The sequence below is a fragment of the Bufo bufo genome, chromosome 3 (assembly GCF_905171765.1).
Source record: "Bufo bufo chromosome 3, aBufBuf1.1, whole genome shotgun sequence".
In the NCBI taxonomy this organism is placed as follows: Eukaryota; Metazoa; Chordata; class Amphibia; order Anura; family Bufonidae; genus Bufo; species Bufo bufo.
Window position 1 is genome coordinate 523,629,233 of NC_053391.1, and position 72,089 is coordinate 523,701,321.

Here is a 72,089-nt window from a genome sequence, read left to right on the forward strand (position 1 = left end):
TTTTTTATATTTTATATTATTATTTGATTATATATGAATCTACTCTGATTATAACACGCAATTTTCTATATGTGTAAGTATTGCTACTCTATATTTCTATCCTTTGAGACATAAGGAAATAAGTCTATATAGAATACATTATACGGGTCTCTATGATCCACTTTATAGCCTCTTCCTAATTCACTCCTAGGGAACTTGGCGCCTTCTCCTTTGGTCTTTTTTAGCGTGTTTCACGCACCACTACCCTCATACATAGATGCTACAGACATAGTGCTGTGATGTCACAACAATACTTAGTGCACCAATCAGTAATATCTACTAAGACCTGATAAAATGTGAAGTTGTATGTATTGGGAAAAAACATTTGCATCATTAGCGACGATTTTTGCAATCACAAATATTTTAAAACACTCTATCTGCATACAAAGCGATTGTTCTGACATGCATGTGAAATGTAATCAAACACACTGCTGTAATGTCAAATTAATTACAGTGATAAGGAGTTCTTCCTCACTGTCGCGAAAATTGATGCCAACCATGTTTTCTAATTTCATCAAACTTTGCGAATTCGAATATAGCCCCTGCCGTTCATCACTAATCATATACTGTACAGTGTAAAAATAGAAGTGGCCACCAGCTAGCAGAATAAGACACTGGTAATATGCTTGAACTAATTAAGAACTTGGGTCTGTGTGAAGATAATACCTGGCTAGCAACGGTGGATGTAACTTCACTGTACACAATTATTCCGAAAACACTAGGTTTGAAAGCTATTAAGGAAAACCTAAAAAGGGACCACAATATGTCTACCATACAAGGGGAATTCATTGTTAGATGTGTGGAATTTTGCCTGGATCATAATTATTTTTGGTTTGATGGTCATTTTAGTTTACATTGTACTGGGATGGCGATGGGGCGAAATTCATCCCCAGTTTCGCTAACCTTTTTGTGGGGTATTGGGAAGAAGAATTTATTAGTCCAAATCTGGATAAGAAGATGTCGGGAGGGAAACTAATATTGTGGAAAAGGTTTATAGGCAATTGTTTTTTTTATTTGGGTGGGTTGGAGGACTTCATTTCTAATCTTAATTTAAACAACTGGAATTTGCATTTTCTGAGTAATATCAGTGATTCTTCAGTATATTTTCTTGATCTATGTATCCCCCTGGAAGAGAGAATTTTAAAAACCAAAACATATTTCAAGGAAACTGACGTGAATGCCTACATCGATACCACCAGCTGTCACTATAATCCATGGTTAAAAAATGTCCCAAAGGGTCAATATAAAAGGATATCAAGAAACTGTACAGAAATATCTGATTATAGGGTGCAGAGTAAAGTCATAAAAGAACGCTTCCTAGAGAAAGGATATGATGAAGACATCTCGGAAAAATGCATGTAAAATATAGAGGAAAATAGAGATAAAGTAGAAGCCGGAAAAAAGAAAATAGAAAGGTATTTTCGGTTTACCTTTTTGACGCAATACAGTACTGATGCGGGCTATATTAAAAATGCAATAAAAATAAATTGGTTGACTCTTAAGAACGACCCTGTGCTAGGGAAGGACATCCCAGATCGCCCAGATATCCTATATAAGAAAGCTCCCAACTTGAGAATGCAGCTAGTACACAGTTCAATTTCAATTGACCAAAAAAAGAGAAATATGCACAAGTTCACTTGGTGCGGTTTTTGTGGCGGCTTTTTGCAGCCGCAAATAGGACCTAATATGCAGAAGTTGTAAAGTCCATAGTCAATGGACAGGATTTTTAGATTAATGGTGATCTTTCCTGTGAGAAAGAGGGGGTTATTTACGCGCTGGATTGTCCTTGTGGCCTCCAGTACGTATAGAGGACACTGAGAAAATTAAAAGTTTGGATATTAAAATATATAAGGAATATTAAGAAAGGTCTTACAGCACATAGTGTATCCCTACATTTTAAACAATGTCATGAAAAAAAAAAAAAAAGGTCTCAAATTTGTAGGACTAGAGCTAGTCAACACCTATTGGCGAGGGGGTGACGCCGTCGCACGGATAAACAAGCGAGAGGTAGAATGGATCTACAAGCTTAATATTCTACAACAAAGGGATGAACATAGAATTTGATTTAAAACCTTGCTTGATCTGATTCTTGTAAACTAAGACAGTATAGTTCCTTTTCAGTAGCGCCCAAACGTACCTGCTGACCGCTGTGTCGGACCCTTTGGGAGGAATGTGCTGGTTCCCGGGTGTGAACTGAGACGGTCGGCATTGGAAAGACACAGAGGCGGGACGCTATCATGGAGACTAAGAGCGTGTAACTATTGGTCGCTTGGAACATGCGACCAGCGATGTGTAGTTTATACATGTGACCATTTTATGAATGAACAAAGAGATAGGACGCTATCATGGAGACTATGAGTGTACAATTATATGAATTTATGAATGAATAACGAGAATTAGTTTTATTGGGGAAATGGGATTGGTAGTTTTACTATAGATATTTGTATCTCAGATGTTTTATATATGAATTTTTTGTTATTTATTTGTATATATCTACCTACTTGGAGGAGGTGTGGAGCTGGCAACTTTGTTTGGATATGGTTTTATAGGGTAGATCCCACTAATCGAAGCATGAGATAACTTCCTGCAAGTTTAGGGATTGGGGATGGTAAGGTTATAATAAGGGATAAGCGAACACCAAATTGTTCGGGTGCTCGGGTACTCGGTCCGAACACATAGCGATATTCGCGTGCTCGGCCGAGCACCCGAGTATAATGGAAGTCAAAGGGAGACAACTAGGCACCCCCTGCTCGGATGAGGGGGGTGCCTGGTTCATAGGAAAAGGTCTAAAAGTGATGGAAACAGCAGGGGGACCATGTCTGGATGCATCTTGGACTCCAATGTTGTACGCCACTTTTACAGACCAACAAAAAAATGCCCAACCGACTCCAACCCCCAAAAAAAAAAAAAAACATTTTAGAGGAAAAATTGCTAGGATTCTTTCCTGTATATTCAGTTAAATTTGTCCCAAATACAAATAATTCTCTGCTGAAATACTGTATAGATGGTTGCGGCCTAAACGCACACATAGATGTGCCCAAAAGTAGTTAAATGTGTCCCAAATATAAATAATTCTCTGCTGGAATACTGTGTATACGGTTGCGGCCTAAAAGCACACACAGATGTGCTCAAAACTAGTGACATTTGTCTCCAAAAAAATGTATTCTCTGCTGGAATACTGTATATAACGTTTGTGGATTGAACGCACACATAGATGTGCCCAAAAGTAGTTTAATGTGTCCAAAATACAAATAATTCTCTCCTGGAATACTGTATATACGGTTGCGGCCTAAACGCACACACAGATGTGCCCAAAACTAGTTAAATTTGCCCAAAATATAAATAATTATCTGCTGGAGTACTGACTATAATGGTTGCGGATTGAACGCACACACAGATGTGGCAAAAATTAGGTTAATTTCCCCAGCAAAAAAATAATTATCTGATGGCACGGTGTAGATCTCACTAGCAGGCACACTCTAGTGAATAAGCCCCTTTTTATAATGTCTGCTAAACACACTGCTTTCTGATGGCGTACTGTATATCTCACTTGCAGACACACTCTAGTGAATAAGCCCCTTTTTATAATGTCTGCTAAACACACTGCTTTCTGATGGCGTACTGTATAGTAGATCTCACTAATATCAAATCTTTTTGTCTTTTGAAAGCTTTTGGGTACTTAAAAAAGCAATTTTCCAGCCCTGCACTATCTGTCCCTTCCTGAAGACACCTGTCCCTGATACTGCTGAATTTAACCCCTGGTAAAAAAAAAAATGGTCCTGCACTGCTGGCAAACACACAATGTAGTCCTTAACAGGACTGTTTGGTCTTTCAATAGTTTTTTTGGAGTTAAATCTGTGAATTTCCACTAAAACGCTATCTGTCCCTGCCTACTGTGTGCTCTCCCTGACGCTGAATGATCCGAGCACGGGACATCGGCTCCTAAATAAACTGGTATCACGTGTTCTGGCCAGCCAATCAGTGTAAGGTTAATATCTAAACTAACATGGCTATGGCATTACACTGAAGGGAATTACTTACCTGAACAGTGATTGGCTGCTTAGGAGGCGCCAAATGTGCGGTGAGGAGACTCGAGCAATGCGACGAGCACACGTGGTATTCGGCCGAGTACTGCGAAGTGCCGAGCATAGCGATGCTCGAGCCGAACCGGTACTCGGCAGAGCATGCTCGCTCATCACTAGCTATACTGAACTGATTTCAGAACAGTCTTAGACATCACCCCTGACGAAGCCTTGAGCGAAACCCGGGTCGGGCAGAGATGCAAATTTTTTTTTATGATATGCTGGCAATTTTAATATGTTTGTGAGTATAATAAATCCTTGTTATTTAAATGCATCTGAGGTATTACACTATTTTGTGATCTTTGAAACCCTATAGAGAAACCTTTGGAGGTTCGTGGAACAAACAACGGGAGTATCGTTGTCTTGTGTCTTTTTACTTGGTTGTTTGCACCAAAGGAAGAGGCCGGTTGAAAAGGAAAAGCAGCGCGGTTCAAACACAACTTTATTGTCTCCTGTGTAAATACAACCCATTTCACTTCTGGAATCAGCAGCGCAAGTATTCTATAACCATGTTATAGAAACTTTTTTTCAATTTTAGCAGAATAAGGCTACATTCACACGTCAGTATTTTTCTATAATCCGATTTTCTGTCCGTTTTTTGCGGATCCGTTGTTCCTGAAAATGTTTCCGTATGTCATCCGTATGTCATCCGTTTTTTGCGGATCCGCAAAAAACGGAAACATGTATAAATTTCAATAAGCAAATAAAGTTGTTTGGATTTCTTGAAAAAAATAAAAAATAAAAAAATTAAAATGTAATTTCCAGGAACGGATTCCGTATAAAACGGATGACATACGGAATGACATCCGTATGTCTTTCGTTTTTTGCGGATCCATTGACTTTGTATTGTACCAGGATCCGATTTTTCAGGAAAAGAATAGGACATGTTTTATATTTAAACGGACATGCGGAACGGAACAACGGAAACGGACAGCACACATTGTGCTGTCCGTTTTTTTCCAGGACCCATTGAAAATGAATGGGTCCAGATCTGGTCCAGATCTGTTCCAGAAAAAACGGAACAGATCAGGAAAGAAAAAACGGACATGTGAATGGACCCTAAGATTGTCTTCCTTCTCCTAGTATCCTTTGCGTCAGCCAGTCCACATCTGCATGCAGTACAGTGTCCTTGTCATCTTAAGTTACTGCTTGTCATGCTTTGACTACTCCACTTCCTCCTGCTCTGCTACATCATCAGCCATTGTTAACAGAACGTGTACCAGGAAACAACTCTGCATCAGGGACAAGCACAGACATTTTGAAGTGCAAGGGCTTAAGTAAAAAAAAAAAAGGGGCACTTGTCATAATAGCTGATTTACAGTCCAGCCTGTTTTTGGTAAGGAACTCTAAAGAGATTATATTCCTATGATTATTGGGTAAGACTTTTGACTATGACGTTTGAGACAGTAAACTGGGATGGCTGATATAGATAGCTGTTGTCCGGTATGTTTTGTGGAAAATAACTAAGAACACCAAAAATGGAAATCAGGAGCCCTGGAACCCCCTGAGGGGTTGAATAAGTTGAGGCTCAGTGCAGAATACACTAGGTATGTAGTGGGGAAGTTCTGTGGAAAACTGAGTTGGGTTCACTTTAAAAAAATAAAATTGTCTTCTAGAGTACACTGGTACAAGTGAGATAGCTCTAGGTAAGGACTAGGAAAAACTGACGTCAGGAAATTGTATTCTTTGGTGTTGAATGACAAAACTTGACAGATATGGCTAATAATCTTAGTGTCCCAGAGGGTTACAAGACAGAAAAGACTCTAGTGGAAGTGTGGGAAAAGTTCAAACAAACTTATGGTGGTTGGATTAGGGATCATGGATGCAAAGGAGTTGTTGACATATGTATAAAAGTAGTTTGTGAGGTTGAAACTGGGTGTTTAATAGAGAATAAAGCATCGGTAGCCGACATAAATGACCTCCGGGGTGTTGCGAAAGGCACTTGAGGGGACCGCGGTCCCATGAGAAGGTGAGCAATCTTGCCTGCCTCTAGTTGCTTTGTTTCGTTACATCATGGCTGTCTGTCTGCTGGATGATGATCATACTGTGAGTAGTAACTGGTGTTGACATTTTGGGTCTTTAGAACTTCAGGCTGAGAAGGAAAATTTTACTCTATTGTGGATATTCTTCTCTGTGTCAGGCACCTCCCAGGTAGCAATTAACCAGGCAAGAGAATTCCCCTGGCAGGAGGTTGTGCTTTGAGCGCAGGGACGGGACTGATGGGGACCACAAGAGATTTCTGCCTGTAAGGCTACTTTCACACTTGCGTTAGGTGCGGATCCGTCTGGTATCTGCATAGACGGATACACACCTATAAATGCAAACGATGGTATCCGTCTGCATAACAGCTTTTTCAGATATCTGAGTTTTCACGATCGTGAAAACTCAGATCCGACAGTATATTCTAACACAGAGGCGTTCCCATGGTGATGGGGTTAATTGTGCGGATCTCAGCCCCCTGATCGGGTGCTGCCAGGCAGCAGGGGCCAGACCCCCCTCCCTCCCCAGTATTAAAAGCATTGGTGGCCAGTGCGCCCCCCCCTCCCGCCCCAGTATTAAAAGCATTGGTGGCCAGTGCACCCCCCCTCCCTCCCTCCCCCCAGTATTAAAAGCATTGGTGGCCAGTGCGGCCCCCCCTCCCTCCCTCCCCAGTATTAAAAGCATTGGTGGCCAGTGCGGCCCCCCTCCCTCCCTCCCCAGTATTAAAAGCATTGGTGGCAGTGGCCACAGGCTAACAACCCCCCTCCCCCCCATCATTAGTGGCAGCAGAGCTGCATTTCCGATCGGAGTCCCAGTTTAATCGCTGGGGCTCTGATCGGTTACCATGGCAGCCAGGATGCTACTGCAGTCCTGGCTGCCATGGTTACTTAGCTTATAATTACATGTGCTGTCTGTGGCCGGCCGGCACTCCTCCTACTGGTAATTGACAGGTCTGTGCGATGTGCACTGGCCACCAATGCTTTTAATATTGGGGAGGGAGGGGGGTCTGGCCCCTGCTGCCTGGCAGCACCCGATAAGGGGGCTGAGATCCGCACAATTAACCCCTCAGGTGCGGCTCTGCTGCCACTAATGATGGGGGGGAGGGGGGTTGTTAGCCTGTGGCCACTGCCACCAATGCTTTTAATACTGGGGAGGGAGGGAGGGGGGGGGGGCCGCACTGGCCACCAATGCTTTTAATACTGGGGAGGGAGGGGGGGCCGCACTGGCCACCAATGCTTTTAATACTGGGGGGAGGGAAGGAGGGGGGGTGCACTGGCCACCAATACTTTTAATACTGGGGCGGGAGGGGGGGCGCACTGGCCACCAATGCTTTTAATACTGGGGAGGGAGGGGGGTCCGTTCAGAATGCATCAGTTTGGCTCCGTTCCGCCTCCAGAGGTGTTACCATAGTGATGGGGATGCTTCAGGTTAGAATATACTAAGAACTGTGTACATAACTGCCCCCTGCTGCCTGGCAGCACCCGATCAGGGGGCTGAGATCCGCATAATTAACCCCTCAGGTGCGGCACCTGAGGGGTTAATTGTGCGGATCAAAGCCCCCTGTAAGAGATCGGGTGCTGCCAGGCAGCAGGGGGCAGTTATGTACACAGTTCTTAGTATATTCTAACTTGAAGCGTCCCCATCACTATGGGAACACCTCTGTGTTAGAATATACTGTTGGATCTGAGTTTTCACGATCTAACTCAAATCCGATGGTATATTCTAACATAGAGGCGTTCCCATGGTGATGGGGACGCTTCAAGTTAAAATATACCATCGGATTGGAGAAAACTCAGATCCGATGGTATATTAATAAGGACTTCTGACTTTACATTGAAAGTCAATGGGGGACGGATGCATTCTGAACGGATCCTTATCTATTCAGAATGCATTGGGGATGAACGGATCCGTTCGGGGCAGCTTGTGAGAGCCCTCAAACGGATCTCACAAGCGGAACTCCAAACGCAGGTGTGAAAGTAGCCTAAGAGTCTGAACGAATTGTCAGACGAGGGGGAAGAGGGGGTGGGTCAGACCGGCAAGCCAAACGTGGAAGCCAGGGAAAAATCCTGTCTGCCAGTGAGGTGAGCCCTGCTGGTTGTTAAAGAGGAGGTGCCGCTTGTTTTAGTCTTGTTAATGTTCAAGTGGGTAAACAAGAAGTTGAAAAGTTTATCTTTATTGTGTATACTTATTGATTGTCTCCCTTCAGAAGAAGAAAAAACAAACAAAAAAACAAAACAAAACAGTGTAATGTAGCAGAGGAAATTCCTGTATTGATTCTTTGAAGTTGCGACTCAAGTCCGGTTGTTACTGCCATCCCTCTCAGGGAATGAGGGGTGTTTGGGTTAAATGTACATGCAAGAATTACTGCTGCAGAACCTGTAGGAACTCGGTTTGCTGAGATAAAGAACATATGGAGACGGAGAGCTGGGTACTTGTAAGGGACACCCCGTGTTGAGGTTATTATAGACCTGGTGGGTCCCCAAGGTGGTCTGTGCATTAGTTATGACTAGGTTAACCAGAAGGATTATGATCCGTGGGAGGAGGATCTAGGGGAAGCCGGCCGGTAAATTATGTAAGCCAGTGCCTTGTGAGCCAGACCCAAATCCTGGGATTGGACTGAGAGAGACCATGGTGACCATACCAAATAAGTCAGAGGAGCAGAAGAGGAAAACTTCCAGACAAATAGTGAGAGAGAGTAGGAAAGAGTTTCTTGCAGCCTTATCAATTAACCCCTTGTTATGTACCAGCTGTGGGATTTATGGGAGAAACAGTTTTTGTGCGTGAATCTGAGCCGGTTAAACTAAAGATAAGTATGGTTGTTACCCAATTGTTACTAAAGAAGAAACCCAGTTAAGGGGCTGCCTGTCAGTTACAGGATAGTTCATGTTCCTAGAGAAGTTAACAAGGTGACAATTTTGAAAACCCCAGATAGAAGAGAGGCTATTGAAAGGATTCAAGTGCCCAAAGGAGCACAAAACCTAAGGGTATTTTTGGGGCTGGTGTCATACTGTTGCCCCTGGATTAGACATGCCTCCATGTTAATGCAGCCTCTGTGTGATTGTCTGTTATCTGACCCATTTCACCTGACAGAAGTGAATAATTTTTATACAATGAAGATGTGCATAACCTCAGCCCCAGCCGTGAGTATTCCCAAATATGATGAGGAATTTAACTTGTCCTGTTCTGAAATTCAGGGTCACAGCCAGGTTAGACCCTGTTGCCCACGGCGCCCCCTCCTGTGTCAGGGCAGTTGCGGCAGCGCAATGAAATTAATGAATGAGCAGCTGTGAAGACATGGCAGTTTCTGTGTATACATAGCACCCACACGCACCCCCTTCCCCACAATTTCCTCTTTAGCAATCAGTTTGAGTTTCAGGAAGTGCTGGGCGGCGGGGGAAGGGGGGAGTGGGGTGGAAACATACAGGACATACTCACACAAGTGCAACCAAAACATATTTCTATGGCTAGACAACTCAGACTCCAATGTGCACTCCTCATTTATTTCAAAAGATGTACTACTCTGAATCCTGCTACTTTGTTACCAATTAGAGATTCAGAAATGGGGGAGGGTAGCACAGGTAGCCTTTTGTCTGATTTAGCTGAAAATGCTCCTCATGATTGTATACAGTTGATGCAACAAGAAACTTCTGGATTTTCTCATGAAAACCTCTTGATAACCCTGATTTTGAGTGTTTTGTAGATGGAAGCAGGAATATGGGAGAGGATGGCCGGTTCCACATTGGATATGCAGTGGTCACACAGCATGAGGTAGCCATTGCTGAACCACTCCCTCTGCACATGTCTCACAGGAGGCAGAGCTGAAGGCACTCACTGAGGCGTGTAAATTAGCTGAGGGGAAGAAGGTAAAAATCTATACAGATTTAAGGTATGGTTTTGGTATTGCACATGACTATGGACCCATATGGCGGGCTAGAGACTTTCTAACCTCTGCAGGTCAGCCCATCAAAAACAAAGACTCAGTGTTTGAACTAATGAACTCACTACTGCTTCCAGAGGAAGTAGCCATTGTCAAGGTTAAGGCACATACCAGACAACAAACCCGTGAGGCTAGGGGCAACAACAGGGCAGATGGGGCTGCAAAAGAGGCAACAGTGAAGCCTTGGAAACCTGAGGTAACCCCTGTCGGCGTCCTGGAGCCTCACCACATGTCTGAAGAGGGGTTGTACTTTCCCCAGCAGCTGCAGATAAATAATGACAGTCTGACCAGTTACATACGGGCTCTAACAAAAAGGCTAGAATACACGCATAAATAGGTGTTTGCTTCACTTGCAGATCCTGACTCAGTAGAAGGAACTCACAACTTGCAGCCCAGAGACTGGGTGGTGATAAAAGTGCATGTGAGAAAAGGACTAGTTCCAAGATTTGATGGTCCTTTTCAAGTACTGTTAACCACCCACACCGCTGTAAAGGTTGAAGGAAAACCCAACAGGATACACGCTTCTCACTGCAAGAAAGTCTTGGAACCACAGGATGAAGGTCCTTCTGCAGACAGTGGCTCTGACCCTGAGCGTGTCAGCAGTGTTTCTTCCACTGATCGATGAATGGGACAATGCTTCAATACAGCACCATCAGGTGCTGTTTGAAGGAATGAATGAAAAGTGATAGACTTTTGGATCTGTACTCACAGTCCTCTGAGTTCAGCCAGTATGCCCTATTTCGCCGTGCCCCTCAGTTTTTCTGAATTGACTGAACTGGCCAACTCTACTATCTTTTTCATAAGCATGAAGCAGGTTAAGTCCAAACTAAAAACAGGGAGGTACCCTTACCTGTTGCAGGATGGGCTGAGCCCCCCTGGCTCATGGTAAACAGATCAGTGCCACCAGTTGATTATAGCTCTACCCCCTGGAACGAGAACATGTGGTGCAATGTGTCATGCTTTCCAAGTTGGACACACTGTTATTGTTTGAAAATACGGTCGAAAGGTATGTCTTTTAGTCCTCATGATAAATTCGGCTGCAATGACTCTAATTCAAACAGCCTGGTGCAGTGTGTTGGTATAGAGCCTGTAAAGGGTAAGAATCTGGCCTGCAACAACCGTACCTTAGTTGATTTAATTGCTGGAATAACCTTTAACTCCTCAGAGGGTCAGGAAAAGGGACCAAAACTGGCAGAAGGTGTCCGACTGGCCAAATTGATAACTCAGTTGTTTAATAGTACGGTGGTTGCAGTCCCAGAAGATATATTCCTGGTCTGTGGGCATAAGCCATACAAGTGGTTGCTCAGAAATGTCACTGGTTTATGTACAATCGCCCGGCTTACTCCTGCAACCTTTATAATACCCCATTCCGACATAGATATGTTTATTAATAAAGTTTATAAGAAGTGGAAACAATATCGAGATTATTGAGAGTATCTGTGGTACTGTTCCCCCTGAAGGGAATCCTTAGGGCAGAATAGGATTAGCTTGTTCGGAAGTACCTTTGGGCGGTAACAGTTCACAGATTTCTCAAAATGGAATTGTGAGAGATAGAACTCCATCTTGTATATCCTATATCTATCTGAACCAGAGTTCAATCAGAGGTTATTCAAATTTTAGACAAGTTTCAGCTCTTTGCAGGCATGCTGGGGGGAATTCAGCTGACAACCCAGCTCCCCCCCCCCCTTCCTGTTCTATTTCTATAAATGCTAGTTTCTGCTGTTCTAAGTTTAAGATCCTCTTTCTGATAAAGAGGTTTTTCATTTCTTCTGTCTTTGTGGTTTATGTGCTGCACGGCTGTTGGGCGTCTACCAATAATTATGGTATAAGATTGTCTGCTAATGTTACAATAAAGTAGATTAATGATTACAACCATTGCGTGTATCAGCCTTCAATGTGCACATTACGCTATTTGAATTCGGAACCCATAATCATAGACGCAGGGGTAATTGCCCTCACAGGGCAGCGCGATTGTAGTGGGTCGGTTTGGCTTGGGACAACATAAAAAAAAGGGCATTAAAGGGGCAGAAGGGGGCAGAAGGGGGCAGAGGCTCCAGCCCTCTTTTAGCCCTATGTGTGCACGTCCCTGCTCTGCATAGCCAAGTTGACAACTCTCCACCTGGCCAAGTTGCTGACAATGCAATCACTAGCTTACCACTTAGTGTATTTAGCTGTCTTAGGGAACTGATGGTGTGGGTTATTGACTGTGGGCACTCTTCTTACCCAACAAAAAGAGTTAAACATTTATGGTATAGTAACAGTCTGTGAAGGCATAATTGATATGCACATTGTCTGCTCTAACATGAAATAGACAAACCCATTATATAACAAAGTAAAAATTATGATTTTATTTTAATAGTATTCAGAAGACATAATGTAACTGAAAAGACATTACACATATACACAAGGGTGCAATTACTCTTATGATCTCAATGTATGAAATCTTGTTTAGCAAATAGCTATTTACTCTTGAGGAAATCAGTGAAACTCCAGAATCTGCATTAGTAGACTTACAATTTATCTTCCCAGGTTTTCTTCAGATTTATATTCTACCATTTTCTGCATACGGTAATAAGGTGTTTTATCATAATAATACAGTTACAATTCATTTTGGTAATTAGTTAGAACATACAGAAATATTCACTTGCTGAGTGAAGAGAACAAAATTGATATATAAATTGTAAAATTAGTCATTACAATTTACAAACATTGTAAAGAACTATAATCTAATATTCTCTGGGTTGTATTAATTATGCAAATATGCACAATTATGCACAATAACTAGCATACTTTGTTATGAGTAGCAGTGAGACCTCATTTTTTTTACAATCTGCAATTATCTACAGAGAATGTATTTTTACATATGTCATGCTTTGATGTAATCTCTCCTAAAGGGGTTATCTGATTTGGTTAAAACCCACAGGATTGCAGCCAGGTGTATAAACCAGAGAACAAACCTTATCTCACCTGCTAAAGATCCCTCTGTTCCAGTGGTAAATATCCAGTACTAGGACTTTTAGCTTCTGTTGGACCAGAAGTGATGAAATAATGTCCTTCATTCCCATGTCTCCTCAGTACACTGCTGAATGACCATGGCTACTTAGGCCAGTGATTAGTTAAGTAGTCACATGACCTATAGACATGACTATCTATTTGATGGTGTCCAGAAGACCATAGGAATGAAACACTTAAAGGCTATGTACACTTTTGGGGAAATTGTATTATTATTATTATTATTATTATTATTGCTTTGTACTCATTTTGAGCTAAATATCACTTTTTAAATTGGTCTTTAAAAAAATAATATATGGAGCCATTTTCTATGTACAGGACTGAGTTTCTATAGTAGCAGGATCTAAATTTTCTATCTGATCCATTAGCCAACTCACCTGATGGGTAGAGATGGCCTTGCGGTTCGCGTCGTTTTGCGGCAAACTTTGCTCGTTCACGTACGCCGAACAGGTGAAAATATGGAGATGTCCGCCGGCAAAATATTATTTTACATTGTGAAGAACTTTGATCCATGACACATGCATCAGGTGGTACAGGACAGCCAATTGAGACGTTTCAGCACATGGACATACCCCCTACCTTAAAAATAAACCCGACCTGGCCACCATTTTATATTCAGTCTTTTGCCAATGTAGGGAGAGGTCGCTGTGTGGAGCAGGGACAGACTGTTAGGGACACCAAACGCTAGCTAATAGGGCCACAAAAGTCCTTTCAAGGACTGGTATAGGTGTGCTATCGATAGGTGTGACTTACTGAGGGGTGTAATATAATTATAATATATTTTCTAACAGAAAATATATTATAGTACATTTGTATTGTGCAGCAGTTGTGTGCGGTTCTGCTAGGATACTGCAGCTCCACAGAGTGCCAAACGCTATTGGAACAAATAAATTCTACTGGTGTGATATAGTTGCCCCCCAAAAAAACTGATTGAAGCAGGGGTGTTATATACCAATAATATACTTTCTATAAAGTGCATTTAGGTAGTGCATCATTCATTTTGCGGTTTTGCTGCGTTAACGCAGCTGCAGATAGTGACAAACGCCATTGGAACAAATAATTTCTACTCGTGTGTTATACCAGTTGCCCCCCGCAAAAAAATAATAATAATTGAAGCAGTGGTGTTATATACCAATTATATTCTTTCTATATAGTGCATTTGGGTAGTGCAGCATTGGTTTGTGGTTTTGCTGCGTTACCTCAGCTACAGATAGTGACAAACGACATTGGAACAAATAATTTCTACTGGTGTGATATACCAGATGCCCCCCAAATAAAGTGATTGAAGCAGGGGTGTGATATACCTTCTTCCACAAATTCTGCTCTTCTATAGGGACTTTTGTCACAGGGTCATTTTGAAAATGACCAGTAGAGGAAGAGGCAGGGGTGGTAGGGGTCGGGCAGGTGCACCAGGCCGGAGCCTAAGTGGGAAATTTGCAGAAGGTGCGTGCGATTACGTCAAAGAACGCACCAGACTTGGTTGAGTGGCTCACTCAGCCTTCCGCTTCTGCACCCTCCTCATCTTCGCTATCTGCACTCTCTTCACTCTCTGCTGTGTGCACCCCCAAAGACACCACCACCACCATATCCCCTCCGCTCAAGTCAGAGGAATTATTTTCACATCCATTACAAGACATTACCGATGCTCAGCCATTCTTGGCATTAAATCAGGAAGAGTAGGTATCAATGGTTGCCACGCAGCAGTATGACGACAGAACCCAGATCAGCCCAAGGAGGGTGGTCCACGCTGTTGATGCCTACTCCGAGATCTCTAATGTCAGTAGTTGTGAAGGGGGAAATAATGATGTGTCTATGAACGTCACGTGGGTGCCCACAAGAGAGGAAGAGGAGGGGAGTTCAGAGGGAGAGACGGAGCAGCAGATAGGGAGAAGGAGAAGAAGCAGGTAGAACTTACAGTGCACAGGAGGCAAAAAGCAGACTGCTTATGTATCTGGAATGAGCCATCCACCAAGCACGATCACATCTGTTGCTCCCAGAACACCAGCACTTGGCTCTGCAGTGTGGGCTTTTTTTTAACTTATCCACTGCTGACAATAGTGTTGACATATACAGCCAGTGCTGTCAATGCATACGTCATGGTAAGCCCAACACTCACCTAGGGACAACCGCCTTAAGGTCGCATTTGGCATCCCATCACCGAGCCCAATGGGAGCATCACCGTCAGAACACACAAAGACACACTCTTGGTGCTCCACGTCCTGCCTTTTCTTCTTTCCTTCTTCTCTCTCCTCCCATTTGTCCTCCACCCCACCTTCCACCGTGCCATCATCACGTTCATCTGTAAAAAGGAAGGCATCTGTGGTCCAAATGTTCAAACGTAAAAAGATGATGACCCTCTTGCCCATAGGCTGACCGTCGGCTTGTCGGAACTGCTAGCCCACCAACTACTGCCATATAAATTGGTGTACTCGGAGGCCTTTAGAAAATTTGTGGCCATTGGCACACCACAATGGAAGGTACCCAGAAGGAAATATTTCTCCCAGAAGGGCATCCCGGAGCTATATGGCCACGGTCAGCGGCAAGTGAATGTATCTCTGGCACACGGTGTCGGTGCCAAGATACAGCTGACCACAGACACGTGGTCTAGCAAACACGGGCAGGGAAGGTACATAACTTTTACTGCCCACTGGGTGAACTTTCTGACGGCCATCAAGCATGCCACCCGTGGCAGCCGGGTGGATTTGGTGTTACCACCACCGATTGCATGCAGGCCTGCCTCTACTTCTCCTCTTACTCCATCATCCGTCTCCTCCTTGGCTGACTCCTCCTTTTCAACTGCTACCGCCTCTTCCGCTGTGCCCCCCAAGCTCCCCAGAACCTATTCAACGTGCCAGGTGAGACATTGCCATGCTGTGCTTCAGCTGTTGTGCCTGGAAGCCAAGAGCCACACTGGTCCTGCACTCCTTTCAACTTTGCGGTCACAGACCGATCAGTGGCTAACCCCGCTCAATTTGACATTAGGTAAATTGGTGTACGACAACGGTACCAATCTGCTGAGCGGGCTGAAACATGGCAAAATGACACACGTGCCGAGCATGGCACATGTCCTGAACTTAGTCGTGCAGCCATTCGTTTCCAAATACCCCGGGGTCCAGGACAACTTGCGGCAGGCTTGGAAAATCTCTGGCCTTGCTGAAGTTCAGCGGTGACAGATGTCTGATTTTTGACTGTCCGACGTGCTGGAACTCCACCATGTATATGCTTGATATGCTATTCCAGCAGAAACATGCAGACTTAACGACTTACATTTGATGAGATTACCAAACTGGTCAGTCGCAGCCATGGCACCATCAGTGACATCGTACCTTACGTCTTCTTTCTGGAGCATGCATTGCGTTGTGTTATTGATCAAGCCGTCGTGGAGCAGGAGCAGGAAGATGAGGAATCGCAATGCTGGATGAATTCCCAGGGGGGGCTACTCCATCTGAGACAAGTCAACAGGAGTCTAAAGAGGAGTCAGAGGAGGATGTTGCCGGGGCGGAGGAGGAGCAAGAAGAGCATGCTTTAAACTTTTCTGGGATGGTGGCTGGGGGGAGGACAAGGAGTAGGAGCAAGAAAAGCAGGATTTGAGGGGGACTTTAAACATTTCTGGGATCCCTGGTGTTGTCCGTGGCTGGGGGGAGGAGACCAAAGACGACATTATCCTGGACAATGAGCAGGAGCCAGGCTACTCCACCGCTTCCAGTTTAGTGCAAATGGGGGCTTTCATGCTCCAGTGTTTGTAGAGGGACCCCCGTGTAAAAAAGCATAAATGGCAAGGACCAGTAATGGGTGGCAACGTACTTAGACCCCCGGTAAAAACACAAAATGGCAGACATGTTACTACCATCACAGAGGGCTGGCAGAATGTAGCACTTCCAGGCCTCGCTTCGAGAAATGCTGCATTCTGCTTTTGTGGGCACTAGCAGAGGAATTTCTACTCACAGAGAAACAGTTGCGAGTACCAATCTAACAGCGCATGCAGGAAGAGGGCGGTTGAAGATGTGTTGGTCACTTCAGATATGAGATCATTCTTGCAGCCAACCCATCGACAGCCGCCTCCCGGATCCAGCCTCAGGAAATGCCTAGACCAACAGGTGTCTAACTACATAGGGTTAACTGTCGATGTGGATGCTCTAAGAAGCGAGGAACCCCTGGACTACTGGATGTGCACGCTTGACCTGTGGCCAGAGCTGGCACAATTGTTAGTGGAACTGTTGTCCAGTGTTCTGTGCTAAAGGAAGTTCAGCACAGCTGGGGGTGTCGTGACCGATAAGCGCACTCGCCTAGCTCACGAAAGTGTGAACTACCTCACATTTCTAAAAATTAATGAGGCATGGATCTCAAAGGAATTCAACACCTGTGACGACCACGTTTAATTTAATTTCCTTATGCCAGCCCACACATATCTGCCACCACACTGAACAAATATCAGTCCCTGTCTTAGGTAAATACAGCGGCATAAAAGGCCTTTTCTGTCCATTGAATGCCTAATGTTTTGGGTCTCCGAGGAATTCAACTCCTGTGACGACCATGTGTTTCAACTATTATCATTAGGGTTTTTTTTCAAAAGGGGGTATTTCGTTAGCCATGTTTTTAATCCAATTTTATATTTTTAGTTCTTTAAACATATGTATTTGACCTGTATTTGTACTGGCCTTCAGTAAAATTGATATCCATTGACCATCTAATAGACCTCCAGCCACATACTTACTTTTATGTACGCTGAACGCATAATTTTGGGGAAAATTGATATCCAATGACCGTGTAATCTACCTTTAGCCCCATTCTCGTTCTTTCATGTACGCTGAATGCATAATTTTTGGGACCTGTAATACACTGGCCTGCTGTAAAATTAATATCCAATGACTGTATAATCTACCTCCAGCCACATACTTACTTGTTCTTTTATGTACGCTGAATTAATAATTGTTGTAGCCTCGGAGGAATTCAACACCAGTGACGACCACGTGTTATCGAAATTTCAACTATTATCATTAGGAGTTTTTTCATGAGGGGGGATTTCGTTAGCTATGTTTTTAATCCAATTTTATATTTTTAGTTCTTTTAAACATATGTATTTAACCTGTATTTGTACTCGCCTGCAGTAAAATTGATATCTATTGACTGTGTAATATACCTCCGGCCACATAATCACTGGATCTTTTCTGTCTGGTGAATGCCTAATGTTTGGGGCCTGTAGTCCAGTGGCCTACAGTAAAATTTTCATCCATTGACCACATAATGTACCTCAATTCACATAATCAGAATTTATTTAATGTCCGGTGAATGCCTAATTTTAAAGGCCCCTACTACCGTGACCTAAAATAAAAAATTTCTAGGCTACAACAGGACACATTTCAGAGAATTTCCCTTTAGGATGCATAAAAATGTCCCCTGATTAAGATACATATTTTTTGTTGGAATTTTTATCATTAATCCCCCTCTAATTTGTCACTGTCCATGTTGTGGGACTATTTGTAGTCTTCTACTAAGTGTTTGTTGGCTGCAAATATGAGCTGAAGGTTTTTCAGGTTCGCCTGCCATTAAAGTGAATGGGGCCCGCTGCAAACTTGCGGTTCACGAACATTTGATCGGGATCTCGTTTTGAACCATCCCGGCCGATGTTCGTCCATCACAACTGATGGGCTCCTTATCTCTAATCTCTGACCTTATAAGCACTCATTGTAGCTCACTGTGGCTTGAAATTGATTATGACCTTTCAGTAATTTAGGAATAATATACTGTAAAATGGCTCACCCCTCTTTCTCTATGGATAAAAGGAGGGTGCACTATCCACTGGCACACCCAGGCCAATATAGTAAAATGGTGTAAAGCTGCTAAGTGAAAGGCACACCTCTTTACTGAAAAAGTATAGCTTATATGGCAGTATAGTCTTCCAAAACTTTATTACAAAAATATATACAATACAATATATACAAAATATAATTAAACCTACTACATGTACTTGATTGTTTGATAATTCCTGATAGGGCCCCAATTTAATACATATTGTTATTCATCATAATAATAATCAAACAATCAATATATAATGTTCGGTACAAATAGTAAAATGATCAATTCATACAGTAAATCAAAAAAAGATAAAAATATACAAGATATATGTTAAAAGATATTCAATTCATGTTCAGTGCATGATCCAAAAATGTTTAGTTCATCAACTGCAAAGTCAGTTCATAGACCAAATAGATATCCTCTCTTAAAAATATGTCCAATAGGTTACTGGATATTCATATAGTATTATTGTTGATAATATCTTGAATATTGATTTGTTATGGGAGTAGGATATTGTTATAGCTGGTAATTGTAAATTTCTATCATATCAAAGTTGGCCTTATAGGTGTAGATTGTGCGCTTACAGTAATAGAAAGTTTAGTCAGCCACGTGCTTGTGGTGTTGTGCTGTTTGTAGTCACTTTGGCGTTATAGCCATAAGGCAGCTACTGCACACATATGTCTATTGCGTCCTGCCATATAAGATAACTGTCGTACTAGTTTGTTGTTACGTTCGTTGAATCAGTGTTATATCCAATGTAGCACCTATTTGGCCATCAGGAGGCTTCCGCTCGGATATATCACTCACCGACTGGTAGTTTATATCGGGTAATAGATTGCGGTATTCAGCAACTCCGATTTTGGTATTGTGGCTGCAGGGTGCAGAAGTGCATAATTCAGAATTTATATTTTGTGTGCAAAGTTTACCCTAATGTGGAAAGGCTATTCTGATTTTGAGCCCTAACAGCCAAAGAGGATCCAAGATTTAACATTAACTGGCAGCTGAACACTGCACTCTTGCACCCTGCAGCCACAATACCAGAATCGGAGTTGCTGAATAAAAAATGTATTGTTGCTTTTTGGTCACATTTTTCCTTTTTTTTTTATTATGATTAAGTGTGTCCACACCCCGCCCGCCTGGGAATCCCAGGAATGGCTTCCTATCTGAAGCTGAAGTTTATTTTTTATTTTTGGTTCGGTTAATAAAGTAACAAGCAAAATAGTCCTGCTTAGATGCTTTTGCCCCTGTAACTGATACAGGTTTCTTCTCAGAATGTCCTAGTCATTCACATAGTTATCACTATCAGATGGACATGGCGTCGTTTAAAGGGATTTTATATTACTTTGATGAGAATGGGAGCAATTTATAGTTTGGAAATATTAATTTCAATAAAAAGAGAATAATGAAAATATATATATTTTTTGTTACAAAGACCAATTGAAAAAATGATTTTTAGCCCAAAATAAATAAAATGGAATCATAAATAAATTGCCTCTGAAGATGTACATAGCTTTTAAGCTTGTGAGGTTTTTTTTTTTTCAGTTTTTTTTTGTATTGTAAGCCTGGCTGTGTAACATCCTGAAGTATGTCACTACACTTCTTTCACCCTGCTTCATAATGTTAAGTGTGAATGTATTGTCATCTAGTGTAACATAACTGTGCATTTGCCTTTATATATATATTTCTATGCCTGTATTTTATATATTTGCTGTAATTCCCAATGTACACCAGCAGGTGGCAGCAGTATGCAGCAGGTCAGAGTTAGCTTCTAGGCTGGAATAGACCATTCCAGGATAGCTCCCCCCTTTCTGAGGAGGAGTGGACTGTTCCCACATCCTACTTCAGGGGGAGGAAGGAAAGTTCTAGGCAGTGTGAGCCACCCCCCTGTTGGGGTAGGCTGTGTTAGTAGGAGCTCCCAGAAACAGGGATCCCAACCTAGGATCCAAGCCTCGGCTGAGGCCCAAGATCAACCTTCCCAGCCTGAGTCCCCTACCTCAGCTGGTGGACAAGGAAAGCAGCTCTTCACAGACATATAGATCTCCAGGAAGACAACATCATTCCCTGCGAGCAGTTCTGTAAGTACAGATCTAAAGACAAAGAGAAGATAAGTACCTCATCAGCTAGTCAGACCCATATCAAGCAGACTAAAGACAGAGCAGAAGATAGATACCTGCCAGATTCTACTAGGCGTATGTACAAGAAGCAGAATAGATATAAATTCCTGCCACATATTGCCACTACCTGTTGGGATCCTAGACTATTGCTGTACCTGTATGGATCAAAGCTGCATAACACCAAGTAAAGACAAGTTGGACCCTATTATCTGTTTGGATTTCAATTATTCCTCAATTACTCCTGTAGTGCTAACCACACTCAATTTATTGCATGTGAGCCAGGATACAGGAGTCCAGCCGTACCAAGGTAGGAGACACCGTTGACACTACACAGAGACATTATCCCCCTCTGGCATTCCTCACCTGGTACGTGAGCTATAACATCTTAAAGGGCCCTGCTACAGTACCTGCGCAAGCTGCAATTGGCACCACGAACTATTACACATATAAACTGACCCACTGCATAGCATCCCCACTGACCCAGTGTCCTGCTCATTGCAGCTGCTCCACTGTTGATTTTAGAAAATGTCAGACAGCCCCTTTAATATACTGGATGGATGTTTTATATGCTGCTCTTCTCTGCATTAGTAAGCATCTTGGGTGTACCTACTATGAATGTGAGAAAAAAAAAACATGCAGTGGAGTTGTCATCTGGATTTCAATAAGATTCTTTCTTCTTTCATAGATTTTATCACATTGAAAATACAGTTTTAAAAACACAAACATATTTTTTTTTACCATGTTTGAAATGTGTTATTTTTAAACACCTAGTAAAGTAAAGCTTCCTCTTATCCCTGATAAGAGGAACAAACCAGAGATCCTGTTCTAAATTGAATATAAAACTGATTTCTGTAAAGACACATGTCCAACCCAAATAATGTGTATAATACTGGCAACAATCTGCCTGCAAAATTCAGCACAGAATTAATTTATTGTCAGCACTTTTATGTGAAATTTTTTATATATTTTTTTTAAAGCCAATGATTGTTTACTTCAAGACACAACTGCATTTTCAGCTTGAGGTTTTTGGTGCGGATCTACAACAAAAACTGCAAAGAAAACACACCGGAATTATATGGACATGTACAGAGCTTTTTTATGTTTCCCATTCATGTCAATGGGATATTCAGTGCGGATTCTGCCCCAAGATACGGCATGCTTCTCATTTTTTTCCACACTTCTTTTTTCTATGTGAAAAAAAAAATCAAGTGCTGTTTCCCATTGAAATGAATGTTCTAAGATGTTTTTTGGAGCTAATTTTGAGGCAGAAACACTCAAAGATTAGTGTCAAAAAATCTGTGTGAACTAGCCATGAGGGTGGCTTGTGGACCACTATCATATACGAATTTGAAAAAAATTATTTAACCACCTCAGCCCCCCTAGCTTAAACACCCTTAATGACCAGGCCACTTTTTAAACTTCTGCACTACACTACTTTCACCGTTTATTGCTCGGTCATGCAACTTACCACCCAAATGAATTTTACCTCCTTTTCTTCTCACTAATAGAGCTTTCATTTGGTGGTATTTCATTGCTGCTGACATTTTTACTTTTTTTGTTATTAATCGAAATTTAACGAAATTTTTGCAAAAAAATGACATTTTTCACTTTCAGTTGTAAAATTTTGCAAAAAAAACTAATTTTTCTCTAAATTTATTGTTATACATGTCTTTGATAAAAAAAAAAATTTGGGTAAAAAAAAAAAATGGTTTGGGTAAAAGTTATAGCGTTTACAAACTATGGTACAAAAATGTGAATTTCCGCTTTTTGAAGCAGCTCTGACTTTCTGAGCACCTGTCATGTTTCCTGAGGTTCTACAATGGCCAGACAGTACAAACACCCCACAAATGAACCCATTTCGGAAAGTAGACACCCTAAGGTATGCGCTGATGGGCATAGTGAGTTCATAGAACTTTTTATTTTTTGCCACAAGTTAGCGGAAAATGATGATTTATTATTATTTTTTTCTTACAAAGTCTCATATTCCACTAACTTGTGACAAAAAATAAAAACTTCCATGAACTCACTATGCCCATCACGAAATACCTTGGGGTGTCTTCTTTCCAAAATGGGGTCACTTGTGGGGTAGTTATACTGCCCTGGCATTTTAGGGGCCCAAATGCGTGCAAAGTAGTTTGAAATCAAAATCTGTAAAAAATGGCCGGTGATATCCGAAAGGTGCTCTTTGGAATGTGGGCCCCTTTGCCCACCTAGGCTGCAAAAAAGTGTCACATGTGGTATTGCCGTACTCAGGAGAAGTTGGGAAATGTGTTTTGGGGTGTCATTTTACATATACCCATGCTGGGTGAGAGAAATATCTTGGCAAATGACAACTTTTCCCATTTTTTTATACAAAGTTGGCATTTGACCAAGATATTTATCTCACCCAGCATGGGTAGATGTAAAATGACACCCCAAAACACATTGCCCAACTTCTCCTGAGTACGGAAATACCACATGTGTGACACTTTTTTGCAGCCTAGGTGGGCAAAGGGGCCAACATTCCAAAGAGCACCTTTCGGATTTCACCGGTCATTTTTTACAGATTTTGATTTCAAACTACTTTGCACGCATTTGGGCCCCTAAAATGCCAGGGCAGTATAACTACCCCACAAGTGACCCCATTTTTGGAAAGAAGACACCCCAAGGTATTCCGTGAGGGGCATGGCGAGTTCCTAGAATTTTTTATTTTTTGTCACAAGTTAGCGGAATATGATGTTTTTTTCTCCCTTTCCGCTAACTTGGGACAAAAATTTCAATCTTTCATGGATAGGGATGAGCGAACCCGAACTGTATAGTTCGGGTTCGTACCGAATTTTGGGGTGTCCGTGACACGGACCCGAACCCAAACATTTTCGTAAAAGTCCGGGTTCGGTGTTCGGCGCTTTCTTGGCGCTTTTTGAAAGGCTGCAAAGCAGCCAATCAACAAGCGTCATATAACTTGCCCCAAAAGGCCATCACAGCCTTGCCTACTATTGGCATGGCTGTGATTGGCCAGTGCAGCATGTGACCCAGCCTCTATATAAGCTTGGGTCACGTAGCGCTGCACGTCACTCTGCTGATTCAAGCATAGGGAGAGGTTGCAGCTGCGACGTTAGGGCGAGATTAGGCAGATTAACTCCTCCAAAAGACTTCATTCTGTGATCGATCTGCAGCTGTGGATCATTGAAGTGCTAATATCGACTTGCTCACTTTTTTGAGGCTGCCCAGAGCGTTTTTAGATCACTTTTTTCTGGGGTGATCGGCAGCCATTTTGTGACTTGTGGTGCGCCAGCACAAGCTATCACCAAGTGTATTTAACCATCAATAGTGTGGTTATTTTGTGCTATATCCTACATCAGCTGCAGGCTGAGCCTGTGTCACGGAAGTGCATTTAACCATCAACAGTCTGGTTATTTTTTGGCCATATACTACATCAGCTGCAGGCTGAGCCTGTGTCACCGAAGTGCATTTAACCATCAACAGTCTGGTTAATTTTTTGGCCATATACTACATGAGGGGCAAGTTGAGCCTGTCACCCAGCGCCTAAAAAATAGACCTGACATTTCTATTCAACCAAATCTGTACTGTTTTAGCTGGTCAAGTTATTTGTAGTGACCGTAAAAGCACACTTTTTGTTAAGGGTTGAAAAACTATTCCCAAATTTGCCATTCTCAAAATAACTAGTTTCTGGTATATGAGGCCTACTTGAAATCTATCCCAAAAAGGATATCTTACATTGAAGGTGCTGATAGTGTCATTCATAAAAACCTAAGACACACGCTACCGTGCAGATAGAAGTCTAATTCTGTGATTAAACCTATACCTGTCACACAGCGCAAAAAAAAAACCAGGCCTGACATTTCTATTCAACCAAATCTGTACTGTTTTAGCTGGTCAAGTTATTTGTAGTGACCGTAAAAGCACACTTTTTGTTCTGGGTTGAAAAACTATTCCCAAATTTGCCATTCTCAAAATTGTGGTGAACGGGAACAATGAGGAAAACATCTAATAAGGGACGCGTACGCGGACGTGGACATGGTCGTGGTGCTGTTAGTGGATCCTCTGGTGCTGGGAGAGAACGTGGCCGTTCTGCCACAGCCACACGTCCTAGTGAACCAACTACCTCATGTCCCAGTAGCCAGCAGAATTTACAGTGATATTTGGTGGGGCCCAATGCCGTTCTAAGGATGGTAAGGCCTGAGCAGGTACAGGCATTAGTCAATTGGGTGGCCGACAGTGGATCCAGCACGTTCACATTATCTCCCACCCAGTCTTCTGCAGAAAGCGCACAGATGGTGCATGAAAACCAAGCCCATCGGTCTGTCACATCACCCCCATGCATATCAGGGAAACTGTCTGAGCCTCAAGTTATGCAGCAGTCTCTTATGCTGTTTGAAGACTCTGCTGCCAGGGTTTCCCAAGGGCATCCACCTAGCCCTTCCCCAGGGGTGGAAGAGATAGAATGCACTAACGCACAACCACTTATTTTTCCTGATGATGAGGACATGGGAATACCACCTCAGCACGTCTCTGATGATGACGAAACACAGGTGCCAACTGCTGTGTCTTTCTGCAGTGTGCAGACTGAACAGGAGGTCAGGGATCAAGACTGGGTGGAAGACGATGCAGGGGACGATGTGGTCCTAAACCCCACATGGAATTAAGGTCGTGCCACTGACTTTCACAGTTCGGAGGAAGAGGCAGTGGTGAGACCGAGCCAACAGCGTAGCAAAAGAGGGAGCAGTGGGCAAAATCAGAACACCCGCCGCCAAGAGACTCCGCCTGCTACTGACCGCCGCCATCTTGGACCGAGCACCCCAAAGGCAGCTTCAAGGAGTTCCCTGGCATGGCACTTCTTCAAACAATGTGCTGACGACAAGACCCGAGTGGTTTGCACGCCGTGCCATCAGAGCCTGAAGCGAGGCATTAACGTTCTGAACCTTAGCACAACCTGCATGACCAGGCACCTGCATGCAAAGCATGAACTGCAGTGGAGTAAACACCTTAAAAACAAGGAAGTCACTCAGGCTCCCCCTGCTACCTCTTCTGCTGCTGCCGCCTCGGCCTCTTCTGCTGCTGCCGCCGCCTCGGCCTCTTCTGCTGCTGCTACCGCCGCCTCGGCCTCTTCTGCTGCTGCTGCCGCCGCCTCGGCCTCTTCCTCTGCCTCTGCCTCTGGAGGAACGTTGGCACCTGCCGCCCAGCAAACATGGGATGTATCACCAACACCACCACCTGCGTCACCAAGCATCTTAACCATGTCACACGGCAGCGTTCAGCTCTCCATCTCACAAACATTTGAGAGAAAGCGTAAATTCCCACCTAGCCACCCTCGATCCCTGGCCCTGAATGCCAGAATTTCTAAACTACTGGCCTATGAAATGCTGTCATTTAGGCTGGTGGACACACACAGCTTCAAACAGCTGATGTCACTTGCTGTCCCACAGTATGTTGTTCCCAGCCGCCACTACTTCTCCAAGAGAGCCGTGCCTTCCCTGCACAAACAAGTGTCTGATAAAATCAAGTGTGCACTGTGCAACGCCATCTGTGGCAAGGTCCACCTAACCACAGATACGTGGACCAGTAAGCACGGCCAGGGACGCTATATCTCCCTAACTGCACACTGGGTAAATGTAGTGGCGGCTGGGCCCCAGGCGGAGAGCTGTTTGGCGCACGTCCTTCCGCCGCCAAGGATCGCAGGGCAACATTCTTTGCCTCCTGTCTCCTCCTCCTCCTACTCAGCTTCCTCCTCCTCTTCTTCCACCTGCTCATCCAGTCAGCCACACACCTTCACCACCAACTTCAGCACAGCCCGGGGTAAACGTCAGCAGGCCATTCTGAAACTCATATGTTTGGGGGACAGGCCCCACACCGCACAGGAGTTGTGGCGGGGTATAGAACAACAGACCGACGAGTGGTTGCTGCCGGTGAGCCTCAAGCCCGGCCTGGTGGTGTGCGATAATGGGCGAAATCTCGTTGCAGCTCTGGGACTAGCTGGTTTGACGCACATCCCTTGCCTGGCGCATGTGCTGAATTTGGTGGTGCAGAAGTTCATTCACAACTACCCCGACATGTCAGAGCTGCTGCATAAAGTGCGGGCCGTCTGTTCACGCTTCCGGCGTTCACACCCTGCCGCTGCTCGCCTGTCTGCGCTACAGCGTAACTTCGGCCTTCCCGCTCACCGCCTCATATGCGACGTACCCACCAGGTGGAACTCCACCTTGCATATGCTGGACAGACTGTGTGAGCAGCAGCAGGCCATAGTGGAGTTTCATCTGCAGCACGCACGGGTCAGTCGCACTGCGGATCAGACACACTTCACCACCAATGACTGGGCCTCCATGCGAGACCTGTGTGCCCTGTTGCGTTGTTTCGAGTACTCCACCAACATGGCCAGTGGCGATGACGCCGTTATCAGCGTTACAATACCACTTCTATGTCTCCTTGAGAAAACACTTAGGGCGATGATGGAAGAGGATGTGGCCCAGGAGGAAGAGGAGGAAGAGGGGTCATTTTTAGCACTTTCAGGCCAGTCTCTTCGAAGTGACTCAGAGGGAGGTTTTTTGCAACACCAGAGGCCAGGTACAAATGTGGCCAGACAGGGCCCACTACTGGAGGACGAGGAGGACGAGGATGAGGAGGAGGTGGAGGAGGATGAGGATGAAGCATGTTCACAGCGGGGTGGCACCCAAAGCAGCTCGGGCCCATCATTGGTGCGTGGCTGGGGGGAAACACAGGACGATGACGATACGCCTCCCACAGAGGACAGCTTGTCCTTACCTCTGGGCAGCCTGGCACACATGAGCGACTACATGCTGCAGTGCCTGCGCAACGACAGCAGAGTTGCCCACATTTTAACGTGTGCGGACTACTGGGTTGCCACCCTGCTGGATCCCCGCTACAAAGACAATGTGCCCACCTTACTTCCTACACTGGAGCGTGATAGGAAGATGCGCGAGTACAAGCGCACGTTGGTAGACGCGCTACTGAGAGCATTCCCAAATGTCACAGGGGAACCAGTGGAAGCCCAAGGCGAAGGCAGAGGAGGAGCAAGAGGTCGCCAACGCAGCTGTGTCACGGCCAGCTCCTCTGAGGGCAGGGTTAGCATGGCAGAGATGTGGAAAAGTTTTGTCAACACGCCACAGCTAACTGCACCACCACCTGATACGGAACGTGTTAGCAGGAGGCAACATTTCACTAACATGGTGGAACAGTACCTGTGCACACCCCTCCACGTACTGACTGATGGTTCGGCCCCATTCAACTTCTGGGTCTCCAAATTGTCCACGTGGCCAGAGCTAGCCTTTTATGCCTTGGAGGTGCTGGCCTGCCCGGCGGCCAGCGTTTTGTCTGAACGTGTATTCAGCACGGCAGGGGGCGTCATTACAGACAAACGCAGCCGCCTGTCTACAGCCAATGTGGACAAGCTGACGTTCATAAAAATGAACCAGGCATGGATCCCACAGGACCTGTCCATCCCTTGTGCAGATTAGATATTAACTACCTCCCCTTAACAATATATTATTCTACTCCAGGGCACTTCCTCATTCAATACTATTTTTAATTTCATTTTACCATTATATTGCGGGGCAACCCAAAGTTGAATGAACCTCTCCTCTGTCTGGGTGCCGGGGCCTAAATGTGTGACTGTGGCCTGTTCCAGTGGTGGGTGACGTGAATCCTGATTCTCTGCTATGACATGAATACTTATTCTGTGCTGACATGAAGCCAGATTCTCTGTTACGCGACCTCTCTCCTCTGCCTGGGCCTAAATATGTGACAGTGGCCTGTTCCAGTGGTGGGTGACGTGAAGCCTGATTCTCTGCTATGACATGAAGACAGATTCTGTGCTGACATAAGGCCAGATTCTCTGTTACGGGACCTCTCTTCTCTGCCTGGGTGCCTGGGCCTAAATGTGTGACAGTGGCCTGTTCCAGTGGTGGGTGACGTGAAGCCTAATTTTCTGCTATGACATAAAGACTGATTATGCGCTGACATAAGGCCAGATTCTCTGTTACGGGACCTCTCTCCTCTTCCTGGGTGCCTGGGCCTAAATGTGTGACAGTGGCCTGTTCCAGTGGTGGGTGACGTGAAGCCTGATTCTCTGCTATGACATGAAGACAGATTCTGTGCTGACATAAGGCCAGATTCTCTGTTACGGGACCTCTCTCCTCTGCCTGGGTGCCTGGGCCTAAATGTGTGACAGTGGCCTGTTCCAGTGGTGGGTGACGTGAAGCCTGATTCTCTGCTATGACATGAAGACTGATTCTGCGCTGACATAAGGCCAGATTCTCTGTTACGGGACCTCTCTCCTCTGCCTGGGTGCCTGGGCCTAAATGTGTGACAGTGGCCTGTTCCAGTGGTGGGTGACGTGAAGCCTGATTCTCTGCTATGACATGAAGACAGATTCTGTGCTGACATAAGGCCAGATTCTCTGTTACGGGACCTCTCTCCTCTCCCTGGGTGCCTGGGTGCCTGGGCCAAAATGTGTGACAGTGGCCTGTTCCAGTGGTGGGTGACGTGAAGCCTGATTCTCTGCTATGACATGAAGACAGATTCTGTGCTGACATAAGGCCAGATTCTCTGTTACAGGACCTCTCTCCTCTGTCTGGGTGCCGGGGCCTAAATATGTGTTAGTGGCCTGTTCCAGTGGTGGGTGACATGAAGCCAGATTCTCTGCTATGGCATGAAGAGACTGATTCTCTGCTGACATGAAGCCAGTTTCTTTGCTATGGCATGAAGAGACTGATTCTCTGCTGACGTGAAGCCAGATTCTCTGCTATGGGACCTCTGTCCAATTGATATTGGGTCATTTTTATTTTTTTTATTTTTATTTTAATTCATTTCCCTATCCACATTTGTTTGCAGGGGATTTACCTACATGTTGCTGCCTTTTGCAGCCCTCTAGCTCTTTCCTGGGCTGTTTTACAGCCTTTTTAGTGCCCAAAAGTTTGGGTCCCCATTGACTTCAATGGGGTTCGGGACGAAGTTCGGTTCGGGTTCGGATCCCGAACCCGAACATTTCCGGGAAGTTCGGCCGAACTTCTCGAACCCGAACATCCAGGTGTTCGCTCAACTCTATTCATGGACTCAATATGCCCCTCAGTGAATACCTTGGGGTGTCTTCTTTCCAAAATGGGGTCATTTGTGGGGTGTTTGTACTGCCATGGCATTTGAGGGTCTCCGCAATCATTACATGTATGGCCAGCATTAGGAGTTTCTGCTATTCTCCTTATATTGAGCATACTGGTAATGAGATTTTTTTTCCGTTCAGCCTCTGGGCTGAAAGAAAAAATGAACAGCACAGATTTCTTCATTCGTATCGATCAATGTGGATGAAAAAATCTCTGCCAAAAAAAAAAAAAGGAGGGGAAAGGCGTCTGCCAGGACATAGGAGCTCTGCCCAACATCTATCCTCACTTAGCCCGTATGCCCTGGCAAACCAGATTTCTCCATTCACATCAATTGATGTGGATGAATAAATCATTGCCGGGATTTTTTAAATTTTTTTTAATATATATATACAAAGTGTTTGCCAAAGCATATGAACACCGCCGCCTCCTCAGCGCAAATCGCCCAAAGATGTGGCGAAGTACATTATGCACTTTATCCCAGGTGAAAGGAGAGGTTTGCAGCAGCTGTGAGAGAAAGGGCCCTAATAGCCCTGTGTGCCTGTCCTGTGAGATGCAATCCCTATGCTAAGTGTACCTGTGTGTGGTACTTCCGGAAACACTCTCCAAAGAATAGGGCAGGGTGGGCAGAGCAGTCAGGACAGAAATAGCGGGTGTCACGCCTTATTCCACTCCTGCTACAGACACTACATTTTTTTCGGGTTGGAGGTCGGTTTGAGGTACCAGCAACGACACTGGGGAAATGTCGCTCGTGTAGACGGCTCACTACACTGGTGGTTGGGGCCACGGAACCTCCTGGATACAGGAGGTTCGCGATGATCTCTTCCTGAAATTTGAGGAAGGATCCTGTTCTCCCAGCCTTACTGTAGAGAACAGAACTATTATATGCAGCCAATTGAATCAAATATACAGACACCTTCTTATACCAGCGTCTGGTGCGTCGGGAAACTAAATAGGGAGCCAACATCTGGTCATTGAAGTCCACCCCTCCCATGAGCGCATTATAGTCGTGGACACAGAGGGGCTTTTCAATGACACTGGTTGCCCGTTCAATTTGGATTGTCGTGTCTGCGTGAATGGAGGAGAGCATTTAAACGTCACGCTTGTCTCTCCATTTCACCGCGAGCAGTTCTTTGTTACACAAGGCAGCCCTCTCCCCCCTTGCAAGACGGGTGGTAACGCGCCGTTGGGGGAAGCCCCGGTGACTAGGTCGCACGGTGCCACAGCAGCCAATCTGTTCTAGGAACAAATGCCTGAAGAGGGGCACACTTGTGTAAAAATTGTCCACATAAAGATGGTACCCCTTGCCAAATAAGGGTGACACCAAGTCCCAGACTGTCTTCCCACTGCTCCCCAGGTAGTCAGGGCAACCGACCGGCTCCAGGGTCTGATCTTTTCCCTCATAGATCCGAAATTTGTGGGTATAGCCTGTGGCCCTTTCACAGAGCTTATACAATTTGACCCCATACCGCTTGCTTGGGATGTATTGTTTGAAGCCAAGTCGCCCGGTAAAATGTATTAGGGACTCGTCTACGCAGATGTTTTGCTCAGGGGTATACAAATCTGCAAATTTCTGGTTGAAGTGGTCTATGAGGGGCCGAATTTTGTGGAGCCGGTCAAAAGCTGGGTGGCATCTGGGACGGGAGGTTGTGTTGTCGCTAAAGTGCAGGAAACGCAGGATGGTCTCAAAACGTGTCCTGGACATAGCAGCAGAGAACATGGGCATGTGATGAATCAGGTTCGTGGACCAATATGACCGCAATTCATGCTTTTTGGTTAGACCCATGTTCAGGAGAAGGCCCAGAAAAAATTTAAATTCGGAAACTTGGACTGGTTTCCCCCTGGAAATACTGGGCATAACAGCTTCCCGGGTTGGCGGCTATAAATTGAGTGGCATACCGATTTGTTTCTGCCACGACTAAGTCCAAGAGCTCCGCAGTTAAGAACAGCTCAAAAAATCCCAGGGCCGAACCGATCTGAGCTGTCTCAACCCGAACTCCAGACTGGGCGGTGAAAGGGGGAACTAATGGTGCGGCTGAAGTTGGGGACTGCCAATCAGGGTTTGCCAGCACCTCAGGGATTCTAGGGGCTCTACGGGCCTGTCTTTGCGGTGGCTGCGACGGGGTAACTATTGCACGTGCCACCGTACCAGCTTCAACTGCCCTTCTGGTGCTCGACACTTCACCATGTTGTACGGCAGTGCTGGTACTAGGTCCAGGATGGGCTGCGCTGCTGGTGTATGCCTCACCACGTAATCCGACAGCGCCAACCCCACTCTGCTGCCCTTGAAACGGATCCTGCGCAACCTGTGGTCTAGCAACAAGGGGCCGGGTATGCCTGGTGCTATCAGGGACCTCAACCTCCTCGTCCGAACTTTGGGTCAGACTGCCACTGCTTTCTACAGGTTCATATTCTGACCCGCTAGATTCGTCAAATGAGGGTTCCCATTCCTCATCCGACTGAGTCAGAAGCTTGTAGGCCTCTTCAGAAGAATACCCCCTGTTTGACATTTGGACTACTAAATTTAGGGGTATTCCCTGAGACTACCCAAGAAAAAAAGCAAGCCTGTCTTACAAAGGGGAGGGTAGTGAAGTACCGGAGGCCGCTGCGATTGATAAAAAATATCAAAACTGATTTTTTTTATCGCCGCAGCGCTTGTAAAGTGATTGTGCAGTGATCAAAAAAAATTTTGTCACTGCAGCGGGCGGGCGTAGGTGAACGCACGTGTGGGCGACCGATCAGGCTTGATCGAGCAAACACTGCGTTTTGGGTGGAGGGTGAGCTAAGGTGACACTAATACTATTATAGATCTGACTGTGATCAGTTTTGATCACTTACAGATACTATAAAAGCACAAATGCTGATTAGCGATACGCGATCAGCGAATCAGTGACTGCGGTGCGGTGGGCTGGGCGCTAACCGACGCTAACTACCTAACCAAGGGACCTAAACTATCCTAAAACTATAAATGAATACCAGTGAAAAAAAAAAAATGTGACAGTTTACACTGATCACTTTTTTCCCTTTCACTAGGTGATTGACAGGGGCGATCAAGGGGTTAATTGGGGTGATGGAGGGTGATCTGGGGGCTAAGTGTGGTGTTGGTGGGTACTCACAGTGTGCTCCTCTGCTGGAACCAACCAACGAAAAGGACCAGCAGAGGAGCACAGAAGCCATTTAACACATTATATTTATAAATATAATGTGTTAGATGGCTTCTGATTCGATTTTTTTAAAATCATCAACCTGCCAGCGACGATCATTGGCTGGCAGGTTGATGACGAACTTGTCTTTTAAATTTTGCCGGCCCGCGATGCGCATGCACGGGCCGGCTTTGCCCGAAATCTCGCGTCTCGCGAGAGGACGCACCGGCGCGTCCACCCAGAGTAACAGGACCGCCGCAAAGACGCAATCCTGCGTACGGCGGTCCTGAGCAGGTTAAGGATAGCAGTATGGTGCAAACCTACCCAGATCTATAGATCCATTTAGGTCCTTTCCTGGCAATACTAGCCACTACTAGTTAGTCTAGTATTTTAGCAGTTTTGGAATTTAAGAAACTTGTCCTGTGACCTGAGAAATGAAACACATTCTAAAAAGAACTAAGTGACCCTTTCATGATGGTTCATTAATATTAATCTAATTTACATTGTTCACTAGTTATGTAGAGTGCATAACAGGAGCTGGATTCTCAAGCAAGAATCAAATAAGAACCCAGAATAAGTCCACCTGTAAGCAAAAGTGTTTGTTGGTTGTTTTTGTGTGTGTTTTTTTAGGGAGGATTTCGGACTATTTCTGTCTCAGTGATGGACTGTTTTAGGCTACGTTCACACTAGCATTAATATTTTCCAGTATTGAGATCCGTCATGGAGTCTTAATACCGGAAAAAAAAGCACTTCCCTTTTGTCCCAATTCATAGTCAATGGGGACAAAACGTAACTGGAAAGCTCCAAAATGCATTCCATTCCGTTCCCATCCTGGGATGCAGAGCAAAACGGATTGTCATGACCAACAATGCAAGTCAATGGGGACAGATCCATTTTCTCTGACACAATTGAAAATGTATCTGTCCCCCATTGACTTTCAATGGAATTCATGACGGATCCGTCTTGGGTATGCTAAAGATAATACAACTGAATCCGTTCATAACGAATGCAGATTGTTGTATTATCAGTAATGGAAGTGCCTTTGCTGAACCCTGCCAGATCCAGCAATAAAGCTAGTGTAAAAGTAGCCTTAAAGCAGATTCTTCTGTGAGGACTTCTAGCTGGGAGGTTAAATGGGGAGACAGATTTCTAACCTTCTTTTGCCACATGTCTGCATTTCTCATCTTACAATCAGTGATATTTCAATGGTTAACACACCTCATATTGAAAAACTCTTGAGTGAATTTCAGGAGGAATCATTCTCCTGCTTTCTGGGTGGCTTACCTCCCTATAATCAATCACTGAAAATGCTGTGGCCGAATTGTGATGATCATATTGTCATGTAGCTTTTTCAGGCTATATCACAGTTGTAATCTTCCAGTGTTGCTGTAATTTACCATTATGATTTTGCAACTCAAAGTATCCATCTAGCTCTAGTCTACACTAACCTTTTTTGCAGTCTCCAAAGATGTAAGCCTTCTGGTTTTCTCCAAATAGGATCATATAAAATAATAAATAGGAACACAACAAATAAAAATGAAAAATAATCCAAGATTGTTCATTACACTTCTTTGACCTTTTTCTAGATTTCCATGCATGTTTCTCTTTGTACCAATGCCAAAAGGTTGACCATAATCAAATGGCAGTTCAAGTACGACCCAGGCAATTATGTGTTTGTATTTCACTTCATTGGACATTTTAATGAAACCAATAATCTTACACAGTTTGTACATGATTGCTGTTATATACGATATGCTTTAATAATCTGTTAGAGTACTCAATTTCAGACTGAAATATCAAGCATATCATTTACAAGTGCTAAAATTCTGTTGGATAGATAGATAGATAGATAGATAGATAGATAGATAGATAGATAGATAGATAGGACTATAGATTATTGGTGTGTGTTTTACAAATAAAGATAAGGCTAAGAAAGACTGCAAGGAAATAAATGTAAATGTTGTTATTCAAATTTCCTCTCTTTCCTTACTGTACAAATACTTGGTATCAATTTCTTCAAAACACAGATGCACTTCTGCTCTAATTATGGATTTGCAAATGTTGGGCTTAAAGGGAGTCTGTCACCTACCTGACCGATTTCAAACAGGTGACATTGTTCAGTGGGGCATAAATACATGGCACAGATGTTACCAATGTTTAGTTCTTCAGATGCTTCAAATCGCCCAAAAAGTTGTTTTTATCATATGCTAATGAGCCATTGCAAGTGCCCAGGGGCGTGGAGTTTTCTGAAAGTGCCCAAGTTCCCCCGCCTCACTCGCGCCTAACTCCACCCCTCAGTAAGCTAAGGCCAGCCCTGTGGCTCTGTGACATCATATTTCCCTATAGGCTGTTCGCGCATTACTGCCGGGCCCGGGCATGCGCACTGTTCTGCCCACTGTGGTCAGAGGCACAGAGATATGCAGTGCGCATGCGCCAATTTCACACCAGTAACTGGTGCATGCTCACTCCATATCCCTGTCCCTTTGCCCACAGTGGGCAGAACAGTGCGCATGCCCGGGCCCGGCAGTAATGTACGAACAGCCTATAGGAAAATATGATGTCACAGAGCCACAGGGCTGGCCTGAGCTTAGTGAGTCATGTCTTTGTGCCCCACTAAACAATGTCACCTGTTTGAAACCGGTCAGGTAGGTGACAGACTCCCTTTAAATCCAAAGGTACATTCAAACACATTTGTAGTAAATAGATTTCTTTTTGTTAAAAATTACTAAATATACAGTATACTGTATTATAAATATGATGGATAGAAGACATATTCCTCCAAGTGGAAAATGCAAATGTGATCGCACACTACATCCAGCACTCTGCCCTCTATGCTGGATGAGACATTGGTGTACATTTTGGCCAAATCGTAATTAAGCCACTCACCGCGTCAAGGTCGTCTCACTTGAGTGGTCCCTAACTCCTGTTCCTACCTGTTTATGGCCCATAAACAGGTAGGAACAGGAGTTAGGGACCACTCAAGTGAGACGACCTTGACGCGGTGAGTGGCTTAATTACGCTTTGGCCAAAATGTACACCAATGTCTCATCCAGCATGGAGGGCAGAGTGCTGGATGTAGTGTGCGATCACATTTGCATTTTCCGTTTGTATATGTATTTCGCCATAGTGATCTGCACCTACAGGCAGGTTGTGCGGGCTCAACCCCCCACATATTCCTCCAAGTGTTTTGAAATAATCTAAAAGGATTTTTTCCAGAGATTGTATATTTGGGATCACTACATGGAGAATGTTCAAGAATATTTACATTCTACAAGTACTGTAATCATCAAAGTAAAACGTGAACAACTGAAAGAAAGGATAAAGCTGTACTCAAATACTGGAGACTATTTTCTGCTTTCCATATACAGTAGCATATATAGCATGCCTCAGCTAAAGAAGTCATTCTATTTTATTGCAATGCAGTCTGTAGGCAGCATGCTATATATACACATCAGGAGAAGCAGAGCAGATTATAGTTTTCAGGGAAAAGTTTCATTAAAACTTGTGTTTTACACCTGGGGTGAGGAATGAGTCTCCACCAAATGGGCCCGGCATCTTGACCAGTAATAGTAATATTATGCCAGGAGAACAACTTTTTTGTCTAGCTGGACGCAGCAGTACAGTTTCAAAAAAGGTCCCCTGGGGGCCAGAGCTAGCGCCGTAACAGCATGGATGCTTGAGGCTGCAGCTCCGTGACTGTTATCACCACAGAAGCCTGTTTATCATATGCTGGCGCACAGATCATGATTAAAATTGGAGGTCCCAGATCCGGAGACCACACAGCACAAGATAGAGGTGCTCCCACCTCCGGGGAGATGGATCAATTTATCAAAAAAGCGGCGGCACTGCATGTATCCAGAGAAACCAAGATGGCGCCGACCCCTACCTGCGCCCCGCGCTCCAAACAACCTGAGCTGACAGATCAATGCGCCGGAGGAGAGGAGGACGCAGATAACCTTCCTATTTCACGCACCTTCTTGAAAGAGATTCTATCCCCTCTAAGCTCCAACCTCGCTGCGATCAAGCAGGAAATTTTACAAGTGGGAGGCCGAGTTGAGACAATGGAAAGCACGCAGAAAGCCATAAAACAGCACCAGACAGAAGTGTCCCAGCGTTTCCAGGCCATCCAACTTAAGATGAATTACCTCTGCAGCTCCCTGGAAGATCAGGAAAATAGAGGTAGGCTCAACAACTTGCGTTTTAGGGGTGTCCCTGAGACCGTTAATACAGGTGACATTCCCAGCACAGTGGTGCAGATATGCATGTCCCTCCTCGGGCCAGAAACAGCCCATGAAGTTATACTTGAAAGGGCACACCGAGCCCTAAGGCCCAAACCAGCCGCCTCAGCCCCACCAAGGGACATAATATGTAAATTCCTCAGCTTCCCTGTTAAGGAAGCAGTCATTTACAAAGCCTGTCAATCCGGCAAAGTATCCTGGGACGGTCACGATATTCAAATCTTTCAAGATTTAGCCCAGTCCACCCTAGACAAAAGAAGCGCCCTGAGATCTCTAACAAGCTGGCTCAGAGAACACAGGATTCCTTATAGATGATCCTTTCCATTTGGCCTATCCTTTATGTTTGAGGGACGCAGACTCTCTATATCCAACTATACTGATCTGGACTCAATCTACAATCATCTTCAGATAGAGCCCCTCAGGATCGAAAACTGGGACCCCATTCAGGATTTGGGCAATCTACCCGAAATCCCACATCCGGGCATATGGGAACATCAACGTACTCCTAAGCGTCAAAAGAGTCCTAGGAATTCCAGAAGAGCAGCACCAAGATGACTTCCTATGGACAATTGAACCTCCCCTGCCCGCCAGTTCTCCAAGCTTTTGGTGATAACTAACATGTTATTTCTCTTTTCTCCCCCTATCCAACCCCAGGCAAAACTATGCCTTTTTACAACTAGTTATGCTAGTATGGTTACTTGTTGATTATGCTGTTAATTCCCTTTTTATTCCAGGATGTATATTATTTTACAGATTACTTGATTTCCCCACAGATGGAGGAAATATTATGTGTCTATCCGTGCCATGCAGAGAATTTCAATTGTGTGCCCTCTGGGGTGAGGAGCCGCGGGACAGTACCCTCTAATTTATGACCCTATATGGCGGATTTACAAAGTACCTCTTATAACGTTAAGGGTTTCAATGCTCCTTCCAAACGCTGCCAAATTTTCTCTGAATTAAAAAAGAGGGGCTGCTCTGTGGTTCTCCTCCAGGAGACACATTTTAGACTTAATCATTACCCAAATGTCTCCCACGCTTACTTCTCCACTTGGTACCATTGTGGTTCTGAATCATCTGCTTCTAGGGGAGTTAGTGTAGGCTTCAGTAGGAACACACCATTCATCTACTTGGACCATATCCAAGACCCTGAGGGTAGATTTATAAATTTAAATGGTAATATAGCAAACCAGGTTTATACATTTATTAATGTTTATGCTCCAAACGTCAATCAGGCAGCATGGCTTAACAAAACTCTTCAGATGTTTGATCACTTTAGAGAAGGAGTGACTGTTTTGGGAGGAGACCTTAACCTTACGTTTGTCTCCCCGGTAGACTCCTCATCCCAAAAGTCTGCTATCGCTAGTAAAGCTTTAAGTAAATTGACAAAGTCTCTCTATGACCGGCGCCTGGTTGACGTCTGGAGAACCTTACACCCCAATGTTAAGGATTATACCTTTTATTCCAACCCGCATGGTTCATACCAGCGCTTGGACTATCTCTTTATTTCCTCTGAACACATCCAGTTATGCACTAAGGCCCAAATAGGCTCTATTAGCCTATCCGATCATGCCCCTTTATGGATACATATACTCACCCCTAATAGGCCTTTAATAATGTTTCACTGGAAACTCAATGAGCAGTTGATGCAAACCCCAGAAAATAAAGAAAAGGTCCATAATTGGCTGGGAGAATTTTTCTCGACCAACAATACCCCTGATATCCATCCATATACCCTTTGGGACACTCACAAAGCCTTTATCCGGGGGCAACTGATAAGCTTAGGCTCATATACAAAAAAACTAAGACTTGCTCGCATTGACTCCCTCCTGAAGGATATTAGAGATATAGAGGCCCTTCATAAGAGATCCTTGCTGGACTCACATTTATCTAAGTTAATGCTCCTAAGAGCCGAACTATAAAAAACAACTAAACACCCAATCAGCTAAATATTTCCTTCACGCACAATATAAATACTTCGCTCATGGTGATAAAGTGTCCGAATTTATGATGTCTAGAATCAAAAAAAGAAAGGCCCAAAACTATATTTGTAAAATTTGCAGTAATGAAGGCACCTTACTCACTAATACACACAACATATCTCAGAGATTCAAAAATTATTATAGCTTCCTATATAACCTTCCTCCCCAGAAAGGTGACACCCCGAACTATACACATCAAGACTTGATAGACCTCTTCCTCCGCTCTGTTAACATACCCCAAATTAATGAAAACCATACAAAAGCCCTAAACTCTCCATTTACTAGCGACAAACTTCTTTTAGCAATAAAACAGTTCCCTAAAGGGAAGGCCCCCGGCCAGGATGGGTTCCCAGCTTTCTACTTCCGCTCTTTTCAAACCATCCTCCTCCCTCACCTGCTCAATGTCTGCAACCAATCCTTACAAGGTGACCCTCTCTCTCAGGAGATGACAAAAGCTAACATAACTATTATACCCAAAGAAGGGAAAGACCCTACCGAATGTGGCAACTACCGCCCTATATCTCTTCTAAACATAGACTTAAAACTATTGGCCAAATTACTGGCAAACCGACTTGCCCCTCTTCTACCCAAACTTGTCCATAGGGACCAAACAGGTTTTATCAAAGGAAGAGAGGGAAAGGATAACACAGCAAGACTAATAAATGCCATACTTCACGCCTCAAAACACCATCTTCCCTTAGTCCTGATCAGCACCGACGCCAAAAAAGCATTCGACCGAATTCACTGGAATTTTATGTACAGCACTATGATGCAGTTCGGTATACCTTTAGCTTTTATACGTTCTATCAAAGCTATGTACACCAATGCCTCGGCGTCGGTGCTGATTAATGACACCACCTCACAACCATTTCCCATAAGAAATGGGACTAGACAGGGATGCCCCCTCTCCCCCTTAATCTTTGTCCTAATGATTAAACCCCTCCTTGCTCTCATACGATCAGAGACTGACATTGTAGGTCTGAAATTAGGGGATCAAGAGCATAAAATTGCAGCATTTGCTGATGACCTCTTAATAATGTCCTCCAACCCTGAAACCTCTCTACAGCATATCTACACCACCCTGGACAAATTTAGCTTTTTCTCCAACTTTAAAATATACATGAAAAAGTCCCACATTCTTATCATGGGACTCAGCCCCAAGCTTAGGTCCAAATTACTCCATTCCTCACCTTTTAACTGGGACTCACCCCACATAACATATTTAGGAGAAAAAATCCACCCGGATCCCTCATCACTATACAAACTGAACTATCTCCCTCTGCTTGGCTCCATTAAAAAGCAACTAGCAACCCTAAACCCCCCCTTACTATCTTGGTTTGGATGTAAAAATATGTTCATGTCACAGGTCCTACCCAGGCTAAACTACCTCCTCCAGGTCCTTCCCATCCCTATCCCTGACTCATTTTTTCATTCCTTGGAACAAGCCATTTGTTCCTTCATATGGAATGGTAAAAAAGCAAGAATTAACATCAATACCCTACAGAGATCTAGAACTCATGGGGGTATAGGCCTTCCAAACCCCCTATTATACAATAGGGCCATACTTCTCTCCAGAACCCTAGACTGGTTTAGATGCCCTGAACAAAAATCTTGGGTAGATATGGAGACCCCTAAATATCTCCCGACCCTAAGAGCCTTACTTGTGGACCCTCACCACGATATTTTTTCAACCTACAAACATAAATCCCTGGCAATAGCTACTCTTGAGGCCTGGAAATGGCTTCAAAGCTCAAAGTGGGGTTTTCCGTCTCCTTTTCCCCTGATCCAGGTCAGAGATGTTATTGGTTTAGCCCCTCTAGAACTCAGACAAAGTGTTCCCCACAACATACGCCGCTCTGAAGTGTCTATTCTCTCCATATTTTTGAGGAACGAGACATGCAGAATAGTCCAGGACTCCCTCATCTCATCCCTCCCGGGGATCAGATCCCAACCCCACTTGCTATCTTTTCTGCTTACATAAACAAAAACATCCCTTTAGATTCTCTACTTAGACCTCTCACCTGGCTCGAAAGCCTTATCCATAACCACTCTCCCCCACGGAAACCCATATCCTCGCTCTACAGGTACCTCAGTACGCCCATCTCGCCTCCCAAACCTTCCTTCATAAGCCAATGAGAAAAAGATTTAAATACCCAGTTTTCACCTGAAGATTAAATACTACTTTTCAAAACGCCACATACATCCTCAAGATGTACCAGAATCCAGGAAAATGGATATAAAGTATTAACTAGATGGTACAAAACGCCTGATGTTACCTGCCGTTATGATAAAAGTGGAACAGACGCCTGCTGGAGATGCGGGGAGGGACGTGGAACAATGCTACATATTTGGTGGGCGTGTCCTTCCATCCTTAGTTGGTGGAATAATATATTTAAAAATTGCAACAAAATTTGCAATTCCAACATCACCCCCTCACCATCGTTAGCTCTATTGGGTTTGCCACAAGACCACAAAACAAAAGTTACCCCTCTTTTCAAGATCCTAATTAAAACTGCCAGACTCCTAATTTCCCCCAATGGTTGTCATCTAACCTTCCTTCCCTCGATCACTGGTTCAACAAGGTCGACTATTTACAGATTTAAGGAGATTGCGGCTTGGGAAAATAGATCCTACCACAAATTTAGATCTCTTTGGGAAAGCTGGAGATCCTTTAGAGGCTTCCTCTAATTTAGTCATTTACTCTGACTTGGTAAACAGTCTTTTTGGTATACTTCTTCGACTCCTCCCACTAGACCCGGATAGCAGAAACGTAGAACAAAGCATTGTTAACATACATCCTTAGTGTTGTTATACTGTTCTGTGTTTGATATTTGTTACCAGAACACTTCTTTGTAAAAGGGGAGTCTACTCCCTCGTCTCATTGAATTGATGTGAATGTAACAGATATTTATTTTTCAATAAAGCTTTTGAAAATAATAAAAATAAAAAAAGGTCCCTTGCACCGTGCCGCTGTCAAATATAGCTGCATGCAAATATGCCACTTCTAATCTACAACCTTTAAGGCTCCCATCTCAGCACAGGCTAGTGTAATGCAAAGATTTCATCATGCCTGTCTGTGCCATGCCTCCCGCCTCCTACCATGAGATAGAAAAACAGGGCTATAGCAGTGAAGGTTGGCAGCAGAACCTTGAAAAAACCTAGGTAGCATAGCAGAAGAAAGAAGCAGAGGCTCCAGCTGCCACAGCTCAGGAGGAGGTGAAGCTTTCAGGAGGAGGCAGAAGCTGAACTTACTACAAGTCTCTGGTTCTATCTGAACAAGGAGACTATAACAAAGTCAGGCAGCAGACCAATAGGAGCAAACCACAGCCCAAAGCATAGAAAAGGCCAACAGCTTGAACATAACTGACTTCCTGATCTGTCAAACAGTGTACTGTTAATTATAGTCTCCATGGATAAAAATTGCACTGGCATCGTGGTACACCTGAAAAAAGGGGCGACTGATATCAAGTGAGTGCCCCTTCACCTTATACTTAGGCTGCATATCATACAAGGCACTTGATTAGCATATCATTATTAGTGTTGAGCGCGAATATCCGAATATCAAATTTTTTTCGCGATTATCGGCACTTCGCTAATTCGCGAATATTTCGAATATGGTGATATAAATTTGATATTTCGAATATTCTTTTTTAAAAAATTTTTTTATTTTTTTTTATTGTTATATTTTTTTCTTTCCCACTTCCCTAAAGTTGTTCTTACCTGTCCTTTGGATTCCTGGCTGCTCCAGTCAGTGCCCGTTGCCACTTCTGCCGACTTCCGTGCTCATGGAGCGTCCCCATCACCATGGGAACGTCTCCATATACTAGAATGTACTGTCGGATTTGAGAATTACGTGAAAAATCGCAATTCGATTATTTCAAGTTATAATAATCGAATTTCGATTTTAACTTAGCACTGCTATATTTAATTCTAGCCTAATATGGAATATAGCAGTGCTAAGTTAAAATCGAAATTCGATTATTATAACTTGAATTAATCGAATTGCGATTTCAACTTGGACCTGGTTTACTATGGTTGGCTTGGTAGAATTAGCGAATATGACGAATGTATTCGTCATATTCCACAAAACGAAGATAACAAATGTATTTGTCATATTCCACAAAACGAAGATAACGAAGTATTCTGCATCTTCGTTTTAGCTATCTATTCATCAACTTCGCTAATTCTAGCAATCATATAGGAAAGTTTACTATAGAGACAGCTAAGTTTAATTCGCTATGCGATTATATTACTTTGCTTTTTTTTATAAATAGAATAATTATAATAATTATCAGGTATTATAATTATTCTATTTATTTAAAAAAAAAAAAGCAGTCATATAATCGCATAGCGAATTAAACTTAGCTGTCTCTATAGTAAACTTTCCTATTTGATTGCTAGAATTAGCGAAGTTGACGAATAGGTAGCTAAAACGAAGATACAGAATACTTCGTTATCTTCGTTTTGTGGAATATGACGAATACATTCGTTTATTCGTTTTGTGGAATATGACGAATACATTCGTCATATTCGCTAATTCTACCAAGCCAACCATAGTAAACCAGGTCCAAGTTGAAATCGCAATTCGATTAATTCAAGTTATAATAATCGAATTTCGATTTTAACTTAGCACTGCTATATTCCATATTAGGCTAGAATTAAATATAGCAGTGCTAAGTTAAAATCGAAATTCGATTATTATAACTTGAAATAATCGAATTGCGATTTTTCACGTAATTCTCAAATCCGACAGTACATTCTAGTATATGGAGACGTTCCCATGGTGATGGGGACACTCCATGAGCACGGAAGTCGGCAGAAGTGGCAACGGGCACTGACTGGAGCAGCCAGGAAGCCAGGAATCCAAAGGACAGGTAAGAACAACTTTAGGGAAGTGGGAAAGAAAAAAATATAACAATAAAAAAATAAAAATCAAGTTATAATAATCGAATTTCGATTTTAACTTAGCACTGTTATATTCCATATTAAGCTAGAATTAACGAATATGGAATATAGCAGTGCTAAGTTAAAATCGAAATTCGATTATTATAACTTGAATTAATCGCATTGCTATTTCAATAGGAGAGTAGCCTTTAAGTTAAAATCGCAATACGCGATTATTTAAATCGCATATTAATCGCGATCACAAGAATAATGACGAATATTCGATTTCAACGAATATAAAACGAATATTCTATCGAATATTCGCAAATTTCGTCGAAATCGAATATGGCACCTGCCGCTCATCACTAATCATTATCTCCATATGCTAAAAAGCTATCATTCCTATTGTACAAGCTAAAATTGGCACCTCACATCTATGTATTATAAACAAAAACTGGTATAACTGTTGGCTAACGTGTGACTTTAAAGGGGTTGCTCACCCCGGGGACCATTTGTGCAGACCTCACAGTGTGACCGGACCCTTCAGGCACTGCAGGTCTTGGGTGTCCTTGCTTGAACATCCACTTAAATGTGGGTCACATGGCCACTGCAGCCAATAACTGGCCATAACAGTGAATCAGTAATATGACGCATGGGGGACATGTCACTGCTATAGCCAGTCAGTATGGCTACATGACCTGTGTTAAACCAAATGTTGATGCGGGAGACCCAGAATCTGCACCACCTAAGGCAAACACAACAATTGAGGTTGTCCCATAGATGCTCGATTGGGTTCAAGGTTCAAGTCTGGTGAATTTAGGGGAAGTACTTGGAAGTCTTGGTAATGCACTCTCAACTAATATTGTTCATTTATAGCCATGTGACAAGTCACATTGTCTTGCTTGAAGATAGTCTTCCCTGGGGCAGATGGTATCAGCATGTATGGGTGTATGTGATCTGCAAGGATAGGTGGACACACTAAATGCCATGAAAACATTTCTCAGACCATATCGCCACCACCACCAGCTTGTGTTTTTCAAGTAATTGTTCACTGATGTTTCTTGCCTAACACGCTAACATCCATCCATTCAATGAAGCAGAAAACATGACTCATCAGAGAAGGAAACTGTTTCAATCAGTAAGGATCCAATTCGTAATACTGCCTCAAAAATATTATGCATTTCTGGCAAAGCAACTTACTTAACAGAGGTGCAGTGACCATACATCTGCTTCAGAGCCCCAAATGCAGTAGAGTTCTCTGAACATGTCTGATAGCTAGAGTTGAGCGAACACCTAGATGTTCCGGTTCGGGGAGTTCGGCCGAACCGTTCAGGTTCGGGACCCGAACTTGATCCGAACCCGATTGAAGTCAATGGGGACCCGAACTTCACTTTATTATTTTCCGTTATAACATGGTTATAACGGAAAATAATGGTATAAGCTTTTTCAGATCTGAGTTTTCACGATCGTGAAAACTCAGATCCGACAGTATATTCTAACACAGAGGTATTTCCATGGTGATGGGGATGCTTCAAGTTAGAATATGCTAAGAACTGTGTACATAACTGCTCCCTGCTGCCAGGCAGTACCCGATATCTTACAGGGGGCTGTGATCCGCACAATTAATGCCTCAAGTGCCGCACCTGAGGGGTTAATTGTGCGGATCACAGCCCCCTGTAAGAGATCAGGTGCTGCCAGGCAGCAGGGGGCCAGATCCCCCTCCCCAGTATTAAAATGATTGGTGTCCAGTGCGGCTTCCCCTCTCCCCCCCATCATTGGTGGCAGCGGAGCAGCAGTTCCGATCAGAGTCCCAGTTTAATTGCTGGGGCTCCGATCGATTACCATGGCAGCGAGGACGCTACTGCAGTCCTGGCTGCCATGGTTACCTAGCACTTTTAGCAGCATTATACTTACATGCGCTGTCTGTGGCCGGCCGGCGCTCCTCCTACTGGTAAGTGAAAGGTCTGTGCGGCGCATTGCTTATAGCACAGACCTGTCACTTACCAGTAGGAGGAGCGCCCGGCCGGCCACAGACAGCGCACGTAAGTATAATGCTGCTAAAAGTGCAACTTCCAAGGCAACAGGACGCTTCATAAAGTAAGAGGAAACTGTCTAAAAAAAGCTATTTTTTGTCACCTTACATCACGAAAAGTGTAATAGCAAGCGATCAAAAAGTCATACGCAACCCAAAATAGTGCCAATCAAACCGACATCTCATCTTGCAAAAATCATACCATACCTAAGATAATCTGAAAAAACTATGGCTCTCAGACTATGGAGACACTAAAACATGATTTTATTTTTTTGTCAAAAATGAAATCATTGTGTAAAACTTACATAAATAAATAAAATATACATATTAGGTATCGCCGCATCCGTAATAACCTGCTCTATAAAAATATCACATAATGTAACCCCTCAGGTGAATACCGTCAAAAATAAAAATAAAAATGGTGTGAAAAAATCTATTTTTTTGTCACCTTACATCACAAAAAGTGTAATAGCAAGAGATCAAAAAGTCATACGCACCCCGAAATAGTGTCAATCAAAATGTCATCTTATTCCGCAAAAATCATACTCTACCTAAGATAAATCGTCCATAAAATGGAAAATACTATAACTCTCAGACTATGGAGACACTAAAACAGGATTATTTGTTTAAAAAATGAAATCATTGTGTAAAACTTACATAAATAAAAAAAAAAGTAGACATAAGGTATCACCGCATCCGTAATAAACTGCTCTATAAAAATATCACATGACCTAACCCCTCAGGTGACTACCATAAAAAAAATTCAAATAAAAACTATGTGAAAAAAGCTATTTTTTTCATTTTGTTACATCACAAAAAGTGTAATAGCAAGCGATCAAAAAGTCATGTGCACCCTATAATAGTACCAATCAAACAGTCATCTCATACCAAAAAAACAGAGCCCCTACACAAGACAGTCGCCCAAAAAATAAATAAAACTACGGATTTCAGAATGTGGAGGAGACACAAAAAATATAATAAAAAAAAAAATGCTTTGTTACGTAAAACTGAAACAAACAACCAAAAAAGTTGTCATATTTGGTATTGTCGCGTCCGTAACAACCTGCTCTATAAAAATACCACATGATATAACCTGTCAAATGATTGTTGTAAATAACAAAAAATAAAAACTGTACCAAAACAGCTATTTCTTGTTACCTTGCCTCAAAAAAATCTAATATAGAGCAACCAAAAATCATATGTACCCTAAAATAGTACCAACAAAACTGCTACCTTATCACATAGTTTCCAAAATGGCGTCACTTTTTTGGAGTTTCTACTCTAGGGGTGCATCAGGGTGACTTCAAATGGGACATGGTGTAAAAAAAAAAAAACAGTCCAGCAAAATCTGCCTTCCAAAAACTGTATGGCGTTCCTTTTCTTCTGTGCAATGCCATGTGCCTGTACAGCAGTTTACGACCACATATGGGGTGTTTCTGTAAACTACAGAATCACGGCTATAAATATTGAGTTTTCTTTGGCTGTTAACCCTCGCTTTGTAACTGTAAAAAAGGGATTAAAATGGAAAATCTAACAAAAAAGTGAAATTCAGAAATTTCATCTCTATATTCCATTAATTCTTGTGGACCACCTAAAGGGTTAACAAAGTTAGTAAAATCAGTTTTGTATACCTTGAGGGGTCAAGTTTCTAAAATGAAGTCAATTTTTTGGAGTTTCCACTCTAGGGGTGCATCAGGGGGTCTTCAAATGTGACATGGCAGCTTAAAATTATCCCAGTGAAATCTGCTTTCGAATAACCATATGGCGTTCCTTTACTTCTGCCCAATGCCATGTGCCCGTACAGCAGTTTATGACAACATATAGGGTGTTTCTGTAAACTACAGAATCAGGGCCATAAATGTTGAGTTTTGTTTGGCTGTTAACCCTTGCTTTGTAACTGGAAAAAATGGTTAAAAATGGAAAAATCTGTCAAAAATTTGAAATTCGGAAATGTCATCTCTATTTTCCAATTAATTATTGTGGAACACCTAAAGAGTTAACAAAGTTTGTAATGTAGTGTGTAAAATGGGGTCATTTTTGGGTGGTTTCTATTATGTAAGCCTCACAAAGTGACTTCAGACCTGAACTGGTCCTAAAAAGAGTTTTCTAAAAATTTTCAAGATTTGCTTCTAAACTTTTAAGCCTTCTAACGTCCCCAAAAAATAAAATTGTATTCACAAAATGATCCAAACATGAAGTACACATATGGGGAATATAAAGTAATAACTATTTTTGGAGGCATTACTATCCATTATAAATGTAGAGAAATTGAAATTTTGAAATTTGATAAATTTGGAATTGTTTTAATAAGTAAAAATATATTTTTTTACTCAATTTTACCAATGTCATGAAGTATAATATGTGACGAGAAAAGAATCTCAGAATGGCCTGGATAGGTAAAAGCGTTTTAAATTTATCACCACATAAGATGACATGTCAGATTTGCAAAAAATGGCCTGGTCCTTAAGGTGAAAAATGGCCATGAAGGGGTAAAAAGGCATAAAAAACCTTTGCAGGTGTTTTGCATTGATTAGCTGATTAGAATGTGACACCATGAGTCTATAATATTGAACTTTTGCACAATAGACAAATTTTCTGAGATACTGGCTTTTGGGTTGAAATTAGTGTTGAGCGTGAATATTCGAATCGGAAATTTTTATCGTAAAAAGTCCATTTGATAATTCGCGAAAATTTTGAATATAGTGCTATATATTCAAGAACAAAAATAAAGGTTGATTCCAGCTTCAGCATATAAAAAGTTTTCTTTATTCGGCTTGTAGTATAAAATCCAACAAAACGTCACATGGAGAGACACAGAAAGATTGTGACGCGTTTCGGGCTGTGGTATTGAGCCCTTCTTCAAGACAATACAAAGGTGTACTAAAAACAAATGCTTTATATACCACACAAATGGATTACTCCTCCTTCTCTGATTAATTGGAGACTGTGTCCCAGACCCAGGTGTTCCTGAATTAGGAGATCCTCCCAGGAACACGTGGGTGGGGACGCAGTGCTTCACAGACTTTCACATTCAAAAAACATAAATATATTGGTGCACTACATATACTGCAAGGTTAAATCATGCTTTCTATTCAAACCCTTTGGTATGCAAGTGTCTAAAATGAACATCCAATATGTTTCCCTACTTAGAAGCTTCTGTTTGCGATCGCCTCCTCTGACAGGTGTGGAGACCACCTCCACTCCCTGTACAGAAAACGCAGAGATATCGCCCTTGTGAACAGTGGCAAAATGTCTTGTTGCCGCTGAAACATTGCGAGACATAAAATGAGGGACATCGCTCAAATGTTTTCTTATACGCACCTTCAGTTCATTGGTGGTACAACCCACATATTGTAGGTTGCATATTTTACATGTTATAACATATACTACATGGTCTGTTTTACAGTTTATATATTGTTTTAGCATATGTTTTTTGTTATTGGCCATAGATGTGACCTCTTTTGAGATAAGCATGTGTCGACAGCAAATACATTTTTTGCTGCCGCATTTATAGTTCCCGTTTATTTTAGGCCAGGTGTTTGTTCTAGGAAAATTTTCCCTAAATAAACTTGGGCTGATTTTTTGGCCCACTGTAGGGGCTCTTTTTGCTACACATCTTATCCCTGTGGATGCTATATTTTTCCATTCTTCATTATAGTTCAAAACATGGAGATGTTTACGTATGATTTTGCAAATCTTAAAATAATCTCTACTATAATTGGTAGTAAAGGTGATAGGTTTTTCTTTATTAGTGGTGTTTTCTTTTATCATTATATTTTTGCGCTCCCTGTCATTTATGTCCCCATTAACATTTTTGTTCTCATTGTCTATGTTCTTATTTTTATTTATTTTTGGAAAAATAAGGGTTTCTCTATTTTTTGATCTGGCAAAATTAATGCCTCTATTAATATTGGTTTGGGTATAGCCTCTCACTTTTAATCTGGCTGCAATATTTTTAGCCTCTCTTTCAAAGAGCTCTTGGGTAGAGCAATTACTCTTAGCCCTTATCATTTCTCCCTTGGGGATATTTTTTAGGACGTGTGGTGGATGGCAGGAGGAGGCAGAGAGAATAGTATTGCCAGCTGTAGGCTTTCTATGGGTGTATGTGACCACCCTGCTGGTGTCATTATCGCCCTCCAGACATAGATCCAGAAAAACAATTTTCTCTGGGTCGCTGGAGAAGGTGAGTTTTATTGATGTAGTACAATTGTTCAAATATTCTATACAATCAGCTATTCTCTCTGTGTCCCCCTGCCAAACCCACAACATATCGTCGATGTAACGACCGCACCATTTAAAATCTTCTCTGTAGGGATTGTTGTCAGAAAAAAGGAAACTATTCTCCCACCACGCCATATATATATTTGCTATTGACGGTGAGTATTTAGCTCCCATAGGGATTCCTGATTGCTGTAAATAATATTTTTTGTTGAACATAAAAAAATTATGTCTCATCAAAAAATCCATAACCGAACATAAAAATTCCTGCAGTTCTAGAGTATAGTTACTGTAATGTTCTAAAAACCATTTTAAAGCAACAATAGCGGATTGGTGGGGAATGTTTGTATATAATGAGGAAATATCTGCTGTCACCCATATAAAGTTTTTATGCCAGTCAAAAGAGAGAAAATTACCCAAAACTGTACCAGTGTCTCTTAGGTACCCCGGTATTAATGGCACAAGTGGTTGTAACAGGGAATCTGCCCACTCTGATAAATTTTCGGAGTATGAGCCGATACCTGCCACAATTGGGCGTAGTGGGGGAGGGAAACCTGGTTTATGGATTTTGGGGAGCGCGTGAAAAATGGGTGTAATTGCATGTTCCACATACATAAACTCAACTTCTCTTTTAGACAATATGCCCAAAGAGTGAACCCTATCCAAAATGGTATTAAGTATTTTCTGACAAGGGAGGAGAGGGCTGCAATCCAATGAGAGATAGATATTGGAGTCTTTCAACAATTCCAGAATCTGATTCTTGTAAAGCTCACTTTCAAGGATTACGACCGCTCCTCCCTTGTCAGCTTTCCGTATCACAACATCTTGCATATTTTGTAATTCTAGAAAGGCTTTATGTTCATTTTTTGTCAGATTGTTTTTCAACACTTTTTCATCTGAGATAGCTTTCAAAGCACATAGATCCCTCTGGATCAAATCCTGAAATCTGTCAAGAACCTCGGATCGGGAATGTATAGGGTAAAAGCTCTTGTTAGAGGTTTTGTATGTGGTGGATCTATTACACATACAGTCCCCATCTGAAAACAACTGAAAATATGTGTCCATGTTTTACCTTTGCAGACCTAGTGCAGATTCCTTCACTCCAGGAGATGTGTGGGGGCCCGGATGGGGACTGTATGTGTAATAGATCCACCACATACAAAACCTCTAACAAGAGCTTTTACCCTATACAGTCCCGATCCGAGGCCCTTGACAGATTTCAGGATTTGATCCAGAGGGATCTATGTGCTTTGAAAGCTATCTCAGATGAAAAAGTGTTGAAAAACAATCTGACAAAAAATGAACATAAAGCCTTTCTAGAATTACAAAATATGCAAGATGTTGTGATACGGAAAGCTGACAAGGGAGGAGCGGTCGTAATCCTTGATAGTGAGCTTTACAAGAATCAGATTCTGGAATTGTTGAAAGACTCCAATATCTATCTCTCATTGGATTGCAGCCCTCTCCTCCCTTGTCAGAAAATACTTAATACCATTTTGGATAGGGGTCACTCTTTGGGCATATTGTCTAAAAGAGAAGTTGAGTTTATGTATGTGGAACATGCAATTACACCCATTTTTCACGCGCTCACCAAAATCCATAAACCAGTTTTCCCTCCCCCACTACGCCCAATTGTGGCAGGTATCGGCTCATACTCCGAAAATTTATCGGAGTGGGCAGATTCCCTGTTACAACCACTTGTGCCATTAATACCGGGGTACCTAAGAGACACTGGTACAATTTTGGGTAATTTTCTCTCTTTTGACTGGCATAAAAACTTTATATGGGTGACAGCAGATATTTCCTCATTATATACAAACATTCCCCACCAATCCGCTATTGTTGCTTTAAAATGGTTTTTAGAACATTACAGTAACTATACTCTAGAACTGCAGGAATTTATATGTTTGGTTATGGATTTTTTGATGAGACATAATTTGTTTATGTTCAACAAAAAATATTATTTACAGCAATCAGGAATCCCTATAGGAGCTAAATACTCACCGTCAATAGCAAATATATATATGGCGTGATGGGAGAATGGTTTCCTTTTTTCTGACAACAATCCCTATAGAGAAGATTTTAAATGGTACGGTCGTTACATCGACGATATGTTGTGGGTTTGGCAGGGGGACACAGAGAGAATAGCTGATTGTATAGAATATTTGAACAATTGTACTACATCAATAAAACTCACCTTCTCCAGCGACCCAGAGAAAATTGTTTTTCTGGATCTATGTCTGGAGGGCGATAATGACACCAGCAGGGTGGTCACATACACCCATAGAAAGCCTACAGCTGGCAATACTATTCTCTCTGCCTCCTCCTGCCATCCACCACACGTCCAAAAAATATCCCCAAGGGAGAAATGATAAGGGCTAATAGGAATTGCTCTACCCAAGAGCTCTTTGAAAGAGAAGCTAAAAATATTGCAGCCAGATTAAAAGTGAGAGGCTATACCCAAACCAATATTAATAGAGGCATTAATTTTGCCAGATCAAAAAATAGAGAAACCCTTATTTTTCCAAAAAGAAATAAAAATAAGAACATAGACAATGAGAACAAAAATGTTAATGGGGACATAAATGACAGGGAGCGCAAAAATATAATGATAAAAGAAAACACCACTAATAAAGAAAAACCTATCACCTTTACTACCAATTATAGTAGAGATTATTTTAAGATTTGCAAAATCATACGTAAACATCTCCATGTTTTGAACTATAATGAAGAATGGAAAAATATAGCATCCACGGGGATAAGATGTGTAGCAAAAAGAGCCCCTACAGTGGGCCAAAAAATCAGCCCAAGTTTATTTAGGGAAAATTTTCCTAGAACAAACACCTGGCCTAAAATAAACAGGAACTATACTGTAAATGCGGCAGCAAAAAATGTATTTGCTGTCGACACATGCTTATCTCAAAAGAGGATCTATGGCCAATAACAAAAAACATATGCTAAAACAATATATAAACTGTAAAACAGACCATGTAGTATATGTTATAACATGTAAAATATGCAACCTACAATATGAGGGTTGTACCACCAATGAACTGAAGGTGCGTATAAGAAAACATTTGAGCGATGTCCCTCATTTTATGTCTCGCAATGTTTCAGCGGCAACAAGACATTTTGCCACTGTTCACAAGGGCGATATCTCTGCGTTTTCTGTACAGGGAGTGGAGGTGGTCTCCACACCTGTCAGAGGAGGCGATCGCAAACAGAAGCTTCTAAGTAGGGAAACATATTGGATGTTCATTTTAGACACTTGCATACCGAAGGGTTTGAATAGAAAGCATGATTTAACCTTGCAGTATATGTAGTGCACCAATATATATATGTTTTTTGAATGTGAAAGTCTGTGAAGCACTGCGTCCCCACCCACGTGTTCCTGGGAGGATCTCCTAATCCAGGAACACCTGGGTCTGGGACACAGTCTCCAATTAATCAGAGAAGGAGGAGTAATCCATTTGTGTGGTATATAAAGCATTTGTTTTTAGTACACCTTTGTATTGTCTTGAAGAAGGGCTCAATACCACAGCCCGAAACAAGTCACAATCTTTCTGTGTCTCTCCATGTGACATTTTGTTGGATTTTATACTACAAGCCGAATAAAGAAAACTTTTTATATGCTGAAGCTGTTATCAACCTTTCTTTTTGTACTTGGACTTATCAAGTGTGGCTAGGTTCAAGCCACTCCTTTCCGTGCTTCATGCAGGTGACTAGAGGTGAGATCTGCTAAAACCCTTTCTCTTATTGTAAGTGCTATATATTCGTATTTTCGAATAGTGTTGATCGTGAATATTGTATCCGTGAATTTATCGTGAATATCAGCACTTAGCAACATCCCTAGCAACCAATAGGAAAGTTGCCTACCCCTTAGTGATCCCGAATATTTTAATTGCAAATTTTTATTGCGAATATATTACATTGCCAATTTTCGCAATCAAGAAATTAATGACTGGAGATCACGTATTCTCGAATTTATGACGAATATTCGGCCAAGAATTTGCGAAATATTGCGAACTCGAATATTGCCTTTGCTGCTCATCACTAGTTGAAATTAGCTCTATGCAATAATCAACAATTTTAAAATAAATAAATGTTTGAAATAGATCACTCTGTGTGCAATAAATCTACAGGGTGAGTAAAAAGTCATTGGACACCCTTTTATTTACGAATTGAAAAGGAAAATGAAATATTGCAATAACCTAGCAAATACTGGGTGAGAGGGCCTATCTTTTAAAGGAAACCTGTCAGCGGAAAGGAGCCCAGCACCGCCCCGCGTCCTCCGAATCTCCTCCTTGCTGGCCGACGTCACAGAGCTGGAGCGCCGAAATCTCGCGATGCGCGAGCTAGCGCATGCGTAGTTCGTTCCCTGTGCTGATGCCAGCACAGGGAATGAACATGATACCGACACTGCGCATGCGCTAGCTCTTGCATCGCGAGATTTCGGCGCTCCAGCTCTGTGACGTCAGCCAGCAAGGAGGAGATTCGGAGGACGCGGGGCGGTGCTGGGCTCCTTTCCGCTTGACTCATCTCCGGATACAGGACTCATATCAGGTCATTTGCATATTGATCAAAAAGGTTTTTTAACACAATAAAAGCGCAGAGAGCTGTGGGGACTGGGTATTGCAGATGTGCTAGTGGCCATCTAGCAGCCCATGTCCCCAGCTCTATACACTAAATCCAGGTGACAGGTTCCCTTTAAGCTATGTCAGGAATATGGCAGCCATCTGGAAATTGGATCAAGGGCAAATTTTTCCAATTGGAACAGGATTATGTAGCATATCAAAGAAGACCAGAATTTTCTCAGAAATTGATTGCCGCAATCAGATTTGTAATATCTCTTGGTCAAATGTTTATCTTTATTAACACAAAAAAGTTCAAAAGTTCAAAGTTCTGTGTTCAGCACCAAGAAAAATACATTGAACATGTCAAATAGCTGTGAATCACAGGGAATGTTCCTGCTTGCTGTTGCAAATTTTTGTGTTAGTCACTTTTGAACCACAAGATATATTGTAATTCTAGTCTTCTTTGATATGCTAAATGATCCCCTTCCTATTGTAAAAATTTGCCATTGATCCAATATGGCAGTTTTCAAGATGGTGGCCATGTTCCAGACATAGCCTAAATGATAAGCCCCCTGACCCATTACTTGCTGGGGTATTCAGACATTTCATGTTCCTTTTTGTTTCTGAAATAAAAGGTATCCTGTAACTTTTGTTTCACCCTTGATATACGTTTCCCTTTTTGAATTGAATTGCTAAAATAAATAAACTTTTCGATGATATTATAATTAATTATGCTGTACTTGTATGCACAATTAATAAACTTCAAATTTACAGAGAGTTTGTGCAAGGGATTGCCTGGGAGCTGAAACAGGAAGTGCAGATCAATGGGGATTTGATCAGCTTCAGAACAGGTTAAACGGATCCTCTAAAATCAAATGTATCACTCTTTTATGTGCCTGAATGTATATTACACCATCATTGGATATCAATTTTATAACAGGCCAGTGGACTACAGGCCCCAAAAATTATGCATTCAGCGTACATAAAAGAAGAAGTATGTTGCTGGAAGTAGATTAGACGGTCATTGGATATCAATATTAAAGCAGGCCAGTGAACTACAGGCCCCAAAAATTATACATTCAACGTATATAAAAGAACTAGTAAGTATGTGGCTAGAAATAGATTACACGGTGCATTGGATATCAATTTTACAGCAGGCCAGTGTACTACAGGCCCCAAAAATTATGCATTCAGTGTACAGAAAAGAACAAGTAAGTATGTGGCTGTAGGTAGATTACACGGTTATTGGATATCAATTTTTATAGCAGCCAGTGGACAATAGGCCCCAATAATAATGCTTTCAGTGGATCGAAAAGAACAAGTAAGTATGTGGCTAGAAATAGATTACACGGTGCATTGGATATCAATTTTACAGCAGGCCAGTGTACTACAGGCCCCAAAAATTATGCATTCAGTGTACAGAAAAGAACAAGTAAGTATGTGGCTGTAGGTAGATTACACGGTTATTGGATATCAATTTTATAGCAGCCAGTGGACTATAGGCCCCAATAATAATGCTTTCAGTGGACAGAAAAGAACAAGTAAGTATGTGGCTGGAGGTAGATTACACGGTTATTGGATATCAATTTTACAGCAGGCCAGTGGGCTACAGGCCCCAAAAATTATGCAGTGTACAAAAAAGAACAAGTAAGTATGTGGTGTGGGCAAATATCAGAGTGGTATATTCCAAACCATGTAAACAGGTACAGCTGCTGTGCCCCAAACAATCACCTGTTAGATCAAGCGGAACCTAGCAGCAGGTATTCAATCCTTGCACAGCACCACCATAGGAGAAATGAAACATTACATGATAATTAGTCATGGACGAACATCGACCGGGACGATTCGCAAACGCGTGTTCGCGATCAAATGTTCACGAACCACGCGTTCACGGCGGACCCCATTTACTTTAATGGCAGGCGAACCTGAAAAACCAGGTCATATTTGCAGCCAGCAAACACTTACTAGAAGTACACAAATAGTCCCACAACATGGACAGTGACATACCAGAGGGGGATCATTGGCAAAAATTCCCACAAAAATATGTATTTTAATCAGGGGCCATTTTTATGCGTCGTAAATGGAAACTCTCAAAAATGTGCCCCGCTGGAGCCTAGAAACATTTTAATTCCTATCGGTTTGATGTATACAAATGTGCAGCACTCCACGTTTTTGTATCCTGCAGAGTCCATTAAAAAAATGCATACGTTAAAGAGGACCTTTCACCGATTCTTACCCTATGAACTAACTATACAGACATGTGGAGCGGCGCCCGGGGATCTCACTGCACTTACTATTATCCCCGGGCGCCGCTCCGTTCTCCTGCTATGCCCTCCGGTATCTCCGCTCACTAAGTTATAGTAGGCGGAGATTCCAGTCCCTAAGTTATGGTAGGCGGAGTCTGCCCTTGTTCTGCTCTAGCGCTGGCCAATCGCATTGCAGAGCTCACAGCCTGTGAGAAAATAACCTCCCAGGCTGTGAGCTCTGCTCTGCGATTGGCCAGCGCTAGAGCAGAACAAGGGCAGACTCCGCCTACCATAACTTAGGGACTGGAATCTCCGCCTACTATAACTTAGTGAGCGGAGATACCGGAGGGCATAGCGGCAGAACGGAGCGGCGCCCGGGGATAATAGTAAGTGCAGTGAGATCCCCGGGCGCCGCTCCACATGTCTGTATAGTTAGTTCATAGGGTAAGAATCGGTGAAAGGTCCTCTTTAACGTAAATTTATTTTCTACCAGGGAACTGTACGGTGAACGGACGCCACTGTACAGCATCAGTCTGAGGCATCTGTTAACGCATACATTTTTGGTATGCATTAAATGGATGGCAAAAATAAAATGTGAACCCAGCCCTAGTGTCAGAATAAGCACCAGTACACAGCGAAGCAGCGTGGCTGAGAGGGGAGGCCGCCATGTACTGGCAGAGCACTACCTGGTCCTGGTGGTCAGGGATGAGGATTGTTTTTCCCAAGGATCATTTTCTACTGGGAAATACAGGGCACAGTATAATACACTAGAATCTATATAATATAAAGATATTAGCCCTAACCCCGAATAATAATACAATTAGGTAGTCATTCATTATATAAAAATACTTCTATGTTAGGCGTATTTCTGACAAAGATTGTGGTGCAAAGCCTCTTAGCACCGCAATCTGCATATTTTTTCCGCTCATGCCAGGTCTAAAAAAGGATGGCGTGGGCAGGAAAAGGGATACAGTTTTGGCCATACAGTTATTGGATACCACAGCCATACATTGACCGGATAACACCTCTGTACAGTGACAGGATAACACCGCCATACCGTGACCGGATAAAAGGTTATAAGAGGACACAGCACAAGAAATGACAAGGGGTATTATACAGTGTGTGGTAAGAGGGCACAATGTAGGGTATAAGGGGGCACAGTACGGAGTGAGGGGAACAGTCACTGTCGGCCAGTACAGGCCCCAAAAATTAGCCAATAGGCATTCACCTGACAGCAAAGAACTTTGAATTCTGTGGCTGGAGGTACATTAGGCGGTCACAGGAGAAATATCTAACTGTCGACTACAAAAATTAGGCATTCACCTGACATAAAAGGCCTTTTATGCCGCTGTATATACATAGGGCAAGGAAAATTCTTTTGTTCTCCGAAATCCATGCCTCATTCAATTTAAAAATTGTGAGGCAGTCCACACTGTCGTGAGCTAGGCGAGTGCACTTATCAGTCACAATCCCCCCCCTGCTGCGCTGAACGTCCTTTCGGACAGGACGACAAGGGGCAAGCCAAGAGTTCCATGGTGAATTGTGCCAGCTCTAGCCACAGGGCAAGCCTGCACACCCAGTAGTCCAGGGGTTCCTCGCTTCTCAGAGCGTCCACGTCGGCTGTTAACCTGATGTAGTCGAACACCTGTTCCCTGAAGCTGGATCCGGAGGGCGGCTGTCGATGGTTTGGCTGCAAGAATGATCTCATATCCAAAGTGACCAACACATCTTCAAACCGCCCTCTTTTTGCAGGCGCGGTTGGATTTTTACCCACAACTGTTTTGCTGGTAACATGTGCACTGTGATGCTGGTAACATGTCCGCCATTTTGTGCTTGTACCGAGGGTCTAAGTACGTTGTCACCTAGTACAGGTCCTTGACCTTTATGCTTTTTATACAGGGGTCCCTCTATAAACACTGGAGCATGAAGTCCCCCCTAAATTGGAAGCGGTGGATCGCCCTGGCTCCTGCTCATCACCCAGGAGAATGTCGTCCTCGGTCTCCTCCCCCCAGACACGGACAACACCAGGGATCCCCAAAAAGTTTAAAGCCTGCCCTTTTTGCTGCTCCTCCTCCCCCCAGGCAGAATCCTCCTCTGATTCCTCTTCAGACTCCTGCTGACTCGACTCAGATGGAGTAACCCCCCATAGGAATTCATTCAGCATTGTGACTTCCTCATTTTCCAGCTCCTGCTTCTCGATGGCTTGATCAATGACACAACGCAATGCATGCTCCAGAAAGAAGGCGTAAGGTACGATGTCACTGATGGCACCCTGGCTGCGACTGACCAGTTAGGTGATCTCATCAAATTGCCACAGAAGTCTGAATGCGTCGCGCATGAGCAGCCACCGATGTGGATTAAAATAAACTAAGCTCCCCAGGTCATGTCCTTCAGCCGAGTTCGTACAGGTAGTCGTTAACTGCACGTTTCTGCTGGAGCAGCTTATCAAGCATATACAAGGTGGAGTTCCAGCGTGTCGGTCAGTCACAAACCAGACGTCTGACAGGCAAGTGGTGTTGCCGCTGAACATCAGCAAGGCGAGCCATGGTTGTGTAAGATCTTCAAAAATGGCCAGAGATTTTCCTGGGCTGCCGGAAGACGTCTTGGACCCCGGGGTATTTGGCAACGAATCACTGCACGACTAAGTTCAGGACATGTGCCGAGCATGGCACGTGTGTCATTTTGCCCAGCAGATTGGCACCATTGTCGCACACCACTTTACCAACTGTCAAATTGAGCGGGGTTAGCCACTGATCGGCGTGTGACCACAGAGCTGAAAACAGTGCAGGACCGGTGTTGCTCTTGGCCTCCAGGCACAACAGCTGCAGCACAGCGTGGCAACGTCTCACCTGGAACGTCGAATAGGTTCTGGGAAGCTTGGGGTGTGCAGCGGAAGAGGCGGTAGCAGTGGAAAAGGGATAATCAGCAGAGGAAGAGATGGAGGATGGAGTAGGAGGAGGAGAAGAGGCAGGCCTGCATGCAATGCATGGGGGCAACACTAAATCCACACGGGTGCCACGGATTACATGCTTGATGGCCATCAGAAGGTTCACCCAGTGGGCAGTAAAATTTCTGCACCTTTCCTGCCCGTGTTTGCTAGACCACATGTATGTGGTCAGATGTATCTTGGCACCAACACTGTGCCAGAGAAATAATAACTTTCTGCTGAACCATGGCCATATAGATCAGGAATGCCCTTCTGGGAGAAATATTTCTTTCCAGGGACCTTCCATTGTGGTGTGCCAATGGCCACAAATTTTCTAAAGGCCTCCGAGTCCACCAATTTTTATGGCAGTAGTTGGCGGGCTAGCAGTTACGACAAGCCGGTGGTCAGCTGTTGGGCAAGAGAGTTATCCGACATCATCAACTTTTTACGTTCGAACATTTGGGCCACAAAGCCTGCTTTTTGCCAGATGAACGCGATCACGGCACGGTGGAAGGTGGAGTGGAGGACAAATGGGAGGAGAAAGGAGAATGAGAAGTGGCTTTGTGGGTTCTGACGGCGTTTCTCCCACTGGGCTCGGTGATGGGAGGCTAGGTGTCTTTTTAAGGTGGTTGTCCCTAGGTGAGTGTTTTGCTTACCGCGACTTATGCGTTGACAGCACAGGCTGCAGATAGTAACACGATTGTCAGCAACTGACAAGTTAAAAAAAAGCCCACACTGCAGAGCCACGTGCCGGCGTCCTGAGAGCACAAGATGTGACCGTGCATGGTGGATGGCTCGCTCCAGATACATTTGCAGTCTGCCCTTTGCCTCCTGTGCAGTGCAAATTCTGCCTGCTTTTCCTCCTTCTTCTATATGCTGTTCCGTCTCTCCCTCTGAACTCCCCTCCTCTTCCTCTCTTGCGGGCACCCACGTGACGTCCAAAGACACGTCATCAACGTCACCTTCACCACCACTGACATTAGAGATCTCAGAGTAGGCCGCAAAAGTGGGGACCACACTCTTGGGCTGTACTGGGTACTGTCGTCAGACTGCTGGGTGGCGTCCTTTGGTACCTCCTCCTCCTCATCCGATGCCAAGAATGGCTGTGCATCAATAAGGTCTGAAAATGGATGGGAAAATAATTCCTCTGACTCGAGTGGAGGGGCTATGGTGGTGGTGTCTTTGGGGGTGCTCACAGCAGAGAGTGAGGAGGGTGCATATACAGAGGATGAGGGTGCAGAAGCGGAAGGCTGAGTGAGCCACTCAACCAACTCTGTTGCATCCTTTTACATAATCGCACGCACATTCTCCAACTTCCCACTTAGGCTCCAGCCTGGTGCACCTGCCCGACCCCTACCACCCCTGCAGAATGGCCTGCCTCTTTCTCTGCCTGTTATTTTCAAAATGACCCTGTGCCAAAGTCCCTAGTGAAGAGCAGTATTTGTGGAAGCTGATATATGGCAGGCCTCAATCAGTTGTTAGTTGAAGCTGGTATATCACCCTCAAGCAGTAATTTTGTAAACGCAGGTATATGGAAAATCTCTCACTATTTTGTGGAAGCCGATATATGGCAGGCCTTAATCGGTTGTTAGTTGAAGCTGGTATATTACCCTCCAGTAGTAATTTTGTGGATGCAGGTGTATTAAAAACCTCTATCACTTTTTTGTGGAAGCTGATATATGGCAGCCCTCAGTCAGTCGTTAGTTGAAGCAGGTATATCAAAACCCGCAATCTGCATTTTGTGGACGCAGGTATATGGAAAACCTCTACCACTATTTTGTGGAAGCTGATATATGTCAGGCCTCAATCAATTTTTAGTTGAAGCTGGTATATCACCCTCAAGCATTAATTTTGTGCATATAGGTATATGGAAAACCTCAATGACTATTTTGTGGAAGCTGATCGATCGCACCCCTCAATCAGTATTTTCTGGAAGCATAAAAATGCACTATAATATACTTTATATGTCAGAAAGTACTGTATATTATAAGTATATCACACCCCTCTGTGTGTCACACCTATCGATAGCAACGATACCAGTCCTTAAAATGACTTTCGTGGCCCTATTAGCTAGCATTTGGTGTCCCTAACAGTCTGTCCCTGCTCCAAAATGCAACCTCTCCCTACACTGGTTCTGGTATAGGGTTCTGGGTGTGTCCATGTGCTGAAACGTCTCAATTGGCTGTCCTGTCCCACCTGATGGATGTGTCATCGGTCAAATTTCGGCACAATGCAAAAGAATCTGGCGCGTGCGGACATCGCCATATGTTCGGCGTATCGCGAACGTGCACAGTTTGCCGCGAACCGCAAGGCCATCACTAATGATAATCAATGAAATCGGTTGTCTATACATTATTGACAACCTGGATCTTCTAAAGATACTGTTAGTAGTTACTCTTTCCAAATCAGAATTTCCGCTATTAACTGAGGTTGCCCTTAGTGGTTCTTTGAAAATAGGTTTCTATACCAGACAACTCATTTTAACAAGCAAATGTCTGAGTTTTATTGTATTATCATTTAACACATGTCAAAGAGTATTTGTTTACCTTAGTAAATGTATGTTATGGATGTAGCTGGCATATGCTGTAGGGATTATTTGCAATGTTGTGGTTTATAACAGATTACATTATTGTGGAGTAAATACAAGAAATATGACTGTTTTAAAGTGCATTTTTTTTACACCTCCCAACTTACAGCTATTGGTTCTAAGTGCTTCTCTGTTCATTTTTTCCCCAAACAGAATAGCTCCTTTGGGATTCATCAGGAAAAAAAAAAAACATTAGTGCACTCCCAGGCTTAAAATTGCATGAGCCTGTAAATCATTTAACAAAATAATTTTGAAGATGTTTTTTGAAGGTTAGATGTGTTAGCTAAGCTACAGTACATGAACCTGAACACAAGCCTTTATCATTACCCCTTTTGACATTTAATATAACACGGATAAAAAAGATTCCCTCTGAGACTATGTTATTGCAACAAATGATAAGTGAAGTCAGTGGAACATTCTTAGTGTGATCTCTGGTTTAAAACCAATAAAATATATTTCAATTTTCTTCATACGTTAGTACTTTCGAATGCTCAGTCAAAAAAACACTGTAGATCTAGCTTAAAACATATCACAGGTAAAGTATACTATAGCATAATTTAGGGAAATGCTGTTTTCATGGTAGAATTATTGTATTTTTAATTTCAACACTGCAAATATTTACAGGTATTGTAAAATATATGCATGTGTGCTTTGACAATGTATTTTTTGAAAAATATATTAGGTTATTTTATGGGTTTTTTATTTTTTAAAAGACACTATGATTTTCATTCTTTTTTGCAGGCATTTTTTTTTGCTATTTTTTTTATTTCAGACGTTTTTGGCATGCATTATTTGCACCAAAGATAAAGAAAACACCATAAAAATATGGGTTGTTTGTGCTGCATTAAAAATGTTCACTTCAAGTACTAGTGAAAAAAGTGGATCAGCACTCACTGCAAAATAATCCACTTTATGGTCATAAACAAACTGCAGTCAGATGTGACGTGTTTCGGCTATACAGCCTTTTTTAAATAAGTGTGAAAAGGGCTATTTAGTCAAAATGCATCACATGCCTGGCAGTAAAGTGAATATTATTCTGCATCGAAAGTGAGTGCTGATGCACTTTTTATTCTTGGATCTATGGGACTGCAACCCAGGATACAAAAGCACCACCTCCTTCCAGAGTGCCGACTGATTGCATCTCTACCTGCAGTTTTTCTGGGGGAAAAAAACACCATATGTGAAACTGTATTGCACTAAATACACCCTGTACAGAATTATTAGGCAAATGAGTATTTTGACCACATCATCCTCTTTATGCATGTTGTCTTACTCCAAGCTGTATAGGCTCGAAAGCCTACTACCAATTAAGCATATTAGGTGATGTGCATCTCTGTAATGAGAAGGGGTGTGGTCTAATGACATCAACACCCTATATCAGGTGTGCATAATTATCAGGCAACTTCCTTTCCTTTGGCAAAATGGGTCAAAAGAAGGACTTGACAGGCTCAGAAAAGTCAAAAATAGTGAGATATCTTGCAGAGGGTTGCAGCACTCTTAAAATTGCAAAGCTTCTCAAGCGTGATCATCGAACAATCAAGCGTTTCATTCAAAATAGTCAACAGGGTCGCAAGAAGCGTGTGGAAAAACCAAGGTGCAAAATAACTGCCTATGAACTGAGAAAAGTCAAGCGTGCAGCTGCCAAGATGCCACTTGCCACCAGTTTGGCCATATTTCAGAGCTGCAACATCACTGGAGTGCCCAAAAGCACAAGGTGTGCAATACTCCAGACATGGCCAAGGTAAGAAAGGCTGAAAGACGACCACCACTGAACAAGACACACAAGCTGAAACGTCAAGACTGGGCCAAGAAATATCTCAAGACTGATTTTTCTAAGGTTTTATGGACTGATGAAATGAGAGTGAGTCTTGATGGGCCAGATGGATGGGCGCGTGGCTGGATTGGTAAAGGGCAGAGAGCTCCAGTCCGACTCAGACGCCAGCAAGGTGGAGGTGGAGTACTGGTTTGGGCTGGTATCATCAAAGATGAGCTTGTAGGGCCTTTTCGGGTTGAGGATGGGGTCAAGCTCAACTCCCAGTCCTACTGCCAGTTTCTGGAGACACCTTCTTCAAGCAGTGGTACAGGAAGAAGTCTGCATCCTTCAAGAAAAACATGATTTTCATGCAGGACAATGCTCCATCACACGCGTCCAAGTACTCCACAGCGTGGCTGGCAAGAAAGGGTATAAAAGAAGAAAATCTAATGACATGGCCTCCTTGTTCACCTGATCTGAACCCCATTGAGAACCTGTGGTCCATCATCAAATGTGAGATTTACAAGGAGGGAAAACAGTACACCTCTCTGAACAGTGTCTGGGAGGCTGTGGTTGCTGCTGCACGCAATGTTGATGGTGAACAGATCAAAACACTGACAGAATCCATGGATGGCAGGCTTTTAAGTGTCCTTGCAAAGAAAGGTGGCTATATTGGTCACTGATTTGTTTTTGTTTTGTTTTTGAAAGTCAGAAATGTATATTTGTGAATGTTGAGATGTTATATTGGTTTCACTGGTAAAAATAAATAAATGAAATGGGTATATATTTGTTTTTTGTTAAGTTGCCTAATAATTATGCACAGTAATAGTCACCTGCACACACAGATATCCCCCTAAAATATCTAAAACTAAAAACAAACTAAAAACTACTTCCAAAAATATTCAGCTTCGATATTAATGAGTTTTTTGGGTTCATTGAGAACATGGTTGTTGTTCAATAATAAAATTAATCCTCAAAAATACAACTTGCCTAATAATTCTGCACTCCCTGTAGTATTCAGACAACCTCAGTGTTTCTGAAGTGTGTCTTTAAAGTACAGTAGTTCAGCATAGGAATACTAAGGCCCTGATTTACTCATTTTAAACCCTTCCCCGTGCATGCATTTTAGGGCTTAAGGAGGTAGTCGCATATCATAAAATGGCATTTATCACTCAGCATGATTAAACCATGTGATCATGCTGGGAGCATGCGGTGACATCATCACACTCAGTGCAGGTCTTTTTCAAGAGAGGAGGTGTGCCAGCAAGTGTATGAGTTTTTTTTTTTTCCTCCATTCCTTCTAAGACAACTTCAGTCGCCATTTTAAGAAAATTATCACAACATGTAAGGAAATTTGACTTTGTTTAGAATCAAATTTTTCCAAAAATTCAGACCTAATTCAGCTTCGGATGCTTGACTCAACACTAGTTACGACCACCCTGCGATCCAGACGCAGTGGCCATGCTTGCACTCATGTGAGTACACATAGGCCAGTACTTTTTCCTATAGTAAGCAAGCACGGCCACCACTGCTGGATTGCGGTGTCATTCTAACCCCTGGATACAAGCAGTGTGTAATGTTAATGGCCAAGCAAATGATTTTTTTGTTTATTTATTTTTTATTGTCACCTTCCAAGAGCTATAACATTTTTAATTTTCCATTGATGCAGCTGCATGAGGGCTTTTTTTTTTTCTTTTTGTGGTGCAACTATATTTTAATGGCACCATTTTGGGGTGCACATAATTTATTGATTAACTTTATTGAATCTTTGTTGGGGGGGATCTAAGAAAGCAGCAATACTGCTACTGAGTTTTATGTTATAAATTTTTTGTTCATTTTGTGACATCAATAACTAGGTTTGAGCGAACCCGAACTGGAAAGTTCGGGTTCGTACCGAACTTTACGATGTTCGGCACCCGAACCTGAACATTTCAGTAAAAGTTCGGGTTCGGTGTTCGGGTAATATTAATATACCATCGGATCCGAGCTTTCTCCAATCCGATGATATATTTTAACTTAAAGCGTTCCCATCACCATGGGAACGCCTCTATGTTAGCATATACCAACGGATTTGAGTTAGATCGTGAAAACTCAGATCCGACAGTATATTCTAACACAGAGGCGTTCCCATAGTGATGGGGACGCTTCAAGTTAGAATATACTGAGAACTGTGGACATAACGGCCCCCTGCTGCCAGGCAGCAGGGGGCAGACCCCCTCCCTCCTCAGTATTAAAATCATTGGTGGCTAGTGCGGCCTCCCCTATTAAAATCATTGGTGTCCAGTGCGGCCTCCCCTCTCCTCCCCCTAATTAAAATCATTGGTTAACAACCCCCCTCACCCCCCTTCATCATTGGTGGCAGCGGAGCGGCAGTTCCGATCGGAGTCCCAGTTTAATCGTTGGGGCTTCGATCGGTTACCATGATGCTACTGCAGTCCTGGCTGCCATTGTTACTTAGTACTTTTAGCAGCATTATACTTACATGCGCTGTCTGTGGCTGGCCAGCGCTCCTCCTACTGGTAAGTGAAAGGTCTGTGCGGCGCATTGCTTATAGCACAGGCCTGTCACTTACCAGTAGGAGGAGTGCCTGGCCGGCCACAGACAGCACACGTAAGTATAATGCTGCTAAAAGTGCTAAGTAACCATGGCAGCCAGGACTGAAGTAGCGTCCTGGCTGCCATGGTAACCGATCAGAGCCCCAGCGATTAAACTGGGACTCCGATCGGAACTGCCACTCCACTGCCACCAATGATGGAGGGAGGTTGTTAACCTGTGGCCACTGCCACCAATGATTTTAATTAGGGGTGGGGGGGAGAGGGGAGACCGCACTGGACACCAATGATTTTAATAGGGGGGCCGCACTAACCACCAATTATTTTAATAGGGGGTGTGGGGGGGCCACACTGGCCACCAATGATATTAATACTGGGGAGGGAGGGGGGTCTGGCCCCTGCTGCCTGGCAGCACCCGAACTCTTACAGGGGGCTGAGATCCGCACAGGGGTTAATTGTGCAGATCACAGCCCCCTATAAGAGATCGGGTGCTGCCAGGCAGCAGGGGGCAGTTATGTACACAGTTCTTAGTATATTCTAACTTGAAGCGTCCCCATCACCATGGGAACGCCTCTGTATTAGAATATACTGTCGGATCGTGAAAACTCAGATCTGAAAAAGCTAATACTATTATTTAACCATGTTATAACAGAAAATAATAAAGTGAAGTTCGGGTCCCCATTGAGTTCGGGTTCAAGTTCGGATCAAGTTCGGGTCCCGAACCGGAACTTTTTTTTAAAGTTCGGCCGAACTCCCCGAACATCTAGGTGTTCGCTCAACTCTATCAATAACATAATATCTGAGTCAGCACAGTTAGTGATACTAAATACATATAGGAGCACATTTATTAAGACCGGCATTTTAGATGCCGGTCATAGCTGGCGGAGGATCCGCTGAAGTTATTAAGAGGTGCAGGCCTCTTCATAACTTTGGCGCATCCAACGCCAGTTGTAAATGTAAGACAGGTCCTAGCTGGCTTAAATTTAGACCATGGTTTAGGCATTGAAAATAATGAATGAGACAGGCCTGCCAGCCCGCCTCCTTTCTTGTCCATGCCACGCCCACAAACTTAGACCTGGCGTGAGCAGGGAAAAATTGCAAATAGTGGCACAATTAACCGTTGCACCGCCATCTGCACCTGAAATATGTCTAATATAGGCATATTTAGGTTAATAAATGACCCCATAGTTTCTCTGAAGTTTTATAACTTTTGCACAATAAAAAAATATATTTTTTTGCATTTCCCTTTCCAAGACCCATAATGTTTTTATTTATCCTGTCTATGGAGCTATGTGAGACCTTGATTTTTGTGGAACAACTTGTAGTTTTCACTTTTATCATTTTAAGGTATGTTACTCTTTTTCGATTTTTATTCAGTTTTTTGACAAATATGTGGAGGGGTTCCTATTTTTGCAATCTTTTTTTACATTGAAAAGGTTTTTTTTTAATGGAAAAATGTGTATTTTTTTACTTGGAGATTTTTTTTAAATTTCATAAAACTTTGTTTTAACCATTTGCAAGTACCACAAGGGGACTTCAATAGGTGATCTTCTGATCACTTCTATATTGCAGCATAGATTATTACACTTTCAGTGCTATATTGACAGGCACTACCAAGGTTCACTAGAGAGGAGTAGCCTGATGGGAATACTATGTAGGCAGGACTGGGACCTTCAATAGGCCCCATGCTGCCATGCAAAGACATCGGTACTGCCCCAATAGGAAAAAAAAGGAGCTCCCTTCCGCTTAACCACTTAGATGTCACAGTCGCTATTGACAGCAGCATCTATGGGGTTAAATAGCACTGCTGGTTTGGGCAATTCTAGCAGGAGCCTGTCTTTCATGTGAGAGCTGAGCCCCTGCTCTCTGTTGCATGGGAGACCTGTGCAGCGCTTAATTTAGGTCGCTGTAGAAACATGGCAGCCTACAACAAAGCCCAGTAATGACAGCCATAAAAAACCTGTATCTGCAGTCATTAAAGGGTACACTTAAACAGGCCATCTAGACCTGCAACAGATTTATCACAGTTGCTCAGACTGGATGATAATCGTGCAGGGATAGACACTTTTCACTGACTCTGTAGCAACTATTAGTTGGCTTACTGTGATTTTTATGCCAACATTGCTCAAAATGGCACACCCAAGGGCTACCCCTTTGCTGCTAAATCCTATACCTTGTTGAATATGTTGTGAAAAAGTTTAGAAACCTTAGATGCCCTAAACTTGTGTCATTTTTTAAATAGATTTTCACACATATCTGGGCCTAAGAGTAAATGCACATATAGCTTATTAGCAACAGATTTTTTTGCAAAGATTTTCTAACAGAAAATCTGCAGTGTAATACAATACCAGAAAAATGTAAAAGATTTTTATAAATCTAAAGTACATGTTGCAGAACTTTTCTTACATAAATTGTCATGTGGCACGGTTTTTAAAATCCAAAGTATGTCAATTTGATTTCCACTATAGATTTCACTATTAATGTGAGTGGCGAAGTCTGCAGTAAAATGTTGTACAATATATGCAGATTTTGCAGCCCATTCTCCAAAGAAATGCAGCAACATCCATTTTGGGATTTGCAACAAAGATATCCATTCTGTGGGCAGGTACATTTAGTGCACCAACTGTACAGCCCTCACACTACAATTTTGGTCTGGATATTTCAGCTTCCTATAGCTTTGCCGACAGGGAGATGCAGATGCAGGATTTATTGTCCTTGACTCTGCGAGTTCAACTCTTTGATTTAGGCCTATTTCATACGCGCGAGATTTCTGCGCGGGTGCAATGCATGAGGTGAACGCATTGCACCCGCACTGAAGCCGGACCCATTCCTTTCTATGGGGCTGTGCACATGAGCGGTGATTTTCACGCATCACTTGTGCATTGCATGAAAATCGCAGCATGCTCGATTTTGTGCGTTTTTCACGCAACGCAGGCCCCATAGAAGTGAATGGGGCTGCGTGAAAATCCCAAGCATCCGCAAGCAAGTGCGGATGCAGTGAGATTTTCACGCATGGTTGCTAGGAGATTACATGTTTATAAGGGAAAATAATAGCATTCTTAATACAGAATGCTTAGTAACTGGAGGCCCATAAAAAAAATATAAAATAATTTAACTCACCTTAATCCACTTGTTTGCGCAGCCCGGCTTCTCTTTCTTCTTCTTTGCTGTGCGGGAGGAAAAGGACCTGTGGTGACATCACTACGGTCATCACATGGTCCGTCACATGATCCATCACCATGGATCATGTGATGAACCATGTGATGAGAGCAGTGATGTCATCAAAGGTCCTTTACCCAGGTCCTGAAGAAAGAAGAGAAGCTGGGCTGCACGAACAAGTGGATAAAGGAAAGTTAAATATATATATTTTTTTAACCCCTCCAGTCCTATTTTACTAAGCATTCTGTATTAAGAATGCTATTATTTTCCCTTATAACCATGTTATAAGGGAAAATAATTACATCTACACAACCTTGAACCCAAACCTGAACTTCGGGTCTGGGTACCACATTCAGTTTTTTTATCACACGCGTGCAAAACGCATTGCACACGCAATAAAAACTTTACAACGGAACACAATCGCAGTCAAAACTGACTGACATTGCGTACATACTAGCGCGGGTTTGCTGCAATGCACCCGGGATGCATCTTGAGCCAAAACGTGATGCCCGTGTGAAAGAGGCCTAATGAGTTTGTTAAGCCTGCTTGATATTCTGTGTTGTGTGCCCTGCCTTCGGCCTGTGTATAATGTTTGGATCTGTTCATGTTCAGTCTGCTGGATTTTTTTCAGGAGCTTATGTTCCATTTGTCTGTTCGTCTGCCTGGACTGTTATCCTGATCTGTTTACCTGTACAGTGAAGGCCAGATCCTTGTATAGGGGTTAAGGGGTGAAAACCAGTGGATCATCAGGACAAAGCCCTCAGGACTAGCCCAAAGTCAAACTGACAATGGTTCCACAACCATTGTCCATAACATCAACTGCCCTATTAGCCCTTGCTACATCTGTACTGGAATTCTTATGCAGATTGTACAGAATATGCATAAACTATAGCCTGCTATAAAGGTGAAAACATATTTATCTTATGAAATTAGAATATGCATCTAGAATATTTACTAGTCTTAAAAATGTGCTAATAATTGGTGCCTTAAACAGTTTTTGTTTTACCGCAAATTAACTTAAAGGGGCTATCCAAACATGTGTAAAATTACAAAAAAAATCCATTCACTTCTTGAAAGAAACTCCTGTCCAAGACCCAGGGCCTATCCTCAACATTCTCAGGCTTCAGCAGTGAAATATCCCCAAACTGCACATGACCAGTGAGGCTCAAGGTGCACTTTTCGCTCAGGGACCTGCCACTGATGAAGCCAGAGAATGTCTGGAGTGCTGCATATGACCACAGGTAGGATGTCACATTTCTGTTCCATCATAAGAAGGAAGCAGCAGGGATTGGACCCTCCACACTTGAACTGATCTTCTTTCAAGAGGTGATTTCTTTATTTTACCCCGTTCTGTATGGCAATAAATGTTGATTTATTGTTCAGAAAACCCCTTTACCCTTTAATTTTGGAAGTAAATTCATTCAAATGTTTTAACTCAAATCTAGGAATCACAAACTGTCAATAATCTTTTCCTGTTAAGTACAAATTTTTATACAAAAATATGATTTGTGTAATATTTAGGATATAATTAATTTGAGAGAGACACAAAGACATAGATAGATAAATAGATCTTTAAACAGTTTGGATTACAATTAATATAACACAATTAGGCAACTGACAAATTATATTAGAAATGAGAGAGGGAAAAACCTAAGCATTCAATAAAAACTCAGTAGATTGTCAGTAACCCTTTTAGCATACTTTAGGTTGCTTATTAATGCAATTTAA

At 42.9% G+C, this 72,089-nt stretch overlaps 1 long non-coding RNA gene across 1 annotated transcript; it reads right to left on the reverse strand.

Annotated features, from left to right (window-relative positions):
- Positions 1–10,312: 10,312 nt before the first annotated feature.
- LOC120993518 lies at positions 10,313–28,490 on the reverse strand. Its single transcript, XR_005777291.1, has 3 exons — positions 28,480–28,490; positions 21,413–21,419; positions 10,313–10,646 (listed from the first exon to the last, which is right to left on the reverse strand). It is a non-coding gene; the product is annotated as an uncharacterized LOC120993518 (long non-coding RNA).
- Positions 28,491–72,089: the final 43,599 nt, after the last annotated feature.